This window comes from Ascaphus truei, chromosome 1, assembly GCF_040206685.1.
Source record: "Ascaphus truei isolate aAscTru1 chromosome 1, aAscTru1.hap1, whole genome shotgun sequence".
In the NCBI taxonomy this organism is placed as follows: domain Eukaryota; kingdom Metazoa; phylum Chordata; class Amphibia; order Anura; family Ascaphidae; genus Ascaphus; species Ascaphus truei.
Window position 1 is genome coordinate 447,890,727 of NC_134483.1, and position 72,089 is coordinate 447,962,815.

A 72,089-nucleotide genomic window follows, 5' to 3' on the forward strand; every position below is an offset into this window, starting at 1 on the left:
ACGGGTGCACTAGACACAGAACAACAAAGGCAACAGCAAAAAGTCACAATCGAAAAATTAGAGGAGCTGAATATTATCAACTTGTCTGATATGATCCTACTCCGGATCAGGAGTCAGTGTTAAAGTATGGTCTGTCCTTTTCACCTACATTTACAGTACAGCTGATACCTTTGATTGGGTGAAAAATTTAAACGTATTTTGTAGAAAACTTCTACCCAGAAGTTTTTTTTAAATCTAGTGATATTGAGATTGATGTGCCAGAATCTACCCAGATAAATACACCATTACTTATGTTGATTCAATGCACATTCGAATACACATCAAATACACACACATTGAATATACATTCCTCTGTGCTTGATTTATTTTCTAAAGCAGCAATGCCGAGAAAATTTGTTTCAAAGGATCTCAGCATGAGAATACAGAACATGTACAAGAAAGGACACAGGATTTTACAGATCCAACACCGGTTCGTACTTCGGGCCCCATTTTACTGTAGCAAAAAGCACCATCAGTTATCATGCCCATGGCAATGCAAAAGGTGTAAAGTGGAGTCCCACATTCACAACAGAGTAAGTATTTTTGTTTTCATTACTGTATGTAATTACTGTATTGAACCTCAACAGTAAAAGAAAAAGAAATGAGGACGCAAAAAGAAAGGAGAACACAACCTTTATAATAAAAAAAAGAATAAAAGCAACCGTAGTAACATGCACTGGGATACATAAATGTATAAAATCAGTGTGGCAGTAAAAGAATAATGAAACAGGATAATTGCCTGTATAATGAAACAGGATAATTGCCTGTGATAGCTGAGATAGCTACTGCAGGAATCACGTAAGGAAGCCTCTTCACTGTGTCCTGACCATACTTGATGTCATCTGAGACCGCTGTGGGAGGGAGAGCCGATGTTGCCACTGTGTTGAGCCCCGCGTCGGAGTGCTGGCCCTCTGGGTGGTAGCCCCAGGGGGTTCCTTCTCCTGGTAGGGCTGGTGGTGGCTGGTGTGTCCCTCTGCATCTAGCGCTCCTGTAAGCTACAAGCTGTCCTATTGGTGAAACACGTAGAGTGGACCCGCCCAGAAAGTTTGAGGATTGGTGCTGCTAGCTGTCGAACACGAGCCGCACCGGAAGTGACGCGACGGAGTTCATTGTGTACACCGGAAGTGACGTATCGCATCGGAGAGAGTGCGGGAGGTGATCCCTATACACTGCGGTGGAGAGGAGAGTACAGACAGCCCACGGCTCAGAAGTCACAGAGCGACGGCGGTGCTGTGAGCTGCGGCCTAATCCCTATCACTCCTCATTCACTTGTTAAGTGACAAATGTTGATTTTACTTTTTTATATTGTAAGTGTGCATTTTTAGCATTACCATAAAGTTATCCCTTGTACCATTGATTTGCACCATGGAGATTTCTTTTTATTCTTCCATGCCCTTATCCACCTGACTTCTGAGCGTGAGGTGTATCCTGTCTGCGTTGAGCAGACTCCACAGATTCCACATATCCTGTATTAGCCCATATCCTACTTCCATCTTGTGAGTAGGCTGCACACGAGAGCCAAGTTTATCACATGCTTCAATATTGAACCTGATTGTCTGCACTTAGTTTGTGTTTTCTCTGTTGTTTTCTCCTCCATGCTCCCCCTGGGTTGTGAGAATACATTTTCATGTCTTAGACAGGTCTGCAACCCTGTCTTTCACCATTATCACCCAGCACACAGCACTTCCACTGCAGCAAGGGATTCTGGGAAATAACATGCAAATGAACATTTTTTTAATAAGAATTTTATTCTCTGCAGCTATTCCCACGCACATGCGCATAGCGGCGGGACGGGGGTTTCTCCATTGCCGCTGCCGGGGCTGGTCTCTCGTGCTGCGGTGGGCTCCCCAGTGGGCGTGCTTTACTGTAACGATGTGATTGCTGGCATGCGGCGGGTGGTCCTTTTGGGCTCGGCCGTGGGGCGCATGCGCGAAGGATGTTATACTGATTGGCTATCAGTGATTTGTGACGTCACAGCATATCGCGAGATTTGGCAGTCAGCTGTATTTAAGTAATCTGTATACCGTGTGAAAGCACTTCTTGATAAAGTGCTAGGCACGAAACGCGTAGAAGGGTTGCGTCACTCATTTTATGACTTCACAATAAAGATAGATTTTTGCCAGACCTGCTCTTGTTTGGATCGCTGTGCACTGCACATTCTCTACTGTTGGATTCCAAACCCTATACAGCAGCACGCGTGAAGGGAGACTCTGGAGGCGGCTAATACTGTGAGTACCCAACCTAGGGCTAGCCCAATGAGGTAGGGGAGGGTGTATCTGGACAACCTACCCCAACCTTCAGGGTAACCTTAGTACCCCCCCCATATTGATGGACTGAGTACATACACAACTGAAAGCGTTAATACCCAGTGTGCTCCCTTCCTCTATAAATACACATAGCACTTTTTGAGCACCATTGCTTCACCAAAACTCTGTCTTCCACTCATCATCTTCGCTGATCCGAATTAAATTGTAAGCTCCTTGAAGATCCAGTTTGGTGAAGATCGTAGCCTTGCGTAAGCGGTCGAAAAGTTCAGGAATGAGGGGTAGAGAATACCAATTTTTTACAGTGATTTTATTTAGGCCTCTGTAATCAATACATGGCCTGAGAGAACCGTCTTTTTTGGAAACAAAGAAGAAACCCGCACCAGTTGGGAACTTCATTTGTGACTAAACCCATGCTGATGGTTCTCCGAAATGTATTCCTGCTTAGCTTTGATTTCTGGTTCCGAAAGGGGGTAAGTGTGGCCTCGAGGAGGGATGGCCCCTGGGAAGAGGTCGATTGCTCAATCATAAGGTTGATGTAGCGGTAACTCCTCTGCCTGTTTTTTGTCGAATACATCGGCAAACGCCTGTAACTGTAAGGAATGATGAGGAAGTCTTTGTAGGTAGCCAAACCTCGAAGATAGTGCGAGACACCGAAAGACAAGATCATAGCAATGTTGTCCCCAGGTTGTCACATGATAGGTTACCCAATCAATCTTAGGGTTATGGTACCGCAATCAGGGAAGTCCTAGGACCACTGGAGTCGAGGGAGAGCAAATTACATAGAATGGCAGTGTCTCTTTGTGATGTGCCCTAATCTTAACCAGCAAAGGCTTAGTCTCGAGGGTGATGGTCCCAGGTACCAGAGATCTTCCATCAATGGCCACTACTGCTAATGGAATCTGCCTGGTATGGAGAGGAAGGGAGTAGAGTTCTGCAAATGTGAGGTCAATTAGATTGACTGGGGGCAACTACCCCCTGCATCCACCGCCTCTGCCCCAAATAAATAGGGTACTCGGGTTTAACCCCTTTATTGCCATATTAACGCTGTTTTTATTTCAATTTGAATACTAATTTGCGGGAGCAGGGGGTTTCTTAAGCTAAACCACATTGATTTCAGCCTCGGGACCCCCTGCTTCCCGAGTTACAGGCACCGTTTGGGCGCTGGTATCTCCTGTGCATTTAAATCTCTTGTGTCACGTGACAGGGACATTTAAATGCATTGTAGATACTGGCATCCCATACCGGGGCCAGAAATTAATGCGGTTCAGCTCTGGAGACCCCCTGTTCCCATACACTATTATTAAAATTTAAATAGATAGAGAAAAAAGAACAAACTTCTACAGTAAATATCAGTGCTTAAGATCCATGAATTAATGATGGCAATAGGCATACTGTATAACTGCTCAGGATATTCAACTTGCTTGAAGATGGGCATAAAAGCTTCCATGAGTATCCATGATTTAGTATGTAAATAAACTCAGATAAAGGGGGTAATATGTGTACAGTATATAAAGTCCTACGGTTTATATTAGGACAAACTATATGAACAGTCTAGCCCCGTCTATCACCTTTGCAGACAACCTCCCTAGAGCAACACACACGTATACAATCTTGTCTCCGTATGTATAAAGAAAAGGAAGATGTACTCACAATCTTAGGCAGTCCAGTATTGGTGCGTGTGTCATGCTGACATCATGCTTAGAGAGATCCAAATGGGTAAAAAGTGGAGTAAAGAATTCACAAAAATATGGGGCTATAAACCAAGAGCTAAGTTAAAAACACATTTATTTACTATGGTGACAGCATGGAAAAACAGGTCAGTCACTCTAATGCATTTCACACATTTAGTGGGTTTGGCGCTTTTTCAAAGAGTGTTTTGCCACTGTAATCAGTGAATAATATAACCTAGTATCACGCATCACGTAACAGGGACATTTAAACGCATATTAGATACCGGCACCCCATACCGGGGCCTGTAACTCGGGAAGCATGGGGTCCCCTTACCTGAAATTAATGCGGTTCAGCTCCGGAGACCCCCTGTTCCATACACTAGTATTAAAATTTAAATTAAAAAATCTACAAACGCCTATGAGAGCTGTGCAGGGAGATGCGGCTCACGTTGTGCAGCTCTCTATGTTGCTTTTACAGAATGCAGCCAGATCGTACGTGGAGGACTTTGAGAGAGGCAGAGATACCATTGCTACAATGGCGAGCAGTATTGGAATTTTCCTACATCACAGTTTGAGATGGTTTCAGATTCTTTCTTAATACTTTGATAACACAAATGGCAAACCGTTTGGAGGCAACATGCCACATCGTTCTAGATGGCAAAAAAGTTATCAAACCTACTAGAATAGGCCCCTTATGCTGTATCAAATACGTTATTTTTACAAATTTAAATCACGTTCTTCTAATGTGTTTCGGAAGTCTCATTACATGGTCATCTCAAAGAAGTCTTATTGTAAGAATGTTCATATCACAAGGGGGACTTTACACTATCCCTCTTTCTCCCTTTAAAATAATTATCAAATGTAACCATATAATTTTATTTTGTTCAGTTTAATTTATGTTCTGTATTTTTTCTCTGTAGATGATTAAAAAGGACTCAGCTCAACTAACTATTCAGCAAGACAATCACATACAGTCATCTTTCCATGTGAGATTTACTAAATCACCTTTGATCATATAAATAAGCATTTATTCCTTCAGAGTTAACAATCTAGTTATTCATGAATAATGTTGGGTAAGCAATAAGAATTGAAAAAAGAAAAAAAAATGGGGGGGTGGAGGGGGGATTTGATTTTCTTTATAAATTACATCCTGCTGGTCAATAGTGAATACGAGTTTGAAAAATGGGATATTGATTAATCCTCACCGCTGAAAGGCAGTCATAATTCTCAAATGAGTCATGAAGTTTATTTTCAAGCCAAATCTACCAGGAAGAATAAATAAGAATGATATCATAACAGAAGGAATAAATTCCATTAGGTGCTAAAAATGACACTTGTTTTGTTACTTATATTTCACATAGAAAGTTTTAAACATAGCTCTACCACACAAGTTTTCTGCAAGCATGCCTAAACCGATGCACTGTTTTAAAGTGTGTGTGTATATATATAGAAAGAAGATCCAGTTCCGTACAATGAATAATATAAACTGGAATGTATTAATAACCAGAATAGTCTCAAGGACAATGCAAAAATAGTGTGTTTAAAAAGCAATATTGACAAAAAATAAAATGAAATGGTTAGCAGTAATATGCAAGTGACATATATGAGGAACTTGTGAGCGAGGAGGCAATTGATGGTAAGGAGGAGGTAACCACTGGAGCATATAAGAGTAATTGTAGTCTGTGTATTAGCTTACAGCTAGAGAACAATAGTCACCAATTAGAGAATGACCCTTCTCAGAAGTAAATAGGTGTATTGTAGACATACCAGATGGTGCACGGAGTAAATCCTCTCAACGTGCAGTCTGATTCCGCTGTAAAACAGTGCTCACTCCTAGAAGAAATCCCTCCTGTGATGTAATGAGACCCAGCTGTTTGCCAAATCTTACGGAGAGATGGTAATTTTCTCCGTGTCAGGCCTCATAGTTAAAATTCCGGTGTATGCCTCTTCCTGAGATGCAGAGTAATATCCTGTGCTCAATGCACCTCAGTGTTAAGCCTCGCTCTGTCGCAAAGTGTACAATTAAAGTGTATATCCAGATAGAGAGCTGAAATCTGTACTTCAAGTTCCTCTGAGTGTAACCGCGTCATAGTGTTCCCAGACATTTCTCTGCGATACATTCCAAGGATCCTACAAGTCTCAGAATAGCTGGTATAGTGCAGGTATCCAATTTGAAATTGGTTCCAGGAGTATCCATACATCTTGCTGAGCTACCTGTTACAGCAGAGGAAGCAACAAAGGAACGGTTGACGTGGACCCTTGCAGTCTATGGTGAATGAGTACGTCTCATATATGCTTGATTTTATGCTCTGTTTGTGAGTGCGCTTTTTATATGTTATAGTCCCATAAAACTTTTATATACTTTAATACACTAGGAGTGTGTCTGTTTTTCTTTTGTTTTTATACTGTATATATATATGTATATATCTACTATATATTTCTGAAAGCACTGTATGTCTGCATGGCCTGTGTCCCTCAGGCCAATGAGATTGCTCCCTTGGCCCGCCCGCCCCCGCACACCTCTCATTGGCCTGAGGCGGAGTGACGGGCCACGCAAACACACACACACACACACCACACCCCACCCCCCGGCGACGCTACAGTCAGCGGGGGAGCGGAGAGAGCGCCCGGGACACAGCGGGGGACTCTCACCTCACCACGGCTCTCACCACCCATAGGCCACTCCCTCACCCGGCGCTCTCCCTCACCCCCCACCAGCAACACACCCCACCGCCCCCCCCCACACAGGCCGCATGCCTCATTGGTCACACTCAGCAATGCTGCCCGCTCCTCGGTGCCGCCGCCGCCTCACCTCTCCTCACATCCCCCCACCCACAGCAAACCCCAGCCTGTGCACCGTGGGGCCAGCGGTGCACGCACCTCGGCGCCACAGCCTCACTTCAAACGCCCCCCTCCTCCACCTCACCTCTCGACACACCGAATCCCGCCGAGTAACCGACGCCGACACACTGACCGACGCCTCTCACACGTTGCCAGGTACCGCATCATCCCACCTCTCCTCCTCCACACCCCCCCCCCCCCCGCGGCCGGGCCAGGAAGACGTAACCGACGCCACCGCCTCACACAAATTGACAGGTACCTCATCAAACCCCCCCACCACCCGCGGCTGTCGGGTAGACGGGAAGCACCAGCAGCTGTCACCACAACCACCAGCCCCACCCGCGGCGGCACCAGCAGGTATCGACCCCCTCGGCCGGACCAGCGGCCAGGCCGGGAAGCCGGGAGCGCGAGCAGGTATCAACAACCACCCCCCACCCCCCTTCGCAACAGGGCAGAGGAAAAAGCAGAGGGGGGGGGAGAAGGGACACACACACACACCACAACACATAAAGCTGTAAAGGAGGGGGGAACGGAGCTGGAAAGGGGTCGGGGGACCGGACTGATAAAGGGGGGGGGAGGGACCGGATCTGTAAAGAGGGGGGGAGCTGGAATGATGGGAACGGGGAACAAACAGAGAGGGGGAGACAGGGGAAGAGTGAGGGGGTAGACAGGAGAAGAGAGAGAGAGGGGGGAAGAGAGAGAGAGGGGGGAAGAGAGAGAGAGAGAGGGGGGGAAGAGAGAGAGAGAGGGTGGAAGAGAGAGAGAGAGAGAGAGAGGGGGAGACAGGGGAAGAGAGAGGGGGGGAGACAGGGAAAGAGAGAGGGAGGAGAGCAGGAACATTACATCCCGGGCAACGCCGGGTCTCTCAGCTAATATATATATATATATACTGTATAAGGAAAAAAGGAGGAGAGAGCGCACGCCCATAGCGTAAAATTGTAAATTTAATGAGGGGAAGGGGAGGAGGGGGTAAAAAATGCACTTACAAAAGTACAATCAAATCAAGCATTGCGTGATATAATCACCACCATCCGGTTAGTATTGCAACATCTTGGGGCAATCCCAGTCTTGCAGTATAAAGGATCGACGTCCCAGCAGGTATCCAGGGCAGGTGACGCTGTACAATGCTGTGTTAGAGTCCTGGAAAGTGGCTCTGCATGATTCAAGCTTCTGCAGCACTCGCGCATGGATCAATCTGCTCCAGCGCTCGGTGATGACGTCAGTGTCAATGCGTCCGACGTGATGACGCTCCCTGACGCGTTTCGTCACTCACGGGTAACTTTTTCAAAGGGAAGTGTGGAGAAGGGGAAGGTCCGGTATTTAAATACACAACCTAATGATCTTAATTGGTTGGAACGTCCCCCCTCTCAGCTGAAAGGTGCTTTGTGCTAATAGAATATATCACCAATGCATTTAAAGTACATATTAAAACCTATAAGAATTGGAGGAGATAGAGTATAGGAGGTAAAGTAAAGCAGATAAAACCGCGGATGGTGAATCTAAGGGGAACATACATATCACATAATATCACATTAATTAAACAAATAGATATTAAACTCATCGTGAAACCATAATAAAATTCTAAAAACAAATTAAGCAACTATTTAGTTATCTAGAAATATATGGGTCAGGGAAAAAAACCCTTTGTGGCATACAATCGTGATAACACAGTTCCCAAATACATCAGAGCTATAACAATATGTGAAACATACATGTATAGCAAATAAGTATGTTTTCCATATACAATAGACTTTAAATACTCGCAAGAGCAGTCAAAACCGTAAATTACCAGATAGTTAACCCTTTATGATGGATAGTTTCCATGCTAGCCTATGTCCTGCGAATATACAGACATAATAGGATAATTAAAGAACATTAATGTTAGGAGTCTATAAGCCACGAACAAAGCAAGATATCAGGAAGGAAATTAATACTAATGTGAATAAACATAATATGTGTAATAAATGAGTGTTTATGAATCAGTGTACAGGTGCAAATAGGTGAACTCATACATATTATATTATTCTCAATTACTAGTGAAGATAATATTATTTTTATACTACCATTTATAAACATGTACATCATTGTGATGGAGCTAGCTCCAAGTGCTTGATGAGTGTCACTAAGGTGTGCTTAAATATGTGATTATTATTATATATAATATTAAATATTAAATATTCTAACCCAATAAACCCATATGAATGTCTAATACAAAATATATAAATTGAAATGTCTTTAAATTAAATATAACCCAAACTCCGGACTGGGAGGAGGGGTAGGGGGAGGGGGGGGAAAGGAGGGGGGGGGCCTACGACAAACCCCGAGGAGAGATCCAGACAAAAGATGACAGAGGGCAGAGGAAGTCTAACAGGAAGAGACGTCCAAGGAACCATTATACAAATGTACTCACATCCAGGCATTCATTAAGTCCACCCGGGCTTAAAGTGCCCAATTGGTGGATCCAGAAAGTTTCCCACCTGCACAGGGCCTTAAACCGGTCACCACCAAGAGTACATGGTGAGATGGTCTCAATTCCCATTATTTTCATGGTTTTAGGATCTTGTTGATGGAATGATTTAAAATGTCGAGATAAACTATGGTTGTTGAGACCTTTAATTGCATTTCTCCTGTGTTCCAGGAAACGCGTTCCAAGAGTCCTAGTGGTGCGTCCAACATATTTTAAACTGCACCCACACTGGATTAAGTACACAACATACGTGCTAAGACAGTTGATGGAACTATTAATGGCATGTGTAGTACCTCTAATTGAAGAACAGACATGAGTCTGATTAAGGAGATGCCTGCAAGTAATGCATCGACTACGACCACATGGGTGATTGCCCAGTGGACCCTTGTGAAGCTTGGCATTAGTAGAAGTGGAGGAGGACCTGAGTCTAGTGGGAGCTAGCATACTCTTAATACTTCTAGCCTTCCTGTATACCACAGTAGCTCTATCAGGCAAAGTGGGTCCTAGATGAGGGTCACATTTGAGGACAGACCAATGATCATTTAGAATTTTGTTTATGAATTTAAATGACTGGTTCTAGTTGGTTATAAACCTTAATGTGGATGCCTCCATCTCTGAGTGAACTGCTGGGGTATCTTAACCTAACGGATCCCCTTATTTTGTTTATTTTTAGACTTATTCAGTAAGGCTGATCTGTCAAATGAGCTCACCTTGTCGAAAGAATCGGAAATCAAAACCGGATCATATCCTTTGGAAAGAAACTTGTTTCCAAGTATTGCAGACTAGCTCTTGAAATCAACATCCCTTGTGAAGTTCCTACGTATTCTGTGGAACTGCCCCAAGGGAATATTGTTGAGCCATTGCTTTTGATGATTGCTGGATGCATGAGCATAGCTATTCACAGACACAGACTTGAAATGTGTGGTGGTGATAATGTTCAGGTCTGTCTCTGTACTGAGAGCCAGATCCAGAAAGACAGTGGACAAATTGCTAATTTCAAATGTGAATCTAAGTCCTAACAGATTGTCATTGAAGGAACTCAAAATGACAGATAACACCGACTCTTCCCCATCCCAAATCATAATGATTTCATCTATGAAGCGGCCATAGTACACGAGACCCGCCCCAAGCAAGGTGTTCTGCCACACAAAGGACTCCTTCCAGTGCCCCATAAAGAGGTTGGCATAGCTTGGAGCGAATCTCGTGCCCATGGCCATTCCACAGATTTGTAGGTGAAAATTCACTTCAAATAAAAAATAATTATGCGTGAGGATAAAGTGAATGCATTGTAAAATAAAGTGATTGTGCTTTTCCGGAAATAGTGGATCCCTGTCCAACCAATATTTAATTGCTTCTAACCCCCTGGCATGTTCAATGCAAGTATAAAGTGATGTGACATCACATGTTGCCCATAGATAGGTGGGTTTCCACCTAATGTCAGAAATGGAGTCGATGACATGGAGCGTATCCCTAACATGGGACCTGAGCGTGACTACATAGGGATGGAGAAAATAATCAACATATTGGGATAGGCTCGATGTCATCGACTCCACGCCCGATACTATGGGTCTGCCAGGGGGATTGGACAGGGATTTGTGCACTTTGGGTAAGTGATAGAAGATAGGAGTGCGGGGATGTGAGTAATACAAAAATTTGAATTCAGACTTGGAAATTATCCCATCACCCAGTGCAGTGGTAAGGAGTTCCTTCAATAACAACTGATAGGAGTCCACTGGATCGGACTCTAACAAGGTATAGGAGGCCAAGTCACCCAGGAGTCTACGTGCCTCTAAGAGATACGCTGGTAAGTCCTGGATGACTATGCCTCCCCCCTTGTCGGCCTGTCTAATGACTATATCATGGTTGGCCTTTAGCTTGTTCAATGCGTCCAGCTCACCTCTGGACAAATTATGGTTGAGTTTAGTTGGTTTCGCACACAATAGCTCAAAATCACGTAGGACCAGGTTATAAAACGTGTCCACAAATCCCCCTTTAGATTGGTAAGGGAAGAAGACTGACCTAGGTTTGAAAGGTGAATGTATAATATTACAATCCTCATCAAAGTCGACTTCCACAGACCTGGTAGGATGAATGGACCGTTCAAAATTGTCAATAAGTGCTGGTGATCCAGATAATGAGTCCGATTCTCTCAGCAACGAGGTGAGCGCATCAATACAGACTTTATCCTGTGTATCAAAAACAATTGTAGAATCATTACATTTGATATTCGTCTCCTGAATCTTAAAGTGTCTATTCAATGTCATTTTTCTAATAAAACTATTCAAATCAATGAACAGCTGAAATAAATTGAGGCCCGTGTTAGGGGCAAAAGAAAGACCCTTCTCTAATAATGACTTTTCACAATCTGTCAATACAGTGGTTGAGAGGTTAAATATATTACTACTCTGTATAGCTGTAGCTACTCTTCTTCTGTTTTCCTTCTTCCTCTGGACGACTCTGCCTGCCCTAACTCCTCTGCTCCTCTTTTTCCCTTACCTGATGGCCTGTTTGGGGCCTCTCGGTCCCAAAGGGGATAGTGTTTGTCTGGATCTCTCCCTTTTGTCCTCCCCTCCTGCCTCGGAGTCCTGTCCAAAAAATGAGCTGACCTATGAGTTCTGGTGGGTTCCTTGGACCTGGCCCCTCTACCAGTATCAGCTGACACCCCATCCGCATCCCGCACACCAGGGCCACCAGACCTCCCCCCAGCATCCCCAGGAAGAGGCTCGACCTCAAGGACCATATAACCTCCACCAGTGTGGAACTGTGGGGGGCCACTGGAGGACCCCTGGGTACCCTGCTGAGCAGCATGACTTTGTCCATTTGTCCATTTTTTGGACAGGACTCCGAGGCAGGAGGGGAGGACAAAAGGGAGAGATCCAGACAAACAATATCTCCTTTGGGACCGAGAGGCCCCAAACAGGCCATCAGGTAAGGGAAAAAGAGGAGCAGAGGAGTTAGGGCAGGCAGAGTCGTCCAGAGGAAGAAGGAAAACAGAAGAAGAGTAGCTACAGCTATAGAGAGTAGTAATATATTTAACCTCTCAACCACTGTATTGACAGATTGTGAAAAGTCATTATTAGAGAAGGGTCTTTCTTTTGCCCCTAACACGGGCCCCAATTTATTTCAGCTGTTCATTGATTTGAATAGTTTTATTAGAAAAATAACATTGAATAGACACTTTAAGATTCAGGAGACGAATATCAAATGTAATGATTCTACAATTGTTTTTGATACACAGGATAAAGTCTGTATTGATGCGCTCACCTCGTTGCTGAGAGAATCGGACTCATTATCTGGATCACCAGCACTTATTGACAATTTTGAACGGTCCATTCATCCTACCAGGTCTGTGGAATTCGACTTTGATGAGGATTGTAATATTATACATTCACCTTTCAAACCTAGGTCAGTCTTCTTCCCTTACCAATCTAAGGGGGGATTTGTGGACACGTTCTATAACCTGGTCCTACGTGATTTTGAGCTATTGTGTGCGAAACCAACTAAACTCAACCATAATTTGTCCAGAGGTGAGCTGGACGCATTGAACAAGCTAAAGGCCAACCATGATATAGTCATTAGACAGGCCGACAAGGGGGGAGGCATAGTCATCCAGGACTTACCAGCGTATCTCTTAGAGGCACGTAGACTCCTGGGTGACTTGGCCTCCTATACCTTGTTAGAGTCCGATCCAGTGGACTCCTATCAGTTGTTATTGAAGGAACTCCTTACCACTGCACTGGGTGATGGGATAATTTCCAAGTCTGAATTCAAATTTTTGTATTACTCACATCCCCGCACTCCTATCTTCTATCACTTACCCAAAGTGCACAAATCCCTGTCCAATCCCCCTGGCAGACCCATAGTATCGGGCATGGAGTCGATGACATCGAGCCTATCCCAATATGTTGATTATTTTCTCCATCCCTATGTAGTCACGCTCAGGTCCCATGTTAGGGATACGCTCCATGTCATCGACTCCATTTCTGACATTAGGTGGAAACCCACCTATCTATGGGCGACATGTGATGTCACATCACTTTATACCTGCATTGAACATGCCAGGGGGTTAGAAGCAATTAAATATGGGTTGGACAGGGATCCACTATTTCCGGAAAAGCACAAGCACTTTGTTTTACAATGCATTCACTTTATCCTCACGCATAATTATTTTTTATTTGAAGAGAATTTTCACCTACAAATCTGTGGAACGGCCATGGGCACGAGATTCGCTCCAAGCTATGCCAACCTCTTTATGGGGCACTGGGAGGAGTCCTTTGTGTGGCAGAACACCTTGCTTGGGGCGGGTCTCGTGTACTATGGCCGTTTCATAGATGATATCATTATGATTTGGGATGGGGAAGAGTCGGTGTTATCTGTCATTTTGAGTTCCTTCAATGACAATCTGTTAGTACTTAGATTCACATTTGAAATTAGCAATTTGTCCACTGTCTTTCTGGATCTGGCTCTCAGTACAAACACAGACCTGAACATTATCATCAACACACATTTCAAGTCTGTGTCTGTGAATAGCTATGTTCATGCGTCCAGCAATCATCACAAGCAATGGCTCAACAATATTCCCTTGGGGCAGTTCCACAGAATACGTAGGAACTGCACAAGGGATGTTGATTTCAAGAGCCAGTCTGCAATACTTGGAAACAAGTTTCTTTCCAAAGGATATGATCCGGTTTTGATTTCCGATTCTTTCGACAAGGTGAGCTCATTTGACAGATCAGCCTTACTGAATAAGTCTAAAAATAAACAAAATAAGGGGATAGGCTTAGGTTATGATACCCCAGCAGTTCACTCAGAGATGGAGGCATCCACATTAAGGTTTATAACCAACTATAACCAGTCATTTAAATCCATAAACAAAATTCTAAATGATCATTGGTCTGTCCTCAAATGTGACCCTCATCTTGGACCCACTTTGCCCAATAGAGCTACTGTGGTATACAGGAAGGCTAGAAGTATTAAGAGTATGCTAGCTCCCACTAGACTCAGGTCCTCCTCCACTTCTACTAATGCAATCACCCATGTGGTCGTAGTCGATGCATTACTTGCAGGCATCTCCTGAACCAGACCCATGTCTGTTCTTCAATTAGAGGTACTACACATGCCATTAATAGTTCCATCAACTGTCTTAGCACGTATGTTGTGTACTTAATCCAGTGTGGGTGCAGTTTAAAATATGTTGGACGCACCACTAGGACTCTTGGAACGCGTTTCCTGGAACACAGGAGAAATGCAATTAAAGGTCTCAACAACCATAGTTTATCTCGACATTTTAAATCATTCCATCAACAAGATCCTAAAACCATGAAAATAATGGGAATTGAGACCATCTCACCATGTACTCTTGGTGGTGACCGGTTTAAGGCCCTGTGCAGGTGGGAAACTTTCTGGATCCACCAATTGGGCACTTTAAGCCCGGGTGGACTTAATGAATGCCTGGATGTGAGTACATTTGTATAATGGTTCCTTGGACGTCTCTTCCTGTTAGACTTCCTCTGCCCTCTGCCATCTTTTGTCTGGATCTCTCCTCAGGGTTTGTCGTAGGCCCCCCCCCTCCTTTCCTCCCCCTCCCCCTACCCCTCCTCCCAGTCCGGAGTTTGGGTTATATTTAATTTAAAGACATTTCAATTTATATATTTTGTATTAGACATTCATATGGGTTTATTGGGTTAGAATATTTAATATTATATATAATAATAATCACATATTTAAGCACACCTTAGTCACACTCATCAAGCACTTGGAGCTAGCTCCATCACAATGATGTACATGTTTATAAATGGTAGTATAAAAATAATATTATCTTCACTAGTAATTGAGAATAATATAATATGTATGAGTTCACCTATTTGCACCTGTACACTGATTCATAAACACTCATTTATTACACATATTATGTTTATTCACATTAGTATTAATTTCCTTCCTGATATCTTGCTTTGTTCGTGGCTTATAGACTCCTAACATTAATGTTCTTTATTAATGTTCTATTATGTCTGTATATTCGCAGGACATAGGCTAGCATGGAAACTATCCATCATAAAGCGTTAACTATCTGGTAATTTACGGTTTTGACTGCTCTTGCGAGTATTTAAAGTCTATTGTATATGGAAAATATACTTATTTGCTATACATGTATGTTTCACATATTGTTATAGCTCTGATGTATTTGGGAACTGTGTTATCACGATTGTATACCACAAAGGGGTTTTTTCACTGACCCATATATTTCTAGATAACTAAATAGTTGCTTAATTTGTTTTTAGAATTTTATTATGGTTTCACGATGAGTTTAATATCTATTTGTTTAATTAATGTGATATTATGTGATATGTATGTTCCCCTTAGATTCACCATCTGCGGGTTTATCTGCTATACTTTACCTCCTATACTCTACCTCCTCCAATTCTTATAGGTTTTAATATGTACTTTAAATGCATTGGTGATATATTCTATTAGCACAAAGCACCTTTCAGCTGAGAGGGGGGACGTTCCAACCAATTAAGATCATTAGGTTGTGTATTTAAATACCGGACCTTCCCCTTCTCCACACTTCCCTTTGAAAAAGTTACCCGTGAGTGACGAAACGCGTCAGGGAGCGTCATCACGTCGGACGCATTGACACTGACGTCATCACCGAGCGCTGGAACAGATTGATCCATGCGCGAGTGCTGCAGAGGCTTGAATCATACGGAGCCACTTTCCAGGACTCTAACACAGCATTGTACAGCATCACCTGCCCTGGATACCTGCTGGGATGTCGATCCTTTATACTGCAAGACTGGGATTGCCCCAAGATGTTGCAATACTAACCGGATGGTGGTGATTATATCACGCAATGCTTGATTTTATTGTACTTTTGTAAGTGCATTTTTTACCCCCTCCTCCCCTTCCCCTCATTAAATTTACAATTTTACGCTATGGGCGTGCGCTCTCTCCTCCTTTTTTCCTTTTAGATTCCCTGTGGACGTGGTTTGTCCATATTGAGAGCAGCCAGAGACCCTCTACACCAGAACCCACATTATCATTGGACTTATCTTTGAGGACTGGTTATCACACTTTTTTGCTTTTCTTTATATATGTTGTCATTTATTCAATGCATTATTCCTTTATGGTTTACAGGTTTTATATAGATTTGTGCTAGATTTGATTATTTTAGTTATTCACTATTATTAGTTTATATTGTGTAGATTAATACGATTTTCAGTCAGTTCATACATACACACTGGAATAACCATAAGCAGAGGCGCTGCTTTCTTTTTCTGTTTGTCATATATATATATATATATATATATATATATACTAAGAGAGAGAGCGGACCCGCATCCACAAGACAGGAAAAATTTTCCTGACTTTTCTGGGTACACGCTTTAAATTTTCCTTTAAATCAAATACAACGAATGAAGTGTTCAAAATTAAAAATTATATTAATTGTAAATATTCACACGTGGTATACATATTGGAGTGCCTTTGTGGCCTCCAATATGTGGGGAGAACCTCAAGACCTTTGCGAGTACGCATATTAGAACACATGGGGAATATTAAAAAAAAGTTTATTAACCCATTGTGTTTCTAAACATTATAGTATCCATCATCAATCTGACCCTAAATTATTGCCATATAAGGGAATTGAACATGTGCCAATTCATTGGAGTGGAGGTGACCGATTGACCCTTCTGGCCCAGCGTGAGACCTACTGGATTCATAAACTCCAGATGCTGGTTCCAGAGGGGTTAAATGTCAACATTGATATAGCAGCATTCCTATGAGTTTCATCCCTTTTATTATAGTGTATATGTATTGTATGACCATTTTATCTTTATTTCTCTTTTTTTCTGCTGTATGATTACATTTTATATATTATATATTTTATTGATTTGTCCTTTTTCCTGTCTCCTCTTAGGATTACAAAATATGAATATTCTAGCATTGTTATTTAATCAATTTGATAGGTATTGAAGTTATTTACTTTTAATTAATGGTTAGAGATATTTTTGTATGTTTATAAAATTGGGTTTTTAGATATAATTGTTTTTTATGGTTGCGTTATTATGAATTGTTATTCGTTATGCATTTGGAGCACTACTATGGAATGAGTAGAGGCTTCAAATTATTTTTCATTATATAACATCATGTGATTGGGGTTAATCAATTAGGCTTAATTTACATTCTTGCGCCTATAAATACATTGAGGAGGGGTGGGGTGGTTAGATTCCTGAAGAAGTCGTACCGACAAAACGTGTTCAGTGTTCAATCAGTGCAAGTGTGTGACGCGAAGCCCTGGCAAACCGGAGATCCTCCAGCACAGTCCTTCCGCCCTCAAACCCTACGTAGCCGGAAGTGACGCCGTAGCAGCTGAGACGCGGAGTAGAGTGGTGTGTACCGGTGAATTGCCTTATTCTAATCGGGATTTCGTACCATGACTGCGTTTTTATATTCCATGTGAGTGCATATCCATATGCTTTATCTGTTGTAATTTTTAATACATTTTGAAACGTATTGCACAATTAGATTCTCTTGTTATTCCTTGGGTGTATCTATTACGACGGAGAGGAGGAGAGAGAGAGAGGGGTCTGCATCTGTGGATATCCTGATTTATTGCTCTGTCAGAGAGAGGAGTATCTCTGTACTGCCTTATTGATAAGGAGAAAAGTGTGAGTGGATATTTTTCACTTCTAAGATAACTACATCAGGTTGAAACTGTAGCATACCATGTTGCTTTTATTGTTCTCTTACATAATGATGACATGAACATTGGCGCTCCCCTGAATCTTTGAAGAATCTTGGAACCGAACAGACTAGAAGAACAGTCTTTAACAAGGGTTTTGAGTTGCTTTTCAATTAGCACTTTCACACTGGGTGGTGGAATTGATTATGTTATTATATTTACTAATTGATCACTGTTCACATTAATTATTTACCTAAGATATTTATTTCTTATATATATTCAAAACTATATTTCTTTATTTTCACTTTATTTATTTTTTTAGGACACTGTGCACAAGTTAGCGCCGTTACAATCTATTTCCTATAACTAGCGTTTGTGAATTCTCCGAATTTTCCTCCAACCAGAATCTTCCTCCGTGTCTGCTCCGGCGCTTCCACCTCTGGGGATTACTGGAGGGGGCTTGTTAGTATCAACTCATGAAGAGAGAGACATTCTGTATTTATTTGATTAAAATCCTAACACTATTGGGTCTGAAGGAGGAAATAGATTTGGTTCCTCTTATACGAGAATAGCTACTTTGTAGTATTTTTAATGTTGATCTGCATTGTTTAGTTAACACATTTTCAATGTTGTTACACCTGGAGTATAAATAGGAGGTGTCCAATACTGTATGTGTAGCAATATATTTCTTCTGGGTTCTTTGACAGCATGATTATAGGTCTGGAGTACTTGTGTAGAATCTCTATTTTTGGAACTTATTACTCACTAAGAACTAGTTTTGTTTATACAGTAGGATGTAATGTTTGCCCCCCCCTGCCTCCTTTCCCCCCCTATTCGCACCTCCCCCCACCTTACCGCTTGCATTTTCTGACTTCACGACTTCATGTGACCCCGCAGTATAATTTGATGCTGTGTTGCCATGGCGATGCATCACCAGAAGCCGCCGGAGACCAGGTCATGTACTTACAGAGGCCTCGCATGCGCTCCACCGGCATTTAATTTAAATGCTTTTGGGGAAGACCGCAGGGCCACTTTAAGCCCTGCGCTCCCCCTAGAAAATAGTGTGCCCCTCCTCAGGGGCACGCCCCTCAGTTTGCGCACACCTGCCATAGTGCATTCTTCAAAGAAGAGGGTCTCGCTCTTGATTAATAGGGGCCTATTCTAGTTGGTTTGATAACCTCGTTGTCATCCCGAACGATGTAGCATGTTCCCACCGAACTGTTTGTCATTTGTGTTTTCACGGTATTCAGAAAGAGTCTCAAACCGTGAGGTAGGAAATGCGAATACCACTCGAGACAGCAGCGATGAGATTTCTGCTTCTCTCAAATTTCACCCCGTGCGATCTGGTCGCAGTCTGTAAGAGTTGCATAGATATCAGCACATAAAAAATCCACCTCTGCCTGCACAGCTCTCACAGGTAATCATAGTGTTATTGAAATGTTAATACTAGTGAGCGGGAGCAGGTGTCTATGGAGCTTAACCACATTAATTCAGGTACGGGTACCCCCTGCTTCCTGGCTACGGTATGTGGTGCCAGTATCTCCTATGCATTTAAATGTCCCAGTCACGTGACACAGGAGATTTAAACACACAGGAGATACCGGCACCCCATAACGGGGCCTGAAACCCCGAAGAAGGGGATCCCTGAGGCTGAAATTCATGTGGTTTGTCAGGAGACCCCCTGCTCCCACACACAGGTATTCAAATTGAAAAAAAAAAACGCTTCAATACCTTAGCTGCTAGCCGCTAAGGCAATGAAAGGCATAAAACTGAGTACCCTTTCTTGGGGGGGCAGAGGGGGTGGATGAAGTGGGTAGTTGCCCCAGGGTGGGTGTTAGGCTTGCCGGGAAGGCTGCTGTAAGAGTTAACCCCTTGAGTACCATAGTGGGTTAACTCCTCACGCAAACCCTCCCCCAAGCAAGACCTAAAAACCCACCATGGGCCAAATACCACCTTCATCCATTTATTTTTATTGCATAGGATTGAAGACGGAGGTCTTCGGAGCTAGTATTATTGCATATCAGCTCTGGAGACTCCCGGCATCAATCCAATGCAGGAAAATACATTTTTTTCTAAGTTCCACTCTCAAATCCCGTCCCGCCACTCTTGGGGTGGCAAGATGAGATCTGTGATAAACTCGCTATTTCAGAGCCCCGATTAAATTATCGGGGCTACTAGAATAGAGCAATCTTTTTAAAATGGCACTATTTTGCTTTTTTGAGCTCCTCTTCGGTGTGTTTGGGCAGGAGCAAGACTGCTCTGAAAAATGCACTCCTTGTATGAGTTTGGCAGATAGTACGGGAGGTGCAAAAAAAGCTCAATGAGTTGGTTATCAAACCTAATAGAGTAGGCCCCATAGTCTCTTTCTCTCTTTCTGCTTGCTATATAGTGTCACGTCATGCTATCAGCATGTATAGCAAAGTTTGGCATAAGGGCCTATTTAGGTAGCTTCAATAAAATCACTGCAATATACAACAGTTTGGCATGACCTCAGGATCGGTCTGACATTTGTGTTATCACGGTATTCAAGTCAGATACCGTTTGGAAGGAAAATGCCGTAGGACTCGAGATAGTAGTGCCTTTTAGCTCTGTATTTTGCTACGTTCTGCCTGTGCGATCTGCCTGCAGTCTGTAAGGGCTGCACAGAAAGGGTTGCACAGAGAGCGTAAGTTTCAGCGCAACTCTGAAAACCGCAGGCAGATGCAGTGTTTGATGCGGCATGTTCCGGTATTTAAAGCTGCGGCCGCATGCATTGTATTAGCGCTGTCTCGGCATGAAAGCGGCATGAACGCCGTGAAGTGCGTGGCATTCGAAAAAAATACCCAAACAAATTGGAGATGTTGTAGAATAAAAGGGGCCGTGACAGTATATATATACATATATATATATACAGAAGAAAAATGTGCAACCCTACAAAGCAAACGAAAATATATAGGGGAAAAAAGCTTTGCTGCTGGACATAAACACAAAAAATACAAAGACACTAAATGTACAGATAAAAAACACAATTAGAGGGGTAATTCAAGATAAAAAAAATGGTGGGATACCAAATAAAATGTCCAAAAAGTCTGTTGTGGAGGAGTGATGTGTATTGCAGATGATATTCTTCTTGTTGGCCCCAGGAAGTCGGGGAGAGGGAGGAGGAATCTTGGTAGGAATTCCGTTGAGAATTGTCCTGAAACACCACTTTTCATTTCTCAGTATAACAAGAGAAGCAATAAGGTCAAAACAATTTTATGTAGACATTGGAATCTATTACAAATGGATCCTTCATTGAAAGATTATGTTAAATCAGGCCCAAAATGTGTCTTTAGAAGAGCTAAGATGATAGCAGGATTTGTTTCTCCCAGCGATATCTTTAAAGACAACACAAAGATGAATGATTTCGGAACTAAGGGCTCCTATTGTTGTGATACCTGCAATATCTGAAGGTATATGAAACCCTCTAAGTGTTTCTTCTCCCACAGTCCACAAAAGAAATTTCGAATAAATAGTTTTATCAATTGTAATTCTAATTTTGCTATATATTTACTCACCTATGGCTGTGGGATGAGATACGTTGGGAGGACGACGAGGAATCTTAAAACTAGGATACAGGAGCACATTAGATTAATTAAGGAGGGGGACTTGTCAAATCCTGTTGCTAAGCATTTTACCGAATGCAAGAATGGGGGAATCAATAAATTTAGCTTCGTGGGGATTGATAAAGTTATACCCAGAGAATGCAGAGGAGATTTAACTAATCTTTTGGATCGTAGAGAATTGAAATGGATATTCCTATTAAAAACCAGATCACCTGAGTGTATCAACGTAGAATGGAACCTGGGACGTTTTCTTAGAGATTAAAACATATTGTCCTTTCCACTTACCCATAGAGTTTCTATTTCGTTTAGTTTAGTTTCGTTTTGTTAAGAAATAATATTTATCCTGATATTATACATTATAGGCTTATTCATGAAAGGGACCCTTTGCATACATATACTATTGTCCTATGCTGTAACATGATATGCGTAGTATGCGAAATTGAAAATACTATATGTATATGCTTTCTCAACTCCAAAGGTTAATCAGTAACCATGGGCTCTATGCAGTAAGCGCCGAAAAAGTCCTCTCGCCAAGTGTTCCTTATCGGCATGATTCTGCAGATTTTCCCTCGCCGTATGCAATAAGTGCCGAATCCCTTCCGAATCAAGCCGAAAACATTTGGTCTCACTCTGCCGATGATTTGCCGATCACACACAGGTATATCGGCGTGCATGGCGGGGTGGTGTTAGGTTCGCCAATGAATCTGCCGAAGCAAGCATGTTTTTGATTGAGCGGCCCATTTAAAGGCAGCTTGTATTTTTATTCATTCTCTGTGTTGTTGGGAGAGAGAGAGAGAGAGAGAGAGAGAGACACAGAGCTTGCCGATTTACATATTTCATATTGACTGAGAGAGTAGTTGTGTATTGTGAGAGGTTTGTCCTGTGTTGTTTTGTTAACATCTTTGTCTTGTTTTTACTTTGTAAGTGTTCAGTGCGATTGTCTTTAAATTTATTTTCTGTTCTTTGTGAGTGCTATAGGTATGGCCGAAAGGCGTGGGAAGAGTGATGCTGGTGTGAGTGGTACTGGTAGTCATGTGAGTACGCGTCTGAGTGAACGTAGGATTCAGGGGAGTGCTGTTGCTGTGAGTGCGACTAGTGTTGCTGGGAGTGCAAGTGCTGCTGGTGGCTCTGTTGCTGGTGCTGCTGTGGTGTCTGTTGCTGGTGCTGATGGGGTGTCTGTTGCTGGTGCTGGTGGGTTGTCTGCTGCTTGTGCTGCTGGTGTGTCTAGTGGTGGGGTGGTTGGTGGTAGACTGCTTTTGGAGTCTCTTCCATTGGAAGAAGGAGAGTCCAGTCAGCAGCAGCCAAGCTCTGGGGCTGCACGTGTTCGGCGGAAATGTCTGGAGCGGCCACGTAATCCTCGTTTCAATGAATAGGAAAACCGAGTTCTTGTCACAGGGATTTTGGAGCACTATGACTCTCTGTATGGGCATTTACAAGGTAAGTCTATTTTTGCATTGATTGTTCAAAGACATGTTATCCTAGGTCATGTGAGATGTCTTAATATCAAACTATTATTCTCTAATATCTATCAATTAAAGTTAATTGTTACACACATATTCCTTCATGCTTTATAACGACCATAACAATCAGTCAAAAAAGTTTGCCAAAGTTCATACAATATTCATGCAAGCTTCCTTAGATTTGTATGTTTACACGTAAATGCTCATGTGCTACACATATTCAACCTAAACCAGCATGTTTGGTATCTCTTGGAACAGGTAGCAGTTTAGGAAACTGCTCGTTTTTCTAATAATAATTAACGTCATATATTTTGTATGCATTTCAAGGGCGGACAAGTTCAGCATCCAAAAAAGAAATGTGGGAGCAAATAACATTGGCTGTGTCTGCGTGTGGGAATCATGTCAGGGACTGGGCGAATTGTCGGAAGAGATTCGATGATACCAGGGCAAACGTAAAGTAAAAAATATAAGCACAACGGATGCATGCTTCTGCCACTGGAGGTGGGCCGCCAGCACAAGCTCTAATCTTAACTCTATTGGAGGAGCAGATGCGGGAAAAAATTCTTCCTGTCGTCGTGGAGGGTTTGGAAGGGCACAGAGATATCGGTATTTATTCAGCTCAATTTCCAGCAGGTGACAAATGTATTACGCGTGTCGTATGTTACAGTTCTTATCTATATTTCCGCAGAAACGTATAGTTTTTCACAATATAAGCATACCTACATATATGTCTATATATATGTCTCTCTCTCTCTCTCTCTCTCTCTATCTATCTATCTATCTATCTATCTATCTATCTATCTATCTATCTATCTATCTATCCATCTATCTATCTATATCTTAATATATAAAATCGAATGGTTGGTACTAGCTGCGGTGAATCTGATTGGTCCTCAGCCTCTGGCCAATCAGATTGGTGGGTGTGACGTCACCCAACTGCCACTCTCTTCCCCTAGGCTTGGCGCCACACACACACACACACACACACAGTGTAACACACACACAGTGTCACACACACACAGTGTCACACACACAGTGTCACACATACACACACACACACACAGAGTGCCACACACACACACAGTGTCACACACACGCTCCAACTCACCTCTCCCCCTCCCCAGCGGTGCTCCAACTCACCTCTCCCCCTCCCCAGCGGCGCTCCAACTCACCTCTCCCCCTCCCTGCTCCAACTCACCTCTCCCCCTCCCCAGCGGCGCTCCAACTCACCTCTCCCCCTCCCCAGCGGCGCTCCAACTCACCTCTCCCCCTCCCCAGCGGTGCTCCAACTCACCTCTCCCCCTCCCCAGCGGTGCTCCAACTCACCTCTCCCCATCCCCAGCGGCGCTCCAACTCACCTCTCCCCCTCCCCGCTCCAACTCACCTCTCCCCCTCCCCGCTCCAACTCACCTCTCCCCCTCCCCGGCGGCACTCCAACTCACCTCTCCCCCTCCCCGGCGGGGGAACAGGCAGGCTGCCACGCGGCGCCTAAGATGGCGGCGGCCGGAAGGACCCCCTTCCTCCCTCGCGGTGCCGAGTCACAAGATGGCGGTGCCCGGAAGTACAGGTAGGTGTCGCGTGTGTGTGCTCCCCCACCTCCGGCGCCAAATGGAACTGAGAAAGGGTGCATCATGGGACTGAGACACGTGTGTGTGTGTGTGTGTGAGTGTGTGTCTGAGTGTGTGCGACACTGTCCACTGCCCCCCCTCCTGTCCACTGCCCCCCCTCCTGTCCACTGCCCCCCCTGTCCACTGCCCCCCCTGTCCACTGCCCCCCCTCCTGTCCACTGCCCCCCTCCTGTCCAATTCCCCCCCCTCCTGTCCACTGCCCCCCACTCCTGTCCACTGCCCCCCCTCCTATCCACTGCCCCCCCCTCCTGTCCACTGCCCCCCTCCTGTCCACTGCCCCCCCTCCTGTCCACTGCCCCCCCTCCTGTCCACTGCTCACCCTCCTGTCCACTGCCGCCCCTCCTGTCCACTGCCCCCCCTCCTGTCCACTGCCCCCCCTCCTGTCCACTGTCCCCCCTCCTGTCCACTTCTCCCCCCTCCTGTCCACTGCCCCCCCTCCTGTCCACTGCCCCCTCCTCTTGTCCACTGCCCCCCCCTCCTGTCCACTGCCCCCCCTCCTGTCCACTGCCCCCCACTCCTGTCCTCTGCCCCCCCACTCCTGTCCACTGCCCCCCTCCTGTCCACTGCCCCCCCCACTCCTGTCCACTGCCCCCCCACTCCTGTCCACTGCCTCCCCCCACTCCTGTCCACTGCCCCCCACTCCTGTCCACTGCCCCCCCTCCTGTCCACTGCCCCCCCTTATGTCCACTGCCCCCCCTCCTGTCCACTGCCGCCCCTCCTGTCCACTGCCCCCCCTCCTGTCCACTGCCCCCTCCTCTTGTCCACTGCCCCCCCCTCCTGTCCACTGCCCCTCCCTCCTGTCCACTGCCCCCCCACTCCTGTCCTCTGCCCCCCACTCCTGTCCACTGCCCCCCCTCCTGTCCACTGCCCCCCCACTCCTGTCCACTGCCCCCCCACTCCTGTCCACTGCCCCCCTCCTGTCCACTGCCCCCCCTTATGTCCACTGCCCCCCCTCTTGTCCACTGCCCACCCTCCTGTCCACTGCTGCCCCTCCTGTCCACTGCCCCCCCTTATGTCCACTGCCCCCCCTCTTGTCCACTGCCCACCCTCCTGTCCACTGCCGCCCCTCCTGTCCACTGCCCCCCCTCCTGTCCACTGCCCCCCCTCCTGTCCACTGCCCCCCCCCTCCTGTCCACTGCCCCCCCTCCTGTCCATTGCCCCCTCCTCTTGTCCACTGCCCCCCCTCCTGTCCACTGCCCCCCCTCCTGTCCACTGCCCCCCACTCCTGTCCTCTGCCCCCCCACTCCTGTCCACTGCCCCCCCTCCTGTCCACTGCCCCCCCCCACTCCTGTCCACTGCCCCCCCACTCCTGTCCACTGCCACCCCCCCACTCCTGTCCACTGCCCCCCCACTCCAGTCCACTGCCCCCCCACTCCTGTCCACTGCCCCCCCCACTCCTGTCCACTGCCCCCCACTCCTGTCCACTGCCCCCCCTCCTGTCCACTGCCCCCCTTATGTCCACTGTCCCCATCCCCCCTTCTGTCCACTGTCCCCGTCCCCCCTCCTGTCCACTGTCCCCGTCCCCCCTCCTGTCCACTGTCCCCGTCCCCCCTCCTGTCCACTGTCCGTCCCTGTCCCCCCTCCTGTCCACTGTCCCCCCCCCCTCCTGTCCACTGTCCGTCCGTCCCCTCCTGTCCACTGTCCGTCCCCCCCCTCCTGTCCACTGTTCGTCCCTCCCCTCTGGGGAGAACCGAGAAAGAGGGAGAGAGAAGGGAGCGGGAAATTTAACTCACGGGCAACGCCGGGTCTCTCTCCAACTCACCACTCCCCCTCGGCGCTCCAACTCACCTCTCTCCCTCCCCGCCGCCGCTCCAACTGGAACAGGCAGGCTGCCTCGCGGTGCCTAAGATGGCAGCGCCCGGAAGGACCCCCTTCCTCCCTCGCGGCGCCGAGTGAGAAGATGGCGGCGCCCGGAAGTACAGGTAGGTGTCACGTGTGTTTCGCTCCCCCACTTCCCCACCCCCCCACTTCTCCCCCCCCACCTACCCACTCCCCATTTCTCCACCCCCCACCTACCCCCTCCCCATTTCTCCCCCCCCACCTACCGCTCCCCCCACTTCCCCACCACCTCCCAGAGCACGCTCTCTACGGCTCAACATCCCCAAGGAGCAGGAGGAGGGCGGCAGGGAGTTAATACCTCCCTTGTGCCACCGGGAGTCGGCGGAGGCCACAAGGGGGGAGAGAACCAGTGGCAGCCCGAGGAGCGCGGCATTCTGCCAGGTGAGGAAATGCAGGGGGAGGAATCCATGCCTTTGACCCCCCCCGCCTTTGACGCCCCCCCCCCTGCCTTTGACGCCCCCCTTCCTTTGACGCCCCCCCTGCCTTTGACACCCCCCCCTGCCTTTGACACCCCCCCCCCTGCCTTTGACGCCCCCCCTGCCTTTGACGCCCCCCCCTGCCTTTTACGCCCCCCACCCCTGCCTTTTCCGCCCCCCACTCTGCCTCTGGCCAACGCCAGGTATACACACACACACACCTCTCCTCCCCCCCATCACACTCACCTCCCTCCCCGGCGCTGACTCAACTCCCCTCCCCGGCACTCACTCCCCCTGCCATTGACGCCCCCCCTGCCTTTTACGCCCCCCACCCTGCCTCCGGGCAACACCGGGTATACACACACACACCTCTCCTCCCCCCATCACACTCACCTCCCTCCCCGGCGCTGACTCACCTCCCCTCCCCGGCGCTCACTCCCCCTGCCTTTCACGCCCCCCCTCCCTGCCTCTGGCCAACGCCGGGTATACACACACACACCTCCTACCCCCCCATCACACTCACCTCCCTCCCCGCCGCTCATTCACCTCCACGGTGCTGACTCACCTCCCCTCCCCGCCGCTGACTCACCTCCCCTCCCCTCCCCTGGCTCCCCTTCCCGGTGCTCCCCTCCCTGGTGCTCCACTCACATCACCTCCCCGGCGCTCCTCTCACCTCCCTCCCCGGCGCTGACTCACCTCCCGGTGCTCACTCACCTCCCAGGCACTCACTCACCTCCCCGGCGCTCACTCACCTACCCTCCCCGGTGCTGACTCCACTCCCCTCCCCGGTGATCCCCTCCCTGGTGCTCCACTCACATCACCTCCCCAGCGTTCCACTCACCTCCCTCCCTGGCGCTGACACACACACACCGACTGACACACACACACCGACTGACACACACACACCGACTGACACACACACACCGACTGACACACACACACCGACTGACACACACACACAGACTGACACACACACACACAGACTGACACAGACAGACTGATGCGCGCACACACATCACACACACACACACACACACAGTGACTGACGCGCACTCAAACACTGACTGCCGCACACACGCACGCACACACTAACTGAGGCACACACACATGCACACACTGACTGTGTGTGCGTCAGTCAGTCTGTGTGTGTTTTTCTTTCTGTGTCAGACTCACTGACGAGCGCGCGCACACACACTGACTGACGCGCACACACTGCATGAAGCTGTAAAGGAGGGAGGGGGGGGACTGCATTGATGTGAATGGGGGACAAACACAGAGAGGGGGGAGGAGAGAGGAGAGAGAGGGGAGCGGGAACATTACATCCCGGGCAACGCCGGGTCTCTCAACTAGTATATATATATATATATTTATATATAGTTGTCCTACAATAACCAAAAATAATTTTATATATATATATAATATATATATAAAATTATTTTTGGTTATTGTAGGACAACTATATATAAATAAACATATATATATATATATATATATTTATATATATATATATATATATATATATATATATATATATATATATATATATATATATATATATATAAATATATATGTGTTTGGAAACATGTATTGGCTCAGCTATCGTGGATGACATCATTATGAGTAAACATACAAACCTTGTCCTGCATGAAGGGATTATGTGTAATGATCTTCCAAATAACACACACTGCAACCTTCTACCTTACAAAGCATTCAACATCTTTGCCCTATAGTTCAAAGCTGAATGTATGTGTGAATCTTTGTACAAACAATGGGTTAACGTGCATAACCACAAAGCACACCCGCACTTATTCTTTGTCACAGTAATGTATAACTTCGTTATACTGTGTCTGTGCACACAAATGCATACAGTAATTCACTTTTTTATGTATGTGTCGATACATATATACATATATACATATAATATATATATATTAGTGATAACCTATGCTACACCTATAAACAGGCTATTACTGCCTAATCAAGTCTTGTATGGAATATTGTGCATTCAAAGGTGAACATAAATATTTTGCACAAACACATTTCGTTATGTTTGATTAAAGCTCTATTTTCGCTTCATGTAGTATAATGTGAGCATAAATAGGAACATGTACCATATGGTATTTAATTGTGTTCATATGTAGCTCACTTCATATTTTTATTTCGCTCATGTACCGTGTGTGAAACCAGCTGCAATTCATAAGTAATCACAGCATAGAGGTGAACAGAGGGGGTGGGGTCGGGCACAGAGCCAGATCACAGGGTCATGGTAGGGTCAGGTCTTGTGGGACGGCTTCCAGGTGGTCGAACCAAATAAAAGGTCAGGGTGGTGTCACATCTTGGGGGAGGGACTACAGTTGTTACAAGCTGACAAGGTGAACAGAAGTTCATCACATTCATTTGAAATGGTAATTATCTGAATAATTTCACCCACCAGGCCACTATATATGAAAACGTACGTTAGTCATTCGTTCAGTCATATCTTATTTTAACCTTATAGATACGCCAACTTATCACACCAGTACCATCTGTGAGTGACACACTGCATGTGTTGATGAGTGTCAGCCACATTGAGCGCTACACCTGCTTCTCTTAAATGTTCAGACAGATCACTAAAAACATTCATTCACATTTCCACAATTAGGTACTGAATTATAAGCAGAGTCAACTTTGCTGTCATGGTAGTGATGTACATTATTATTGTTCGATTACATTGTATGTTGTATGGTGTTTAAAATAAATGTGCCGATTAGGTTCACACGAACATTTGTTAAGATGGATATTATTCAGATTGGCCGAACCATATCATTGTCATTTCGTTATGTGATGCTGATATTTAGCCATAACTACTCCCACTACAGATACTTCATGTTAATTATGTAAACATGACAATTAAATTCTGATGTTATTCTTCTATATAGTTGCTCCTGAAGCTCATGTGTCACCTGACACTGAACATGTCTCATCACCTGGCTCATCAAGGTCATCATCAAGAATGGAAGGAGAGTGTATGAGGTGCAGCACATATAATGTGTACATTTGAAGAATTTCATTTGCCATGAAAAAAAATCCCTTTCACATGTAATGAACTTCACATCAGTTATAGTCACAGAAGATATAGTGTTTCCTGACAACATGTATTGTGTGTGTTTTAAACTATCAGCTATGAGTTGTTAGGTTACAAAAACCTTTAATTCATTCTTCTTTCACACTGAGTCAAAACATCATTGTTACTTCAAACATCATCTTTTAATTGAACACAAATTATAAATTATGGAAACATGTTATGTGTTACACTGAGAACAACTATCATTATAGTGAAAACAAAGTGAAAGTTCCATGGCAGTTCATAATGTCTTTCTTTATTTGTAGAACCAGATGTTGCCGCTCAAGGACAAATTCACTCAAGTGACCATGAAGATGTTGACACTCCTGGCTTAACCCAACATTCAAGTCCTCCTGCTCATGACACCTACTCAGCTATTGCATCTTCTGAAGAACGAATCTTGGGTGAAGAAAATAATCGCCATTCAGAAATGATGTCAGTGCTTGAAAGGATGCTATCACTACATGAAAGGATGCATGAAAGGTCAATATCAGAACTTTCACAAATTCAAAAAGTCATCATCTAAGTTCCTAATGAAATCCAAAATGTAAACAGGACATTACAAGCACTAGTTCTCAATGTAAGCCAATCAAATCAGTTGCGGAGTGCAGCAAGAGAACAACAATTCCACTTTACCCCATCAGAGGATGGATCTTTACATGCTGCTACTTTTTCTCCTGAGTCATCAGTTCTTCATTCCCCAGTTCTGGATGAGACCGGTACAGTAGGTGCAAGTTCTGTGCAGGTCACTGTCAACATCCAACCGCTTACATCTGTTCAAAATATGGAACCGACACCTACAAATGAGACACGCAAAAGAAAGATAGGGCAACAATTACTAATAACCAGCTTTTGGAAAAAGATTAAAACACCAAAAAAAGAAACTGCTCCACCATCAGTTTTGCAATGTTTATCAACTGTTTCACAACTGCCACAGCCCACACCCAGTGCCCCTGAAGTGCCACAGCCCACACTTAGTGCCCCTGAAGTGCCACAGCCCACACTTAGTGCCACTGAAGTGCAACAGCCCACACCCAGTGCCCCTGAAGTGCAACAGCCCACACCCAGTGCCCCTGAAGTGCCACAGCCCACACTTAGTGCCCCTGAAGTGCCACAGCCCACACTTAGTGCCACTGAAGTGCAACAGCCCACACCCGGTGCCCCTGAAGTGCAACAGCCCACACCCAGTGCCCCTGAAGTGCCACAGCCCACACTTAGTGCCACTGAAGTGCCACAGCCCACACCCAGTGACCCTGAAGTGCAACAGCCCACACCCAGTGCCACAGAACTGCCACAGGTCAGTACAAGTCGTACAGTTAAGGCCAGAGTACTTGGCAGAGGGAAAAGGCAAACACAACAGCCAACAAGCAGGCCTGTGACTCGCTCTCAAAAAGATAAACAAAAATAAATAATCACATTCACTAAATTTGTTGGTGTCCTGGTGTTGTTTAATGCAGACTATTTCATGCATAGTGTGTGTATGATCATGTACAGATGCTTGATAACATTCAAGTATGTCCTTGTACACATGAATGTTTAGAAATGCTCACTGACTGAATGAAGGCATATTTGATAACATATGACTATGTATTAATCATCAGTTGATTAATGGTACAACATTATTACACACTTGCCATGTTAATGGAAGATGACATTCACTTAGCTCTTGTTCAAGATGAGATGTATGTGGGTTATTTTGGTAATGTAGATAGTCATTTCATGCTAATATTAGTGTCATACAACTTTAAGTAAGTACCCATAGAACAGCATACATTTCTATGTTATGTTTTCTGGTGTCTTAACTCTGTAAGACATTACTTACCTTAATCTTCTTTCATAGTTCATAATGTTGGCATGTGATCAAATATGATTTTTGGTTATAATAACAGATCTGTCAGTGTGTATGAATATATCTGTAGTCTCTCTGTATCTCTATCTATATATAGAGAAAAGAAAGAATTGCCGGCACCAAATCAGTCCTTTAAATAATAATAAATCCGAATAAAGACCAAACCGTCTCTTGCAAAGTCCCAAAAGTGTCCTTGAGCAAACAGGCAGTGAATGGGTCAACGAACGGCTCACACCAAATAATAGTGCAATATGTAAAAAAGAGAAGAAAACAAACAGATAATGGTGCAGTACGCCAAAAAAGTTGACATTAAAATATTAAAAACTCACACATGACAAACATAACACACAATGACAGACAGACACTAGCAAGATTATAATCCTAACAAAAAGCTATTTATTAACATTGAAATACTGGGTTCAGGAGGATACAGCACTTAAGTCCAGAGGGGTAAAATTGAAACCCTACTTACAGGACAGTAGATGGTAAAAGCAGTAAAGCTGAAGATCGCTCAGGTGCTCTTCTCTGATGATAAATGGAGCACCTTTAGGGATTTCCTCGTGTGGGGGGTGGATGTTGAGTCACACGAAAACCGGAACTTCCTGGTGGATGTGACATCACACGCTGCGGTGTTAATGAAATCGCTGCTCCTCTTCCTCTCCTTTCCCCCCACAACCTGCACAACTGCTGCCAATATCCTCCACAACCAGACAGACAGCTCTAAAAAAAGAATAATCTCCCGATATCTATATATCATATCTATATATGTATAAACACACACACACACACACTGTGTGTGTGTGTGTGTCTGTGTCTGTGTATATTTATATATTAATATATTAACTGATAAATATATATATCCATCCCTATACACCAATAGGGACCACATAGTATCCACACAAACTTTTAGTTATGCTACTAACTCTCACATTTCCACACCCACCCACACCATTTATATCTGCTCCCACTCCACACACACCTTTTGTAAAGCACTGTATATACTGCGGGCTCTCCATTCATGTTAATTCACACTGATACACATACACACTCTTTCATCACTTGCTTTCAGGAACCTTTTGACACCTCCAGCCATAAAACACATCCACACCGGGGGAAGGACCAGCACAGATAACATTCCAATAGACACTGTTTATAGTATAGCTTTTGCTTGCTTCATTCATTGTAACATCGCCGGAAGAAGAGATCAGTGTATCTCGAAAGCTCGCACAAATAAAAGCATTTCGTTAGCCACAGAACGGTATCATCTATTTATTTTTTGATTATATATATATATATATATATATATATATATATATATATATATATATATATGTATATGTATATATATATATATATATATATATATATATATATATATATATATATATATATATATATCTGCCACTGTTGTCAGCAAACAGGCCTTGTGTTAATGAGATATAAATGTTAGGATACTTGCTAAAATTATGGTATCAGTGTGATTGAGCCCCTAATTCACTCAGCTGTATTTAATGTTGAATATGATTACAACAAGGCCTACTTACACACATCAATGCCTTTAGTTTAGCACTCTATATATAATATATATATATATATATATATATATATATATATATATATATATATATATATATATATATATATAATCTGAATGAACTGTACAGGCCTTCATGGCTGCAAAGAGGCCTTGTTTGCTGTTAAATACAACTTCTACACAGCTGACTCAATTAGGCCCTCAAACATACTCACCCAGTAATGTTATAAACTGTAATGAAGTGTTAAGACAATTAAAACAAGGCCTGTTTGCACACAAGGCCTTCAATCTAGCAATATATATATATATATATATATATATTTTTTTTTTTTTTAAATATGTGTGTGTGTGTGTGTGTGTGTGTATGTGTGTGTGTGTGTGTGTGTGTGTGTGTGTGTGTGTGTGTGTGTGTGTGTGTGTGTGTGTGTGTGTGTGTGTGTGTGTGTGTGTGTATATATATATATAGAGAGAGAGAGAGAGAAACAGTAAATATTACCGTATGTTCATTTGCATGTCTTATATATACACACACACACACACACACACACACACACACACACACAGACATATATATATATATATATATATATATACACATACTATATATATATATACACACACACACAATATATAGTTAATTATATAGAGATATATATAAATATATATCAACATATATATTTATCTGATTATATATATATTTATATAGATATCTATATTTATGTATATATCAAGAGAGACAAACAGAGACAGTCAAAGAGAGAGAGAAACAGAGAAAGAAAGAGAGAGAGAGACAGAGAGAGAAAAAGAGAAAAAGAGACAAAGAGAGAGATGTGTGTGTATTGTTCAATCTAGCTAAGTGTAAGCAGAAATCTGTTCATCATAGCACTGTAGATGATTTCACACACATTGTTATTCTAGTTAAAAGAGTCAAGTTGTTTTGCACATGTTGATTGCCTAAGCCGAAAGTAAAGTTTCGATTCCTCTGAAAAGAGTATCTTACCGAAAGAATTTCAGCCAATTATTGTAACAAATTTCTTGTGGGAGAAAACCTAGGCATACACTGGCGACACACTTTATTCGAGCTCGGCTAGTCCCACGAATTCGGGTATACCCGGGTGTATTGAGGTTTGTGACTGTTTTCTGCCCGAGTGCATTGAGGTATTTTCCAGGCAGAGATTGAAGCATTTTATTCCCGCTGGCTGCAATACTGCACAGTATATATATATATATATACTGCATTACAATTCATGAATTTATGCCATCTGGTAGACACGCGAAGCATTGCAGCCTATTAAATCCTAATCATTATCATTTAACAGATCAGCCGCCCGTCAGCCAGGCATGAACCCAGGCTGGGAAGGCAAATGCAACGGGGCTTGTCAGAGGTGAGGAGCGGCGCATTCCAGGTATCTGCCAGGTACATACTGGGTATTTGCTCGAATAAAGTGTGTCGGTGCAGTATAACTGCTAGGTTGTATTATAACCTTGGAACAAACCGCGAAGATAACATGTAACTAGTCACACATTCAGCAGACATCCGTATGCGTTCAACTTAGACACTGTACACTTGAAGAGAGAAGAAATGGCAGAAGCTTCCACATTGCACAGCCATCCACGTAAATCATACAAATTTAAGATTTATGAAGCAATCAAAGCAACGCCAGAGAAAAGGGCAACCGTGGGCAAAATCTATGACTTGATCAAAAAGAAATATCCATACTACCAAGAACCTGACAAACAACGAAATTTTAAAACTTCTGTACGATTCACTTTATCCGCAAATGAATGTTTTGAGCGTGTCCATGATCGGGTAGATCAACGATATGGATGCTGGCATGTTGCGCCATCATTTAAACTTACCATGGAACATGGAACATATCTTCTGTTAAATAGCATATTTTTGCCTAATACCAGTTACACTGAAGCCGCACCGACTGCTGCGTCTGCTGATATACCTGCACCCTCCATTCATCAAGACCAGATGCAAGATGGACATAACTACTATGATATGTATCCAAACTTATATGGGCAATACCAATGTGGATGTGAAAACAACCAACAACTGTACGTACCTCCGGACGTCTTGTTTGAAGAAGCCACTGCAGATCCATATGACGCCCTCATGGAGATGTGTGTGATTCAGGATTCAACGGTTGCCTCAACCATGGATGATACTGTTGTGCCGTCCTGGAGCGAGCAGTTGCAGCCAAATCAGTTTTGACTTCTACAAGAATGGTAAATACAAATTTCGTTATGCCTTTACTCAAATTATATATGTGTACATTAATAATATACACCATTTGTTAGTCAAATGAGTGTATACAGCTTAACATTATAGACAGCCTTACATGTAGCGTGCACAAAGACATTATTTCCTACAACAATATACTACATGACGAACCATTAGTACACCTTAGTGACGGAGTCCTAAATCAGAGATGATTATCGCTTTTAAAGTATCATTTCAACATGTTACACTAACTGTAACACACACACCTCATTGTTTAGCATTCAACATATAAAAACAAAGTGTCGCCCACATATGACGTGGGAACCTGGTCATGTCCCAAGGCGTCCTTAAAAAGGTTACCGATGCAAGCCCCACCCCCAACCGACGTGCGCGCGTGAAACAGTATTGGCTGTGCCCGTAACTTATTGTTACGGTCAGTGCAGTGTGTCATGCTCACGTGTCGGTGGGCGGTGCGTGCACAGCGCTGGAGGCCAATGTTTATTCAGTGGGAGGGGTGTTTGCGTGCATTTCACGGTGCCTTAACATGACGTCACACATATTTTGTTCGCTCATTGGCTGATCATCCTTTTTTTCCGTGGGCACACATCCGTTTACAAAGTTTAGATATGTACGTGTGTTGAAGTGAATTTGTTTCGCTTCCATATCATAACTTTCAGCCATGATATGCGTAATGCTAGCAGCACTATGACGGGACATGTATTGAATGCACAGCATACACATCGTGTTGCGCATGCACTAAGACTTAGTCCACACATTCGTGACGTGCACACGCAACAGACGTTGTGCGCGCACATTATTATGTATACAGGCACCGGAACAAACATATCAGTAGTAATGCCAGCAACGCCATTTGAAAAATGAGACAGTTCTGTATCTGTAGTTTTATCCTTGAAGTTTAAACATATACGTAACTTATGCGTGAATATCCACAATCATATAGAGATGTGTTAAGCGTTGTCATGCTGAGGCATAGATAAATGTGCCATCTTTGAACATCATGTGTTTGCTGTATTTCACAGATGTCGAGGATGAATACATGGGACCAATGTATGATTTCAGATGATCCAATCGTTATATTAGATGATTGTGACGACTAGCGAACAACTATTATAATAAATATGTAATAATGCTTTCAATGATTGGTGCGCAGATTAACAATCACTACATAATGTTATCCTATTGTGCAAATATTTACTATGCACTTAATTATCATAATGATGTTGCTAAGCACTGAAGTTAGAACTTATATTGATATTTTTTTCTTTTCTACTAACATTATATGTATTGCCATGTGATATATGCAACCAACATTATCACTCAGCAAACACATTAATCTACTATATATTATAATCTCACGTGTGACTTGTCAAAGAATGTAAATGCTACATAACAACTCGTAGACATTGTATCTGAACATACACAATAACAATAGGGAGGTGATAGAAACTGTTCAGTCATGTGAATGTTATATTATCACCTAAATTGTAGTGGTAACCTAACATGCATGAGCTAATGAATGTTAGGTACAGATCATTAAACCATGAACATTTGTGTGTACATTTAATTCAAACGAGTAACTATAGTTTAGTGTTATTAGTAAATGTTCAACACATATATAGCTAAGAGAGGCCGATGATAAAAGCAACATTATTATGTTGTTTTATATTATTTCTGTTAGAAATACATGCATCACACAAAAAATACAACACACACACACTATTTTGCTGAAATGTGTGCGTATGCAAATGTCCACTTCATTTATGTTCATATGTTGAAAGTAGTTATAAAGGATCATGATCATTATGAATCACTAATGTGAATGAAATAAAACTTGGATTAACTACATTGTCATTGTGTTGAATGATTTAGGAAAAGTAGAGAGTACAAAGAACTATACTTTGGAATGGTGTTAACATTTTGACAAATGTTAGATGAACGTCAAATCAACACACATTTTTGACTTATTCATATACATGTGACAATGACAATGTAGTAATCCAGACAATATAAGAGAAATGCTGCACATCTCAAAAAGAAAATTAATGATACAGTTACCGGTGCTCCAGTGTTTGCACGAAAGCCTGCAATCAGTCCTGAACAGATAAACAAAGGAACATAGGGCACAACGGGTTTAGCAAATCAAACTCATTTATTGAGCCACCACGACGTTTCGACCATAATGGTCTTTATCAAGTGACAATGGCATAAATACATTCCCTTGTAACAACATATAAATAGTGCCCCAAACCCCCACAATGCAATCTATTCAATTAGTGCTGATGGAATTCATGTGCTGATTCAGTCCTTCTAGCCAATGTCCAGTCTGTATCTCTTGTTAGATAACCCCAACAGCTGTTAGCAATCCTCGTGGAGTTTACATTCTCCTCATTTCTGTGTATCCTGGCATCCATCTTGCTGACGTCATCAATCCGGGTCCTTAGCAGTTGGAACGCTTGCGTTTCAGGTTCGCGCATGTGCGGTAGTTATTCGCTCGATCCTCTTCACCCTTCTATAATTTTGGAACGCAAAAAGTGCAGACTACTTGTGAGTCATTGTGCACACATGAGCCAGTCTCCCTGCGGTCCTGCAGGCATAAGGGGGGTTAGTTGATGTTCCGTTTTCATCCTGCTGACATCATCAGTCCGGGTCCTTAACAGTTGGAACGCATCCGGATGTCTCATCTGGTGCGTTGCAAGTTCGCGCATGTGCAGTAGTTGTCCGATCGATCCTCTTCCCCTTCTGTGATTTTGGGACGCAAAAAGCGCAGACCAGTTGTAAGTCATTGCGCACGCGTAAGCCAGTCTCCCTGCGGTCCTGCAGGCATAAGGGGGTGAGTTGATCTTTCGTTTTCATCCATTCACATCCATCTTTATCTGTCATGCAGTGGGGGAGGATATATTCGTCATCAGAAGTCCACGATGTGAAAAGAAGGAAAAAAAGGGGGGGAGGGTTCTGAATCAGCATAACACTTTTTGAACAAGATTTATGATATACAATCTTACTGTGAAAAGTGATTAACAATAAATAAGCTAAAAAAGGTTGGTCTTTGTCAAGTCTTTTCAAAAACATAACCCACAAGGTGTATTCACATGACCATTTATTAATGTAACTACAGCAGGCAATGGCAGCAACCTATGGAGAAAAAAGGGTTTTATCTCTCCTCAATGAAACAGCGCAATGACAAAAAATCATTCAGTCCATTGGGAAATACAGTGTTTAATGTGTGGATCCAGAAGGATTCCCAATGTAATAGTAAAACATCCTTGTCCTGACCTGCCCTAGCTTTTTTAATATGTTCAATACCCATTAGTTTCAATGACGATATTGGGTGACTAAATTCGGAGCAATGTTTGATGAGAGCAGTATCCTCTGCACGACTACTGATTTTACTCTTATGTTCTATAAATCTGGTTTTGAGCATACGATTGCTCTTCCCAATATACACTGGCGACACACTTTATTCGAGCTCGGCTAGTCCCACGAATTCGGGTATACCCGGGTGTATTGAGGTTTGTGACTGTTTTCTGCCCGAGTGCATTGAGGTATTTTCCAGGCAGGGATTGAAGCATTTTATTCCCGCTGGCTGCAATACTGCACAGTATATATATATATATACTGCATTACAATTCATGAATTTATGCCATCTGGTAGACATGCGAAGCATTGCAGCCTATTAAATCCTAATCATTATCATTTAACAGATCAGCCGCCCGTCAGCCAGGCATGAACCCAGGCTGGGAAGGCAAACGCAACGGGGCTTGTCAGAGGTGAGGAGCGGCGCATTCCAGGTATCTGCCAGGTACATACTGGGTATTTGCTCGAATAAAGTGTGTCGGTGCAGTAACATAGTCCACAAGGACATTTAATCATGTAGATTATGTTTGTAGTTGTGCAGGTGATCCGCTCTTTAATACTGAACAATCTGCCACTCCTTGAGTGGTCAAACTTATCCACCGTGTTCAGACTGTTGCAAATACTACAACCAAAATACTTAAAACAACCCACTTTGGGTGAGCTCAAAAAATGTGGTGCCATATAATGTTTCTCATTATCAGCCTTAATCAGGATGTCCTTAAGATTTTCTCCACGTTTATAAGCAAAACGTGGGAAATCCTTACAGACCTCCTTTAGTATATCGTCTGTCTGTAGTACTTTCCAGTGATTTTTGAGTGTTTTTTTAATTAAACCACTAGCAGTTGTGAATTTACTTACCGTATATTCCGGCGTATAAGACGACTGGGCGTATAAGACGACCCCCCAACTTTTCCAGTTAAAATATAGTGTTTGGGATATACTCGCCGTATAAGACTACCCCTCTTCCAACGCACACACCAACCAAACAAAAATTAAAAAAACATCAGATTTGATTTCAATATACTGTGCCGGCACATCCTAATCTAACTTTTGCCCGTCTTACTCCGCGCATTATTATGGGCTGGCGCCGAACGTGGCCGTGCGCCAGCCCATCCTAGCCGCATCTTCCCCTCCCCCTTCCTTTCCCCTCGCGACCCCCACACACACAATCACACCACACATTCAATCACAAAACATACACATATCACATACATATATATACACATATACATATACATATACACACACACACACACACACACACACACACACACACACACACACACACACACACACACACACACACACACACACACACACACACACACACACACACACACACACACACACACACACACACACACACACACACACAAATCTATCCTCAATCTCCTTTAGAGTTTCCTCCAATTTAATAGGCCTATCCACTATGCGTGTAGCCCTGATCTTTTGAGAAAATGGTAGCATTTGCTTCAATCGTTCAGGGTTAGCTAGGCCTATTAAATTGGAGGAAACTCTAAAGGAGATTGAGGATAGATTTGTTGAGAGGGGACACAACAGATCTGAAATTATCACGGCTTTAAACACAACACCGCAATCAAATTCTAAAAGTGATCATCTGACATTTGTAAGTAAATTCACAACTGCCAGAGGTTTTATTAAAAAAACACTCAAAAATCACTGGAAAGTACTACAGACAGACGATATACTAAAGGAGGTCTGTAAGGATTTCCCACGTTTTGCTTATAAACGTGGAGAAAATCTTAAGGACATCCTGATTAAGGCTGATAATGAGAAACATTATATGGCACCACATTTTTTGAGCTCACCCAAAGTGGGTTGTTTTAAGTGTTATGGTTGTAGCATTTGCAACAGTCTGAACACAGGGGATAAGTTTTACCACCCAAGGAGTGGCAGATTGTTCAGTATTAAAGAGCGGATCACCTGCACAACTACAAACATAATCCAGATGATTAAATGTCCTTGTGGACTATGTTATATTGGGAAGAGCAATCGTATGCTCAAAACCAGATTTATAGAACATAAGAGTAAAATCAGTATTCGTGCAGAGGATACCGCTCTCATCAAACATTGCTCCGATTTTAGTCACCCAATATCGTCATTGAAACTAATGGGTATTGAACATATTAAAAAAGCTAGGGCAGGTCAGGACAAGGATGTTTTACTATTACAGCGGGAATCTTTCTGGATCCACACATTAGACACTGTATTTCCCAATGGACTGAATGATTTTTTGTCATTGAGCTGTTTCACTGAGGAGAGATAAAACCCTTTTTTCTCCATATGTTGCTGCCATTGCCTGCTGTAGTTACATTAATAAATGGTCATGTGAATACACCTTGAGGGTTATGTTTTTGAAAAGACTTGACAAAGACCAACCTTTTTTAGCTTATTTATTGTTAATCACTTTCACAGTAAGATTGTATATCTTGTTCAAAAAGTGTTATGCTGATTCAGAACCCCCCCCCCCCCCCTTTTTTCCTTCTTTTCACATCGTGGACTTCTGATGACGAATATATCCTCCCCCACTGCATGACAGATAAAGATGGATGTGAATGGATGAAAACGAAAGATCAACTCACCCCCTTATGCCTGCAGGACCGCAGGGAGACTGGCTTACGCGTGCGCAATGACTTACAACTGGTCTGCACTTTTTGCGTCCCAAAATCACAGAAGGGAATAGAATCGATCGGACAACTACTGCACATGCGTGAACTTGCAACGCACCAGATGAGACATCCGGATGCGTTCCAACTGTTAAGGACGAGGACTCATGATGACAGCAGGATGAAAACGGAAGATCAACTAACCCCCCTTATGCCTGCAGGAGCACAGGGAGACTGGCCCACGCGTGCGCAATGACTCACAAGTAGTCTGCGCTTTTTGCGTTCCAAAATTATAGAAGGGTGAAGAGGATCGAGCGGATAACTACCGCACATGCGCGAACCTGAAAAGCAAGCGTTCCAACTGCTAAGGACCCGGATTGATGACGTCAGCAAGATGGATGCCAGGATACACAGAAATGATGAGAATGTAAACTGCACGAAGATTGCTAACAGCTGTTGGGGTTATCTAACAAGAGATACAGACTGGACATTGGCTAGAAGGACTGAATCAGCACATGAATTCCATCAGCACTAATTGAATAGATTGCATTGTGGGGTTTTGGGGCACTAATTATATGTTGTTACAAGGGAATGTACTTATGCCATTGTCACTTGATAAAGACCATTATGGTCGAAACGTCGTGGTGGCTCAATAAATGAGTTTGATTTGCTAAACCCGTTGTGCCCTATGTTCCTTTGTTCACAATGTAGTAATCAACATGAAGATGAAGTGAGAGAAGAACTAATCACATACATTGCAATGTTAATGATGTTTAACACATTTGGGTCTTTTCATACAAACATGCATTGAGTGTTAACAGCGCTCATGTGCATGAATGTATGTTGTTAGGTTGCCAAAATTACATGTTATGTAATTACATTACATAATGTTATGTAATGTACGTAATGATTTGAAAACACAATGCACAATAACCACCAAGTGTAGATAAATGCACGGACACAATACAGAAACGACATGTTTCAATTGTTACATCTTTTTCATTACGTTATGTTTATACATCCTGTAACTATATCGAGGTTAGCACATCTTATGACAGATGTGAATTCAAATACATACCATGAGCAGTCCTTGGAGTCATATACCTTGAAAAAGAAAACATGAATGAATATAAATCATTGTCGTGACATGTTCATTAAGGTAAGCAACACACAGAAGTGACAATTTTGTTTGTGATATGAAACATTATCTAGAAGACGTCAAATATGATCTTAAATACACAATAGTCTACACATCATTGTGACACACATGTCACACTCCAAAAGAAAAATTGTATGTAACCATACTGCACTAGCTATTGGCTATCGACATAGTAGGTTTATTGTGTATGCATAACCAAAAATAGCATGTACAGAAAATATAGATTTAGTACACATTATTTCCTCACGTACACACAACACCTTTTAGTGGTAAGAAGTATAATACAACCTATTGATGAATGACATACTGGTGCCACATGCAATTGTCCACACAGCAGAGAAGAGAAAGGTGTGAGAACCATATTCATCTGTTTCTAAGTGAATGGTATTTTGAAACATGTATTTATCATTACAATGAATTCATACATCTATGTAGTACTATGAACATATATGTATTTGCTTACATGAAAAATAGGTGTTTATGACATTCCGACGTGTCTCCACACCACTGGCTGTTTGCTCAGTGTCAGCTGGTAAATGTACGGGATGCTCCTCCTCCAAGGCCTGACGTATGTCGGTTTCTAAATTATTGCGGAGTGCCAGATTGTGCAAAATGCAACATGCAATTATAATATCTGACACATTAGCAGGCTTATATTGAAGTGCCCCACCAGTTCTATCTAAACACCTAAATTGTGTCTTGAGAAGCCCAAATGTTCTCTCTATGATGGATCGTGTAGATATATGTGCCACGTTATACCTCTCCTCTGCTTCGTATTGAGGGTTTGCCACCGGGGTCAACAGCCACGCCTAATTCCGTATCCTGAGTCACCTATAATCCATCGTGTACAAATATGATACAATTTGTGTTAACATTATTACATTCAACAGTTCATAGAAAAACTAGAGTTGTTTGTTAACACATCATAATATGTACTCACCCACCAGCCAACCAGGTCCAAAATAGCCTTCTTCGAAAGCATGGAAGACTGATGAGTTTCTCAGGATAGAGGAATCGTGACTGGAACCAGGGAATTTGGCTACTACATGCATAATCTTCATCGTGGCATCACATACCACCTGTACATTCAGGGAATGGTAGTGCTTACGGTTGCGGTAAGCATGCTCACTCTGACTAGGCGGGATCAAAGCAACATGGGTGCAATCTATTGCACCCATCACACATGGTATCCCGGCTATGGTATAAAAACCATTCCTCACTTCCAGCCACTCTGTGTGCTCTGTAGGAAAATTAATATAATTCCTAGCGCGTCTATTCAGTGCACATAGAAACTGGGTAAAGGCCCGCCAGAATGTAGATTGCGAGACCCCGCCCACTATGCCCACAGTTGTCTGGAATGACGCGGAAGCAAGATAATGTAATGAGCACAGCATTTTAACAAGCCCAGGGTCTGCACGACCTCTGGCTGTCACAAAATCTAAATCTCCCCGTATCTCTTCATAAAGAGCTAAGATTGCTGCAGAACTCAAATGGTAGCAACTTATAATCTCCTCCTCACTCATCCCATCTAACATGGTTCTGTCCCTGTACAAACGAGGACGAGGCACAACTTCTCTCCTCTCTCTTCTCCTCTCATCTCCTTGCCCTCTCCCTCTCCCTCTCCCTCTCCTCTCTGCGTCCTTGTCACTGTCACTGTCACTGTCCCTGTCTCTGTCCCAGTCTCTGTCCCTTCCTTGGCCTGTGACATCCTCTCCATCAGCAAGCCTCTCCTCCAATATAATCTTCCTCCGTCTCAAAAACATTTGCATCATTTTCAGGTCTGTAGCTGTCAATGCGCAGGTAATTGGCCTCCTTTAAATACCTATGTGATGATGTCAGGTGACTTGATGAAGTCCAAGGTGTTACATTAACATATCCAAGTAGTTAACTCCAAACGGGTATCCAGAACGAACTAAACTGATTATTTATGTGTGTTCACCAGGCAATCAAGATATTTGACAATGATGTAACTTTAAGCTTTGTACAAGAATTTATTCGCAAGTATTTATGGAATGTGTAATGCAGGTACCACTTCTGAACGCAACACTCAGTCATCTCATTAGGATACAACCATGACATTGACGTTGAAAAAGTACGTTGCAACATGTCTAATTTGGCATGTTATTGTCACAAGTTCACATGAACTAATTGTAAAGTGCATATGCATAATTTAGTCATCAGGATACTTGCTATTGATTATGTTTCAATCGTGTAAAAACGAGTAACTATTATATATGTGTGTATAACTTAGCATGAAGTGATTCTAATGCATCATGTACAATGTATACATGCAATGTTATTGAGTGTCCAATTGCGGACGTCATCAAAAGAGGGAGGTCACAAAGTACATGTAAACATGAAAACAAACAGCTACATTTACATTTGATCATGCGTTACACATTCAAAGCATTCTCTAATGTATAACAGCATTAGAATACGCTGGATCTGTTAGATGTGTGAAATGTGTTACATCATATAATAAATTGAAGCACACTTAAGTAACATGTTTCATATTACGTGACCTGTTCCTTTAAGAGTTTACTATAGGAGTTTCCCTTGACACATCATAACATTAAGACTAATGTGACACGCAAATCATCATAACATTGAAAAGTACATTCTTGTGGCAATAATAAACGTAAGCGTTGACACGACTAAGTGATTGACATCGACACTGTAATGCCAAGCACATTTTTATTATGAGCAATAGAACGTAAACACTCCTATACTGTTATAAGTCCCCGCTCCATTGACTCCATTGATGTAGACATGAGCTATTTTTTCTAAGTGCCGTCCCGGCAACCTTGCCGATCCTTCTCCCCTCCAACTTGCCAACTTTAGTTGGCGGGACCAATTGCCGATGAAATCTGCATTTTTGAGTGCCGATCAGCACCGATAAGATGATCGGGGCTACTAGAATACAGCCGATTTCAAAAAGTATCGATAAGTGCCAATAAGTGGGTTATCGGCAGCCGCATGCCTATAAATTTTTATCGGGAATAAAAAATGCCGATTTTGAGCACTTATCGGCGCTTACTGAATCTCAACTCCAATTTTGGCGGGAAAATGCCGATAAAAGCCTTATCGGCGCTTACTGCATGAGGCCCCATATTATAATCTTTATGGATTTTGGAAAGATCTATTTAATTCTTATTCCTGCTTAGGAATTTTTATTAATTAATTCATATTTTTTATGTTTATATTGAGAGTGGGGAACTGATTTGTGTGTTTTTTTAATTCTTCTTTAATCCATGGGGTTATATTACATTCGAGTCCACATTAGCTATGTATATTTCCTTAAAGTGGACTATGTTAGACTTGCCTATATTTCAAAAATTCTTAAAATGCAATTGTTTCAAACATGGCTTTCTTTGCTAAGGATTATCAATTTAGATTAATTATTAACTGCATAGTTAGTTAGGAGGTATAGTATGTTTTGCATGTATGTTTTTCATGTATGTTTTTATGTATGTTTTTCATGTATGTTTTTCATGTATGTTTTCATAAATCATTAGAATTTGTGTAAAGAGATTTATGATATAGAAGATTCCAATTTAATAAAGTTTTAAGTTTATCTTGTACAATATTTGGGTCTCCCTAGCAACAGAATGTGTGGGTAGGTTCCCTCCAAGGTTTGCTCCCATTGGCCCATGAGCTTCTGGGGGAGAGGACCTCCTTCCTGACTCGCCCATGGCCCGTCATTGGATACGGGCGGAGTCGGAGTTCGGTACGGACTGAATGGGTCCGCCCCTGGGTTATGGGGGGCGTTTTTTCCTTTGTGATACCGCTCCTTGTAGCCAGGTAAGCGGTCACCATCGGGAGAGGGCCATGCGCGCCTCCGCTTCCCGTGATCGGGTGAGATAGTGGACGTGTTTTGGAGTTGATGCCCCTCCCCTGTGTCACTTGGGGGGCTGGTAGGGGTGGACTAGGACATGCTAGACATCATCACGCAGCCTGGAACATGCCCACATCATTAATTTTGGTGAGAAACGGGAGATCCAAATGCTGTATATAAGGAAGCTGTCATACAATTGCATACTCCTTGATAAAGTGTATTTTGTACACGAAACACGTAGGAGGGTGTCTACCTCCTCCTTTTTTACTATTGATCAATAAAGCAATATTTTTACATACCACTTTGGGACCCACTCCATTGAACATGTGCAGGTTCTCCTTTTTTCTCCATAGGAGAAAAATAATGCATAAGATGAATTCTGGTCGAAGAAAACCAGAAAAAAAGGCCTCCAAAAATTGCACTCAACTAGTAAAGTAGTTTAAATATTAGTCAACAAACTGACAATTGATATTTGATAAATAAACTGAATCATTGGGGCTATATAATACATTGTTGTGCTTAGAGACTGATCAAAAAAATCCTAATTTTAATAACGAAAATAATAAAGTTTTTTTAAAGTTAACAACATATAAGTACTCAATATATACACAGTGAAGTTAAAATAGTGTCTGCTGAGATCAAGAGCTATGAATATGGGCTATATTGTTGTCAAAATAGTGTTAGAAATAATAGCTAATAAACTGGGTAACAAATCTGCCAAAAAATTAACTTTTAAATTAGTATTTTATGCTTTTGATTCAAATTTGTAAACTATACTACTGTATGTGGTTTAAATCCATATTAGGGCATATTGAAAAAATGAATGCAGTTACACTACCGACACGCTTTATCACTCTGCGGCCAGATCCGCAAGCCGGGAGATTTCCCGGCTTGCTAGTGGCCGCCCCTCGGCGTGCCGCGCGTCATAGATGCGCGGTCACGCGTCTTCGGGAGCGTGCGCCCCCTGCACGCGCGTCCAGGGGCTCCCCGATGGACAGCGGCAGGGGGTTCCGGGGGACCCGGCGGACCCGGCAGCGGTAGGGAGAGCGCCCCGATCGGAGGGCGCTCTTCCGCTGCTTCGGCACGCGCCCGTCACTCTCGGGCGCGCGCCAGGCTACTGCTGCGGCCAAGAACGGGCAAATGCTCGAATAAACTTGGCCGCAGCAGTACGCTATCTAGCCAGCAAATTCTGAGTATTTTAAACACCTCTGTATTGTACAGTATGTCTTATAAAAATAGCTTCACTGCACCATCTGCTGTCAAAAATGTTTGTTTAAAGCTTGCAATGATTGATGATTTCATGACAGGTAATTGCAATTCACATCAGATACAAAGATTTAGTGTAGACAAGTTTTGGATTATTAAAACTACCACTGATATAAGCAAACAGTAATATTTTCCACACAATCTTGCATTAAATAGAAATGAAACATACACAAGATCTAGATTCAGTCAATTCATTTAATAATTAATGTTTTTAAGGTACTGGTATTAAGACTATGAAACAATAGTAAAATAAAAACAAGCGTTTCATTGTTTATGCTTTCACACTGCATATCAATAGAAATAAACATGGAAGTAATAAAGAGACTTTTTATGTACTCAAAAATAAATAGGTAAAAAGGAAGAAGGTGCAAAACCCAAATGACGGAGACTTGCTGAAACTCCAAACACCAGGGCACTCAAATAGGTATGTCAGGTACAAATAAATGATCATTTATTGTTCAAAAACAGATCAAAAAAATGGACTAACAAAGTAAAACCAATTAAAAAACAATACACAACTACTCGAGATCACAAAAAATATACAGGCCAATTGACTTTCGCAAGCAGCATAAAGATAAAGTAAAGGAAGCAGCACATCTCAATAGGTCAAAATAATAACAAAAATGTGTCACAGAGATCCCAAATAAAAAGAAGGGGTTAAAATAAACTTACTACTCTAGTTGAAAATTTTGATAAATGTAAAGTTTTGATGTATAAGCAAAGCAAAACATAGTGGAACATCTGCACCTTGAACACTATGCTAAGTGTAAGGAATCAGGGAACGCGTCCCCTGCGGCGCGCTTCCTCCTTACCTGTATCTTCAAGAACCTCCACGGACATCTCTACACGCACACGCATGGTGAGGCACTAGTGACATCACAGGGACTTGCCCCGCCTCCCAATCACGTCACGTGATAGCGCTGCACGGCACGCACACTAGACACGTGTGCACCGCTCCTTAGCTACGTGTCAACATCCACCAACCTCCTAATCACTCCCACTTGTCTCTTGCACCGCACCACCTATCCCTGCCTCCGCTGTAGCCGCACCTCCGACCCGCCCCTCTGCCCGATTGGATCCTCTCCCATATATATGCTCAGCTCTGCCAGTGGCACATTGGCTGAGCATAGTTCTTTATAGCCTTGTCCTCCCACGTTCCTGACCCTTGATTTCAGATTGGCCTCTAATGCACTGACCCGGCTTGGATTTTGGACTCCACTTCTCTGGACTACTGACCCCGGCTTAACTCTGACCTCCCGCACCTCTCCAACCTGACCTCGTCATCCGGACACAAACTATCCTACGTCTCCTATCTTCGACCTCAGAAAGAACCCAGACTATTCTCCTATTTCCAAACCTTGACCCGGCTACCTTAACCATGCACCTACCAGGTGTGCCCTCGCTTGCTGTGGCTGGTGTTTATCTCTTCCCACCTAAGTACCAGGTGGTACAGTATGCTCAGCCCACGAACATGGTCCCCCCTGAGGTGGCCCAGGCCTTGTCTGACATTGATGGCAAATGTAATCGGTTAGAGGCTCAAGTCACATCCCTAGCTTTGCCAATTTTCCATACAACAAGCACAGCCCAGTATTCTGAGACCGGCCACTCTATTTGCACCCTCACCGGAACTCTCACTCACTAGTGAGCTGCGCCTTCCCACTCCCAACCGCTATGCGGGCGACCCACACGGATGCAGAGGGTTCCTTAATCAATGTGCTATCCATTTCAAACTCACTCCTTCCCATTTTCCTCTGCAAGGTCTAAAGTGGCGTACGGTACGTCATTGCACTGCTTACCAGCGACATCCTAGCATGGGCTTCCCCCATCTGGGAACAGAGATGGAGCTGACCCAGGATTTTGCATGTTTCTCCAAAGAATTCAGGATAACCCCAGGCCGTAAGGTGACCGCAGCCTCTTCCTTATTTCACCTGTCTCAGGGTCACGAGTCCGTAGCCAGGTACGCGGCAGAAATCTGGACTATCTCCACAGAGACGGCTTGGAAAACGAGGCTTTGTCCGCAGCTTTCTGGCAGGGCCTATCCGAGCCCCTCAAGGATGAACTAGCCGCTCTGGAATGACCGAGCGATCTGGAAGATCTCATCGCAAGATGCATTCGAGTCGACCAGAGCCTCCAGCAAAGGAGGGCAGAACTCTCTCGCTCGCGGCTGCTCCTGGCTAGATCTTCCACTTTCCTTTCTATTTCCAAGATCCACCGCTACAGATGAACCGGAAACAATGCAGCTGGGGAGCCACCGATTGTCCTCTTCTGAGAGGCAACGTCGACGAGATGGCGGGCTCTCCACATTTTGAGTTTCTACTTCTGCATTCATCGACTCAGTGTCTGGAGGTAATTTTATTGACCACCACTTAGCTGTAAAGAATGCTATCCAACTGTTCTGCAAATCTGTGTCTGCCGGGTCTATCTTACCCAGAACTAGATCGTATCCCCATTCTATTCCAGAAACCGAAGCAATGTCTGCGTATATCCAGGAAAACCTGAAGAAAGGATTCATCCGAAACTCCTTTTCCCCAGCTGGGGCAGGTTTCTTCTTTGTCAAAAAGAAAGACAGTTCCCTCCGCCCTTGTATAGACTACAGAGGTCTTAATAAAATCACTCTAAAAAACAGATACCTTTTACTTCCCATTTCTGAATTTTTTGACCGTCTTCAGTGGGCCACAATGTTCTCTAAACTAGATCTTCGGGGGGCTTATACTCTAGAACGTATACGGGATGGCGGCGAGTGGAAAACGGCCTTTAACACACGCGACGGCAACTATGAATATTTAGTCAGGCCTTACGGGCTGTGTAATGCCTCAGCCGTATTTCAAGATTTTGTTATTTAAATATTTCGGGACCTCCTTAATCTCTTTGTCTACCTAGATGACATTCTTATCTTTTAAAAGGATATTTCGGAACACATCTAACACACCAAGCTGGTTCTCTCACGTCTTCGGGAGAACCATTTATATGCCAAACTAGAGAAATGCCAGTTCCACCAAAAATCTACTGCATTCCTGAGTTACATCATTTCAGATTCCGGATTTTCAATGGACCCTGCTAAACTTAAGGCAGTCTTGGAATGGCCACAACCCACTTCGCTCAAAGCTATTAAGCGTTTTTTAGGGTTTGCGAATTATTGTAGATTCATTTTTCTTCTGCAGTGGCTCCCATCACAGCCCTAACCAAGAAAGGAACGGACACTACGATCTGGCCACCAGCACTTCAGGGCTTCACCTTACTCAAAAGAGCCTTTGTATCCGCCCCATCTTGTGTCACCCAGACCCCAAACTACCCTATACTCTGGAAGTGGATGCTTCCGATGTCGGGGCTGGGGCTATTCTTTCCCAAAGACAATCACCTCAAGCCAAGTTACACCCTTGTGGTTTTTGTTCTAAGAAATTTTCCTCAGCAGAGAGAAACTATGACGTCGGAACCGGGAACTTCTAGCGATCAAAATCGCCTTACAAGAGTGGAGACATCTCCTGGAAAGTACCGTGAACACTATCACAATACTCACGGATCATAAGAATTTACTTTATATAGAAAGCGCCAAATGCCTGGGAGCTCGACAGGCACGTTGGTCACTTTTTTTTCAAGGTTCAATTATACAATTTCCTTTATTCCCGATTACAAAAATGTCAAAGCCATCGCACTATCTCATCAGTTCTTAGCAGAATATAAATCTAAAGACATATCTGAAACCATCCTCCCTTTCAAACATATTGAAAGGAATCCGCTCCTGGGATTGGCTGCAACTCATCCTTACAGAGCTAGTGAGTCTCCAGACAAACCCTCCCTGAACCTGCAATCAAGAATCACCTGCTCCTTTCTGCCTCCTGTGCCGCTCTGGCCTATTGGCTTCCTGTGCTGCTTAGCTGCTGCCCTTCCCCCAGGAAGTTGCTGACCATAGACTTTACAATTCTTCTGCAAGTAACTGTGTTTGCCACAGACTTCTCTGTTTGACCTGCTATTCCTCCTTGTGCCTTTGCCCTGTTCTACCTCAGCCTTTACCTGTCTTCTCGTGCTGAAGCGCTGGATCAGCCGCGCTGTGGCTTCTGGTTTTTCGCCTCCCCCAAGCGGAGATTGTTCCTTTGCTGAAGCCCGTGCTGAAGCTTTGTGTTCCTGTGTCTCCCATCGTTCCCATCGCGCTGCAGCACCTATGGAATTCTGGAATTTCCACTCCTCAGACAATACTGTCTCTCACTGACTCTTCCACAGTATCCCTCATGGAACTTTCTGTAGTACCTGATGTTTCTACAGATTCAAAGGACCATTGTTCAAAACAGAGTTATACTTCTCTGATTCTTACACAATATTTCGGGTACCCACTAATGACTGCTCAACTTCTGCTACAAACTCAGGGTTACCTCCCAGGGAGGTTTCTGTAGTACCTTATGTATATACTGATTTAAAGGACCCGGTGTTCAAAACAGATATATTCTGCACTGACTTCTCTACAGTATCGCGGGAAGTCTTTGAGCCTGGGACTTCCACTCCTAAGTCAAGTTCGTGTTTTCCTGATTCTTCTTCAGTGCTTGAAGTACCCCGTTCTAACTCCAAGACTTCTATTTCTAACTCGGGTTTACCGCTCACCCAGCTTCCTGCTGTACCAGATAAAATCTGTATTGATCCAAGCTTTCTCATTTTACAAGCAGATTCTATACCCACGGGTTCCTGTGTGGTGCTTGAAGTTTCCTCTCTGGATTCCATGTTGCCATTGTCAAAGACTGAAACACCCCTATAGGAATTTCTTGCCTTGTCTGAGGTGTCCGTCCCTGTTTCTTGTGTTCCCACTATGGGCACCGGCATGTGGGTTTATATTTACAATGGCTACTGGATTTATTTTAACATGCAATGTGGTGATTTTAAGATTACAAATTCATGTTTTGATTTATGCATGTTTTATGTGTTTAATAATGGGCAAATAATCTATTATCCATATCTGGATAATAGTTATTTGGCACATTATTGTACTGTATGTGTTTGGGGGGGGGGGGGAATGTATGTATTGAATGTATAGGTCAGGTTTATTTATTTTACATTCAGGGTTGGTTCCTTGGTTCTGCGTGAGACCTCTGGAGACTACCTGAGGTATCCTCGGGTATCTCACGGGTATCAGGCTGCGTAGGTCCACGTGTGACACCTGCGGGGAAGAACCGGTGGCCCCACATCTGTGGGGGCACCGTGGACCCGTAGTCTGTGGGGAAGAACCGGTGGCCTCACATCCATGGGGGCACCGTGGACCCATAATGTGCGGGGAAGAACCGATGGTCCCACATCTGTGGGGGAACCGCGGACCCGTAGTGAGCACCCGTGGGTCCCCAGACCCCCGTGAGAAACACCCGAGGCCCCGCAGACACCTGTGGGTCTGACCCGGGACTCCAAGACATCCGCAGGCCTACCGTGGGGACCCAATTGTGGCCCACGGTGACCCGCGGAGACCACCTGGGGGACCATGGCGCTTGACGGGACCCACCAACAGGCCTCCAGAACCTTTATGAAACAAGTTGCTGGTACCCTGTAGGTCTGTCAGGTGACCCTCCGGGCCTGCCGGGGACTCGCGTGGGGCTGGAGTATGAACCCTGTATGTAAAAGAATATATCATGTATTTATGGGGGGGCACAGGGGGTGGGTAATGTATTTAATAAATACAGCTTAACCCCATTATAGCACGGTTCTTGGGGGCCACCCGCAACCACTGCGTTATAAACGGAGTCGCGGAAAAAAAATGGCCGCCGTGGTGGTACCGGAGGGGGAAAGCTGAGAACTCTCCCAGCGTTCCCAGACCCGGTGAGGCAGCGGCAACAGAACACAGCACTTACCCTCCATCTGGCAGCTCTTCTCCCTGTCTCTGCTTCCTGCTTCTGCTTCCGTCTTTCGAGAGCAAGCTCCCTTAAAGAGACAGCGTGTCTGTGTGTGTGTGTATGTGTGTATTTGACTGTGTGAGACTTTGTGTGTGTGCAGTGTGCTGTGTGTGTGCTGTGTGCTGTGAGTGTGTAGTGTGCTGTGAGTATGTGCAGTGTACTATGAGTGTGTGCAGTGTGCTGTGAGTGTGTGCAGTGTGCTGTGAGTGTGTGCAGTGTGCTGTGAGTGTGTGCAGTGTGCTGTGAGTGTATGCAGTGTGCTGTTAATGTATGCAGTGTGCAGTGAGTGTGTGCAATGTGTGTGCAAAAAAAAAACTGTAAAAAAAAAAAACTTTAAAATAAAAACTGTTTTTTTTTAAATTCTGGGTCCACGCTCAAACCGCGTTATAAGCGAATCCGCGTTATAGCGGATTGCGCTATTATGGGGTTGAGCTGTAAAATTATGTTTATTGTGGGGCTGTGTATTGTTTTAATTGTTGGTATTGGGGGTGTGGGGAGGGGGTATTGGCCCCAAGGGTATGTGGGTAGGCCTCCCTTGTGGGTAGTGGGTGAGGGTGGTTAGGCCTCATGGGGTGGGGGGTTAGTGGGGGAGGGTATGTAGGCCTCCCGAGTGGTGGGTGAGGGTGGGTTAACCCCTTAATGACTGTAGAGGTTAATAACCGCTATTGTGATTAAGGGGTTAGGGGACATTACATTGGATGTTTTTATTCTTGTTTCTGTTTTGCAGCAGCAGAGGGGGCATGGATGGTGATGAAGATGAGGATGGCCTTCATCGTGGTAGCCGGACAAGGGTGAGTGCAATATGTATTTATTGTATTGATTGGTGTTTATGTATTTTAAATACACAGGGGGTGTATGTTGTTTATTGCAATGTTTATTGGGGGCAAATGTCCCCAATAAACATGCTATTCTGCCTTAACCCCTTCATTGCCCTAGCGGCTATCCGCTATGGTAATGAAGCAGCATTTATGTATTTTAATAATATTTTGCGGAAGCAGGGGGTCTCCTGAGCAGAACCACATTGATTTGTGGCTCAGTGACCCCCTGCTTCCCAAGTTACAGGCCCCGGTTTGGGGCATCGGTTACAGTGTCGCCGCCATCTTTATAGCGGGCACGTCGTGTATGGGAAGCTATAAAGATGGCGGCGACACTGCCACCCGATGACACATACCGGGGCCTGTAACTCGGGAAGCAGGGGGTCCCTGGTCCACAAAGCAATGCGGTTCAGCTCAGGGGACCCCCTGCTCACTGTACAATATTATTGAAAATACATTCATGCTTCTTCGTTACCATAGCACATAGCCGCAAAGATAAGGAATGAGTGTTGATTGATATGTGTGTTTTATTCATACTGTAGATGTGCAGAGGGTCTCCGGAGCTGTACTGCTTTGGTTTTAGGTCCGGGGACCCCCTGCTTCCCGAGATACAGGCCCCTGATCGGGACATTTACATGCAGAGGGATACCGGCTCCTCATAAAGGGGCCTGTATCTCGGGAAGCAGGGGGTACCCGGACCTGAAACCAATGCAGTTCAGCTCCGGAGACCCCCTGCACATGTACACTATGAATAAAATTGTATTTAAAATCATTTTTAATGTGCCGATGTTTGCACCGAGAGAGCAACGGATCTCTCTCTGCTGCAAACACATCTCGGCAGGGGACGGCTTCTCGGCAGCTTCTCGCCAGGCAGCTGTCTTGCCACAGGTTACTCGCTATTATTTTAAGTGGTGGTGGCGCATTCATTTGCCAGGGATTTGGCCCTTCCTGCATACAGCGAGTTTAACACACCATAAACATGGCTAGTTCAAACCCTGGCGAATGCAATTTTCCGCTGCTTAGTGCATAGACCCCTTAAAGTCTTATAGTACAAATGTATTGAAGCCATTGCGTGTGCTTATAGCAGGAGTAATGCAACGGTGCGACGGCATGATGGTTTGGTTGCGATCGCTGGAAGTCACTTCAATTTGATTTTTTCAGCCACTGCAGCATGACGTCAGTGTCATAGTCGCGTCATCAGGACTATAAGCGCAGCCATAAAAAAAAGGCATTTTTCCTGCATCGGAATGATGCCGGGGGTCTCAGGACCTGATACACATTAAGGAGAGATACACAACTGGGAGAAATCCCGACAGAGCGGGAGGAACCCCTCACAGGACACAACCCAATAATACACTTGGGGGGCTATGCACTAAGCAGTGAGCTTTTGCACCAGGCTGAAAAAAAATTGCACGTCCGTTAAAAAGTGAAGCCGGAGGCGCGATTCACTAAGGCCTTGAGCCCATTTTCTATCGGACGTGCCAAAATCTGGCCTATCGGGCGTGAAATGTTTTTTTCCTCTGCTAGCGCACTGAAATGTCACGTACGATAGCTGATAGAAAAAAAAAGCTGCATGTAACATTTGCATGGAGATTCTGCATCTACATGCCAGGCTGTTACAGGCGATTGTACACAAAATAAATACATTTTAATGATAGTGTACGTGAGCAGGGGATCTCTGGAGCTGAACCGCATTGGTTTCAGGTCCGGGGACCCCCTACTTCAGGAGATACAGGCCCCGTTATCGGGTGCCGGTATCCCCTGCACTTTTAAAGCTTCCGCGTCACGTGACAGGCACATTTAAATTCTGCAGGGGATACCGTCACCACATAACGGGGCCTGTATCTTCTGAAGTAGGGGGTCCCTGAGGCTGAAACCAATGCGGTTCAGCTCTGGAGACCCCCTACACATCTACACTACTGTCAAAACAACAACAATAACCAATAATTCATTACCGTATCGGCTATACGCAATGGTAATGAAGCTGCATTAATGTAAATTTTAATAATAGTGTGCGGGAGCTGGGGGTCTCCTGAGCGGAACCGCATTGATTTCTGTCTCAGGGACCCCCTGCTTTCCAAGTTACAGGCCCCGGCATGGGGCATCGGATGCCAGTGTCGCCGCCATCTTTATAGCGTCCAAGACGCAACGTGGACGCTATAAAGATGGCGGCGACAATGGCACTGATGCCCCAAACTGGGTCCTGTAACTCAGGAAGCAGGGGTCAGAGCCAGAAATCAATGCGGTTCAGCTCAGGGGACCCCCTGTTCCCGCACACTATTAATAAAAATACATTAAAGCAGCTTCATTACCTTAGCGGCTATCAGCTAAGGCAATGAAGGGGTTAAGGCACAATAGCATGTTTATTGGGGACAATTGCCCCAATAAACATTGCAACATACAACACACATCCACCCCCCCACTTCCCCCCCGCCCCTAACACATACAATACAGTTTATTAATAGTATTACTATTATCCACATATGGATAATAATGCATTTGCCCATTTAATATACATGAATCACAATAAATACAGTAAATACATATTACACTTACCTTTTCCAGGCACCCACGATGAAGGCCATCTTCATCCTCATCCTGCCCATGTCCCCCTCCGGTGCTGTAAACCATACACAAGAATACAGATAGCCAATGTAATGTCACCTAACCTCTTAATTACCTTAGTGGTTAATAACCGCTATAGTAATTAAGGGGTTAACCCACCATGCACTGATATCAACCCTTCACCCATTAATTTGTACAGTGGGTATTATGTATACAGGCGGTCCTCGGTTATCCGACGCAATGCGTTACTCAAAATGGCGTCGGATAGCGAAGCGTCGTAAAGCGAAACCCGTTTTCCCATAGGAACACAGTTTAAATTAAACGTTCCGTTCCTGAAGGCATTTTTAATGCTAAAATACACAGAAAATGTTACTCAAGCAATAAGATATGCAGCACACACATAGATTATGATGTAAACATTATATTTATTGATTACAGAACTGTAAAATAAAACTATAAAAATAATACTATGCTGTATTTTGTACAGAAATGTACACGAGCAAAAAAAAAACACATCAATTATTGGAGGAAGATGATGGGGGGGGGGAATCTTCAATAGACAACGGACTTTTTGGAGGTGATGTAGGTGCGGTTGAAGGTTTCGGCCTCTTGAAGAACCTCTTCATTGAAGTCTGGACAGATCCTTTCCTTTTCTGCGTGTAGATCTCTCTATAGCAGCTGATTTGGTTAGACACCCCACGACTGACTGTTGAACTCCGTTCAATGTTAGGGTCATTGTCCTCAAATATGGCCAGTGCGCTATCAATGTGCTTGAATGCCGCAGCCAACATTTTGCTAGACAAAGATTTACGTGGCTGTGGCTGTGCCACATCAGCAGATTGGTGGGCCTCCTCTTCAGCAATTTTTTGCTCCTCTAATTGCATGAGGTCTTCATTGCTCAACTCGTTAGAATGTGAGGCGAGCAACTCCTCAATATCCTCGGTTTCCACCTCCAAGTTGAGATCTCTGGCCATTTGCACAACAGTTTCTGTAACTTCTGCAACAGTCTCTGTAAGGCCTTGGACATCAGACACAAAATCCGGGCACAAATTACGCCAAACTCCGTTTAGATTGGATTGTTTCACCTCATTCCATGCCTCTCCGATGTTTCTCACTGCATGAAGAATGTTGTAACCCTTCCAAAATTCTTTTAGGGTTGGACCACCTTCCACATCGGTTGCTCTGATGGCCTGGGCAAATGTTCGCCTAAGATAGTAGGCCTTGAAGGAAGCGATAACACCCTGGTCCATCGGCTGTATCAGTGAGGTGGTGTTGGGGGGCATGAACACCACCATGATGTTTGGATGATGGTCATCCAGGTACACGGGATGGCCAGGAGCATTGTCCAGGAGCAGCAACGCTTTGAAATCGAGGTTCTGGTTCATGCAATATAATTGCACAGTCGGAACAAATTGATGCTGGAACCAGTCCTCAAAAAGGCTCCCTGTTACCCATGCTTTACGGTTGGACTTCCAAATCACTGGAAGTGTGTGCTTTGCATAACCCTTGAATGCCCTAGGGTTTTCTGCATGATAAACAAGCAAAGGTTTTAGCTTGAAATCACCTGCAGCATTTGAACCAAGCAGAAGAGTCAGCCTGTCCTTTGCAACTTTAAACCCGGGCATAGATTTTTCCTCTCTTGCAATGTAGCTTCTACTGGGCATTTTCTTCCAGTAGAGCCCAGTCTCATCAACATTGAACACTTGACGTGCGCAATAGCCACCGTCCTCTATAATTTTGGCCAATGTAACAGGGAAGGTTTTAGCTGCCTCCTCATCAGCACTAGCAGCTTCACCGGTCACTTTAATGTTATGCAAGTTTGCCCTCTCTTTAAACCGCATAAACCAGCCCTTACTTGCAGTGAACGTTTCCTCAGTGGCCCCTTCTCCATGCTGTTGCTTAATGTCCTCATACAGACTCAAAGCCTTGGCCTGAATTAAGGCTAAACTAATGGGCACATGACGCTGGGATTGATCTTCCAGCCATATGATGAGGAGTTTTTCTACCTCAGCAATATGCCCAGCACGTTGCCTTATTGTCGTACCTTGCATAGGTGCTGAGCCCTTGATCTGTTCCAGGATTCTTGCCTTGTCTTTTATTATAGTCACAATAGTTGTGCGAGGTATATCCAAGGAACGTCCAATTTCTGTGTTCGTCTCTCCTTTCTCAGAGCGCTTTATGATGTTGTGCTTGGTCTCCAAAGTTATAGATTTTCTATTCCTTTTTGGAGTAACAGCACTTTGCTTTTTGCTTTGATCAGCCATGGTTTAGGGCCTAAAATACACCACCAAACCTTCACACAGACTGTTCAGAATGATCTCCCTAGCTTGCAGCCGTCTGGTTGTTCATTTGTAGCAATTTTTTAAAGCGTCGTAAGAGCGTCGGATAAGCCGTTCGGGCGTCGTAAAACGGGCCATAGGGATGCATTGACAAGCGTCGGATAAGCCGTTCGTCGTAAAACGAAGCGTCGTAAAACGAGGACCGCCTGTATATATATATATATGAATAGCACTGTGGATATTCTGAACACATGATACATAAAGCTTGGCCCCCTGCAGACGCACTTACCATAACTCCCTCCTACATTCTCTGTACGTTCTCCCTACCTACCAATTAGACTGTAAGCTCCTCGGGGCAAGGATTCCTCTTCCTTAATGTTACTTTTATGTCTAAAGTGCTTATTCCCATGATCTGTTATTTATATTATCTGTTATTTATTTGATTACCACGTGTATTACTGCTGTGAAGCGCTATGTACATTAATGACGCTATATAAATAAAGACATACAATACAATACAATTCAATATATACTGTACAGTGGTCGACAAATCACCAAAAAATCTAATCTCCGAACAAAAAAATCTACTCGCCACTTAGTACCACACGTGTGCTGCTTGGGCCAATAGGAGCTCGCCACGATGTTAAATCCACTCGCCCGGGGCGTACAAATGTATAGGTTTGTCGAACACTATATATATATATATATATATTATATATATATATATATATATATATATATATATATATATATATAATATATATATATATATATATATGTATGTATGTATGTATGTATATATATATATATATATATATATATATATATATATATATATATATATATATATATATATACAAATAAATGTTAAAGGATTACATAAACATGCATAAATAAAAACATGACATCTTAATCTCATAATCAGCACATTGCATAATAAAATTAAACCAGCAGCAAATTGCATCTTAAAATTAAACCAGCAGCACTTTAAATAAATAAATTATATCTCCTCTCCCAACACACCAGCACCTAGACAAATATATATCAAATGTCAAACAAATGCATTTTAGTGTGTACATGATGCAATTAATCTGTGCATCATGTAACACTATGCAAAATCAATGTTCAAAATAAAATAAACTATGAACAACAACATACAATGCCATCCACAAAATCAAATACAAACTAAGCAAGTAAACATAAATAAATTTACCATCAATCAATTAATCAATTTCCAAAATCAATTACAATACAATACAAATCAATTATACAATTCACTATTCAATTCCTAAATCCAAACCATTGAGAAAAATATTCCGCTTCAAAGTAACCACCATCATAAAAATATAACTACCTAAAATAAGCCAATATTAAAAAGCTAGCCCCTGAAATAAACTATTGCAAAATCATGATAAACTACATGTAAATAAATATCAATTACATTACACACAACAATTCCTAAACAAAGCTTCAAAATACATGTTAAAAACACAAATAAACATTTGCAATACAATCATTTATTTTCCCTGTATGGTTACCAAATATAGCTAAACATTACATACAGGGGCAATAAATGAGCATAAAAAACAATGACATTACATCAAAAAATGCAATACCATACAGCCATTCAGTGTCCCTGTATGTATGTATTTATGTATATCCATAGGGACATACATAAATTCAGGGGCATTAAATGGACATTAAAAAAAACTTATGAATAAAAAAATCAAAAAAACCTGTAAAAGTAAAATAATATAAACGTTTCTATTGTTTACTTACCATTAGATGGCCGACACAGCGAAATCCAGGGGAACCAGAAGCACTCGAACCAATCCACAGGTAACCATAAAATAATAAACCCATACAATCCAACTGTGTCTTCTTTCTTCTATTTGTAATCCATTTCATCAAAGGGAGTCTTCATCTGTTTTCTGTATTCTTCTGTCTTATTTATAATATACACTGTACAAATGAATGTGTGAAGGGTTGGTATTGGTACAGGGTGGGTTAACCAATTAATTACTTTGGCGGTTATTAACCGCTAAGGTGATTAAGGTGTTAACTGGCACCTCAAAGTATTTTCAATGTATTTTTTTACCAACGGAGCCCGTTTGATGACCGGACTGTATCTCATTGCCAAGGTGAAGGTGGTGAAGAGGTGGTCACGGCAAAAAGTCAGGTTCAGGTATCTCATTGCCAGGGGGTAAATAGAACTCTATTTATTTACTTGATTGATGCTGCTTTATGTTTTTATTAATGGGCAAATAATCTATTATCCATATCTGGATAATAGTTTTTTTGCACATTACTGTACTGTATGTGTGTGGGGGGTGGGGGAGGTGGGGGGTATTTATGTATTTAAATGTATAGGACGAGGTTTATTTATTTTAAATACAGGGTTGGTTCCTTAGGTCTACGGGGACCTCTGGAGACCACCTGAGGTCTCCTCGGACGCTCACGGGTACAAGGCTGCCGGGTCCACGGGGGAAACCTGCGGGAATGAACCGGGGGCCTCACATCTGTGGGGGCCCCGCGGACCCATAGGGACCACCCGAGGGCCCCCAGACCCCTGGGGGAACAACCCGAGGACCCTCAGACACCTGTGTGGCTGACCTGGGGCCCCCCAGACACCCACAGGCCTATCCGTGGAGACCCTATTTGGGGCCCACGGTGACCCACGGAGACCACCTGGTGGACCACGGCGCCTGGTGGGGACCATTCGTAGGCCTCCAGACCCTGTGTGAAACCCTTTGCTGGGCCACTGTGGGGCCTGCGGACACCCGTCAGGACCACCAGAGTATTAACCCTGTATGTAAAAGAATAAACAGGTATTTATGGGGGGGCACAGGGGTGGGTTATGTATTGTTTATTACATATAGTGATGTTTATTGTGGTTAACGGGGGGGGGAAGTGGGTATTGTCCCTAAGCCAGGGTGGTTAGGCCTCATGGGGTGGATAGTGGGGGAGGATGTATAGGCCTCCCGAGTGGTGGGTGAGGGTAGGTTAACCCCTAATGACTATAGCGGTTAATGACCGCTAAGGTGATTAAGGGGTTAGGGGACATTACATTGGCTATTTTGATTCTTGTGTATGTTTTGCAGCTTAGGAGGGGACATGGGCAGGATGAAGATGAGGATGAAGATGGCCTTCATTGTGGGTGCCTGGAAAAGGTAAGTGTAATATGTATATACTGTATTTATTGTGATTAATGTATTTAAAATGGGCAAATGCATTATTATCGGTATGTGAGGCATACTGTTAGCAGCGGATTCTCCACGTTGGGAGTAATCCTAGTTTCTTTTGTGTCACCATCTAAGGAGGGTGTATAACCTGCAAATGTAATAACACTGTATTATGGTGAATAATATTGTTGTGTTTTGTATTTTTGAATAGGTTACTCTCCTGCAGGATGGCCCAGCAAATTAGGTCCATGTGGGGACCATTGGATTCCACCAGAGGGAGAGTGTTGCCCTGAGTAGTTTTGGCGCTATAGTTCTGTCCTCCTCTTGGCAGTAATACCCAGTAATGGCAGGTTTGCCAGGAGCAATCATGGGTTTTCCCCACACATGCAGTGCGTGAGTCAGTGAAGGTATTATCATTAGGCCTTGTGTCCAATTAGAGACACAGGGGTGGTGCTTACTGGAGCTACTTACTGCTTAGCACTTCCTGATTTCACCAGTCTGTCCCTACCGTGAGAGGGGCAAGGTTACCCGTACCCAGCTGTCAGGGACCTGGCTGGCCTGAGGCCCTCCCTCCAGGGAGCGTGGGATAAACCAATACCTCCTATCCAACCCGGGGATAGGGGAAGAGCTAGAACCACTCTTGGTGCCCTTGGCTGGGAGTGAGTTCAGGGACATCCTATGGATGGGCCCCCTAAGAAGAACTGCTGTGATTGTGGCTGCTAAAGAAGGAAAGCAAATAAAGCATCCTGACCTTTTATAAAATACCTCCTGCCTGAGACTGAAGTATATTGGGAGGAGGGGGACGTGTTATTTTGCAGAGACTTCACCCCATACAGCTGGGGGCTGCACAAGATGGAGGCGCTGCATCTGTGAGTAGAATTTGGGCAAGACCCCAGAAGCCTGTCATTTTATTCCCCTTTACCACCATGCGGGAGACCCTGGGCCCCCTGTTACCAGCAGGAATGCACCACACTGACAGATGTAACCATATTAGTATTTCCCCTAGGAGACTGTGACAGGGTAAATAAAAGCCACCAGCTATATGCCTGACAGACATATGTTTAGTCTGCAGTGCAGCAGTGACGAGGTTAACTTCAGCTGGGAAGCTCATGACAATTAGTTGGATCCCAGTTGCCTAATCAAGGTGTGTTAAAAACCCCAGGCTGTAGACACATGCAGCCTAGCTGGTGAGGGGACAGGACTGAAAGTGCTGAAGAGATTTCTGCTGTAAGGTCTGTGTTACAAAGTACATCTCCTGCATACAAAAGAGTAGCTGCTTTATTTTTGCTCTGTCTGCTAAAGAGAACCTTATTTTTGCTCTGTCTGCTAAAGAGAAACTATTTTGCTCTGTCTGCTAAAAATAAGCTATTTTTTTTTGTCTGCTGAAGAAAAAGCTATTTTTCTTTTGTTTGCTGATGAGAAGCTATTTGGTTTTGGTGTGCTGTATGTTTTAAGGCTAAAATAAATAAGCCTTATCCAAAGAACTCGCGTGTGTAGTTGCATGTAACCTGCAACAGAGACCCTATGTGAGATTGGGTGGGGGACACAGGGTTACACCAGCAACGGAGGCCGCCGGCATCAATAAGATGCAATAAAAATGCATTTGCAGGCAACTTCATTACCTTAGCGGCTAACCGCTAAGGCAATGAAGGGGTTAACTTCCACTAGCATGTTGTGGGGTGTTGTGGGGTGGGGGGAGGTCGTATTTGGTCCTTGGTGGGTGTTTAGCCTTACGGGGTGGTTGTGGGGTGGTTGCGGGTAGGGTTAACCCCTTCATTACCTTAGCAGTTAATATTGCTACGGTAATGAAGGAGTTAACCCCACCTGCTACCCACCCGGTAGGTATAAACACCTACCAGGTATAAACACCCACCAAGGGCCACATGCCAACTTCACCCATCCTCGCTATCCACCTTAAACATTCAAAAACAAAACAACCCTACTACCAGGATTGCCTCCTGGGTGGGTAGCGGGGAGGGTGTGATAACCCCTTAATTACTGTAACAGTTATTAAGCAAAAGTGATTAAGGGTTTAGGGGCCATTACAGTAGATCGTATTTTTTCTTGTACTCTTGCTGCCAACGGAGGACATGGACTATGGTGATGAGGACACCCTTCATGATGGCAGGGGTAATTAGAAGTTATTGTTACTTTATTTATGCTGGCCGGCTAATGTTTGATTTTAGAATGGGCAAATGAGCTATTGTCCATATCTTGATAATAGTAATTTTGACCATTACTGTAATGTATGTGTTGTGGGGGGAAAGGAGGATGTTGGGTGTAGAGGAGGTAGGTAGTAGGGTTGTTGTGTTTATTTTTCTTTATTGGGGTAGAGGTATTGGGTGAAGGGGGTCGTAGCCCCAATGATGGATGTTTAGGCCTACCGGGTGGGTAGCGGGACTGGTAAACACCTTCATTACCATAGCGGTTCTGACCGCTATGACAGTGAAGAGGTTAACCACTAATGCAACCTTCCCAATAGGCCTATTCACCCACCCTGGGGAAACAACCGCCTTCATCCACCCCCTCTGCCCCCAATAAAAAAGGCTATTGAATTTGAACCCCTTCATAACTTTAGCGGCTAGCCGCTAAGCTAAGGAAGATTTTTTAATAAAAATGTTAATACTAGTGTACGTGAGCAGGGGGTCTCCGGAGCAGAACCATGTTATTTCAGGTCTGGGCCCCCCCTGCTTCCTGAGATACAAAATGTGGGTAACCAACAACAACTTAGTTGACATTTGGCGTGCGCAGCACCAAGGAGAAAAGGGTTTCACCTTTTACTCCCACCCCTACGATAGATACAGCAGGATAGATTACCTCTTTGTGTCTAGCTGAATGGTTTCTAAGATCACCCACACGGGCATCCATGATATTTCATGGTCAGATCACGCACCGGTTGAGCTGCAGTGCACCAATCTTTCCCTAGACATACCAGGAGCGAACTGGAAACTCAATGAGTTATTGATAAAAATCCCTGAATTTGAACAACAAGTGGGATTCAAAATCAGGGAATATTTTCAGGAGAACATTGGCAGTGTAAATTCACAATCCACCCCTTTGGAAGCCCATAAGGCCACGCTGAGAGGCGTGCTCATAGGGTTGGTAAGCAGACGTAAGAGGGAGAAAGACCAAAAGATCAAGCAAACGCAATCAGAATTGGCTACTCTTTCTTCCTTACACAAGGAAAATGAGCAGGCGGCCACACTAAAGAGGCTGCTAGATACCAAAACTTAACTAAATTTACTGCTGGCCTCCCGAGCCAAGAAGGAGATGTCGTGGTCTAAATGGAATTTTTTTGAAAAAGCAAACAAGCCGGACACCCTTCTTGCCAAAAAACTTAGAGATAGAGATCAAACCTTCCAAATACAAAACATTCGGACTAGAAAAGGAGATTGCACTTCTGACCCAAAATTAATAGTAGCGGAATTTAAAGCTTATTATGAGTTCCTCTACGATGGAGCGAAAGTCTCTTGGACGGGCGACACTAGTTTACATCTGAAGAAATTTCTAGAGGGGCGAGATTACCTAGATTGTGCAGAGAGGAAAGGAACGCCCTACAGGAGGACTTCTCACTAAAGGAGCTCTTAGAGGTAATGAAGTCACTCAAGGCATCTAAAGCCCCTGGCCCGGATGGCTTTTCCAACCTTTCTATTCAATTTCTTTCTGGAGGGTGCCCCTATTCCGGGCTTGATGCTGCAAGCGTCAATCTCATTGATCCACAAACAGGGGAAGGACCCAGCAGACTGCAAAAGCTATAGACCCATCTCGCTGATCAATTCGGATACCAATTTTTTTTCCATATTAATGGCTAACCGCCTCAACAGGGTTATGCCAAAGCTGGTCCACCCGGATCAAGTAGGGTTCATATGCGGCAGACAGGCGGCAGACAACACCAGGCGTATAGTAGATTTAATTGATTTGGCACAGAGAAAAAAGATCCCATCCTTGGTAGTCAGCCTGGATGCCGAGAAAGCGTTTGATAGAATAGATTGGCCCTACTTGAGAGAGACGCTTGCAGAGTTTGGCTTCGGTGGGAGAATGATAATTGCAATTCTAGCTCTTTATAGGGGACCGACAGCAAAAGTCAGGCACCAGGGTTTCCTGTCGGAGGAATTCCCTATAAAGAGTGGCACCAGACAGGGTTGCTCCCTGTCCCCGCTCCTTTTCGCACTATGCATTGAGCCCCAAGCAGCGCATATCCGCCTCAGCCCAGATATTTCCAGAATTCAAATTGGGGAGCAGTCACATAAAGTGGCCCTGTACGCTGATGATGTTATACTAACATTATCTCAGCCCCTTACCTCTCTGCTGAATGTCTTTAATTTGTTGAGGGAATTTAACAAGTTATCTGGTTTCAAAATCAATCAATCAAAGTCAGAAGCCCTAAATATAAACCACCCGAAGATCACCGAAAAATTAATAGCGATCAACTTTAACTTCAAATGGCAAGCTCCCACATTAAATACCTAGGGGTTAATATAACAAAAGAATATTGTGCCCTATACAAACCGAATTACCCCAGACTAATAAGGACCCTGAAAGAGGATCTCAGGCGTTGGTCAGGTTACGGAATATCCTGGATCGGTAGAATCCAGTGTTTAAAAATGAATCTCCTCCCCAGGATACTATATCTGTTCCACACTCTCCCAGTACAATTGGCTCGTGATGATATCCTCCGTCTGCAGTCCTCTATGGTGAAATTCGTCTGGGGTAATAAAACCCCACGCATAAAGTCAAGTACATTAATTAGGCCCACGACGAGAGGGGGGCTGGGGATGCCTTGCTTGTTTGCATACTTCAGAGCGGCCTAATTATCTCAAATTACCCAATGGCATTCACACCCTAGCCTTAGGCATTTGGTGGAACTGGAATGCTGCGCTCCAGTGGAGTTACGAGACCTAATCTGGCTACCAAAACAGGTGTTTAGAACCATCAGTGAACCGCTTTCCCCTCTCGGCAGCTCGTTGGTGGTCTGGGAGGGTAGCAGATACAAATATGCCCTTACAAGGCAAAACTCCTTAATGACTCCGTTTGTGGGCAACCCTGATTTCGCTCCCGGCCTGCAGAGTAAGGACCTAACAATCTGGAAACAAAGGGGCCTCACGAGGCTCCTGCATCTGGAGGGCAGAATCTCAATAAAATCCTTTGAGCAAATTCAATCTGACAAAAAAATTCCAACCTCGGAATTCTTTAGGTACCTCCAGATTTGAGCATTCTACACTAAAATCCCAAAACGCCCCCGGCGCACGAAATTTGAGCAGCTCTGTTCAAGAGGGACAGATAACAGGGGACTTATCTGTGGTATATATCGAGAGGTGATCTGTCCTGCAAAAGACGACGACAATAAGTTGAGTTACAGGGTAAGATGGGAGGAGGACTTAGGGGAGACTCTAGAAGACGAGGACTGGGATACTATAGTACTAGCAGCAGCTAAGAGCTCAATATGCACCACATTAAAGGATAATGCATATAAGGTCCTGATGAGACGGTATCTTACCCCGAAAAGATTGGCTAAGTTTGTCAAAGGTTACCCTCCCTTGTGCCCGAAACAATGCGGGGAGCAGGCAGACTTGCTCCACATGCTGTGGAATTGCGCCAAGGTGGCCCCGATCTGGGAAGAAATTAGAATCTGGCTGCAGAATGTTCTCGGTCACGAGGTCCCTTTGGACCCTTGGTTGTTTCTGTTGGGGAGGCGTACCAAGGGCCTAAACAGATCAGAGCATAAATTAATAGCACACTTTGCCACAACCCTACGGTGCAAAATCGCAGCTTTGTGGAAGCTACCAGAGGTACCCAATATACCAAAAATTCAGAATAGAATTTGGTATGTTTGCCGGATGGAACAGCTGACGAGTCTGGTCAACGACACTGGCACAAATTTCCTAAAAACATTGGCGCCATGGCTGGCCCAATCTGATATCCATGGGGTGGATGCCTCCAATATATTGCTCTGATAGCTCAAAATGCATTCTCCTTGGATGAGCTAGTTCTGACGGTAGATAGACCTCTGACAGGTAGGGTGGACAGGGATTACATTTGACCTTGGTGATGATCTGAGGGCTCAAGCCGAAGCTGATCCAAAATCCTGAGGGTCACACAGAGGACAGCCGTCTCGAAGACTGCTCCCCCTCCCCACCCCCCTCCCCTTCATATTTGTTGTGCGGTTTTGTAATACGGTGAGTCAGTATGTCTCCCCTGTCAGTCTAGTTGTTTCATGTAATCATATAATGTAGTGCGATGGATGCTTATTTACATGACAATGTGTTGTTAGATTACATGATGCCTGTACCATGCACTCAATAAATAAAGGGAGAGAGCAGTGAAACCAGCGCTAATGCAATATAATAAAACTGTGACAATATAAATGACAGAAGTGAATACATTAAACTTTAAACTCAAAGTTGGGGCTGCCTAGGGAAAATAGGGTTAACACAGACCAATACAGACAAAGAATATAAAAACCGGCCCCTCCAAAAAAAAATATATATAAGTCCAACCAATTGTATAGTCCAATACGAGTGGCAGGCAATGAGAGAGAGCTCAGGAGAGCTGAGAGGCAGGTCTGATAGGGACAGCGTGCAACTGGGGGTAGATGATTAATTTCAGGAGCCAAAGAAAAAACCACCACCTTTAATCATCTACCCCCAGTTGCACGCTATCCCTATCAGACCTGCCTCTCAGCTCTCCGAACTCCACTGCCTGTCTAGGCGCTCCCCCTGCCCTCGCGCTATACTGTGATGTCACCGGCACATCACGCAACCCGCGGGTCTGTGTGTACGGCGTCGGCGACTCTCCCATTGGTGTGGAGACCTGGTTCCTTCCTGCGGCACCTTTCACCTACCTTGAAGGTTTGCGTGTATGGCAGCAGTGATCGTCCTGGCAGTGTGGATCCTCAGAGTTCATGTGGTTCCATCTCCTTGCAGAGGCTCCAGTCTAACTTCCAGGACAGTTGTTCTAAGAGTCTTTTTTTATTCAGCTTTGCTGTAAGTAGGATTTTAATTTTACCCCTACCGGATGATTTAACTTTATTAGCGTCTGTAGCCCAATGGACATGTGTTTATTGTTTTATTTATATTTTATATAATTGCATTACATTTGTAATTTATCTTTTTGCCAATCTTTTCAGTGGTTTTTTTTAGATTTTTATTTTGTTATTTGAGTTGCACTATGATCTTTTTCTTTTGTCTTTTTTTGTTTTTGTCTTACATGTTTGTGTGTCTTTCTATGAGGCTTCATTGAAGATTCTACTCAGGATTGCCTGCCACTCGTATTGGACTATACAATTGGTTGGACTTATATATTTTTTTTTTGTAGGCGCCGGTTATTTATATTCTATGCACTCAATAAAAAAACTTTTGGTTGAAAAAAAAAATGTGGGTAACCGGTACATCAGAATATATGAGTCCCAATACTGAATAATAATTCTTCCGTTGGGAACACTCCAATATGATGTGAGCAATAATAATATACCCTAATAGGGCAAGGGACTAGTACCTAGTGATAGCCAGCACAATGAACAGTACAGAAATTGTCCCAGCCATAAAAACATAGTTATAGTATGTATGAGAAAACTCACTTTTGGTTCCAATTCAGTCAGAGGAGAAGTCCCATCAGGTATCCTGAGCAGCGTGCAATCCACCAAGCAGGACGAGTAGAAAATGGGTGAACAAAGGCAGTGCACTTCCTTTGTTCACCCATTTCCTGAGATACAAGCCCTGTTATGGGATGCCAATATCTCCTATGCATTTAAATGTCTAGCGTTACGTGACCATGACATTTAAATGCATAGGAGATACCGGCACCCCATACCGGGGCCTGTATCTCACGAAGCAGGGGGTCACTGGATCTGAAATCAATGCGGTTCTGCTCCGGAGACCCCCTGCTCACGTACACTAGTATTAACATATTTATTAAAGCCCAGCAAACACTGGCGAGATTTGTGCTGGGAAAGGAAGCTCTCTCTCTGCATCTGCCCCCCCCCCCCCATATCGCTGCAGATCCACGGGTGAGTACTTTTGAGAGGGGCGAATATCACATCGCTGCTGCTCTTCGCCAGTTTTGGTCACTTAGCTATCGCCGGTCTTCAGAGTCTTTCTGAATACCTGACAAAACTGGTCGGTGTAACAGGCCCAGTTAAATGTTTTATGAAGGCTACTAGAATAGGCTCCTTTGGGACTCATCAGTGTGAAGATGATTTACTGACTATACAATGTGTTCTCATAATTAGTATAATTAGTATTTTAATTTGCTATACACTGTACAGTGTAGGGTTTTTGTCACTTTTTTACTTACCATAACTTTTGTTTTGTCTGGTTAATTCCATAGAGACATCCCAAAATACTGTAAGGCATTTATTCCTACTGATATCATTATTATTACAGAACCTCAATATACAGTTAGGTCCGGAAATAATTGGACACTGACACAATTTTCATAATTTTGGCTCTGTACGCCACCACAATGGATTTGAAATGAAACAACCGAGATGCAACAGAAGTGCAGACTTTCAGCTTTAATTCAAGGGGTTGAACAAAAATATCGTATAAAACGTTTAGGAATTGCAACCATTTTCATACACAGTCCCCTTATTTCAGGGGTTCAAATGTAATTGGACAAATTAACACAATCATAAATAAAATGTTAATTTTTAATACTTTGTCGAGAATCCTTTGCAGGCAATGACTGCTTGACGGAAAATCAGGAGAGCGTCAATACCTGAAAGAAAATAAATAAACTACCATAGTGCATACTGTATAAATAAACACATAAATGGCAGAGCCCTTAAAGGAGCATAGATGCTATATGATAGATAAAAAGTCCATCCATAGACAGCAATCGGGAGCAAAAATAGGAGTTAAGTAAACCCAGAAGAGAGACACAGAGCCAAAAATGTAAAAATTCCAAAACATTTATCCGACAATGATAAAATTGGAGGCTTACAAGATACCAGATGGTTTAAAGCATTGGTGTAGGGTAACGATGTTGAACCGAGTCGTGTTCTCGGGAACTCTGCACACCGCCGCTTCTTCCACCGGTCTCCGTCCTGTACTGCTGTTTGGAGCCGACACGTCACTTCCGGTTTGTCACTCGTGTAGTAGACGCCACCGGAACTCCAGCCGCAGACTCTCTCCCTCTGGATCTCACACTGAGGGTTACGCTCTATGCGTTTCGCCGTGCAGGATGACGGCTTCGTCAGGAGTAACGTTAACCCATAAAAGGATACCTTATATACCTTCTACATTTACAATTACCTTTCCTCCTATAGGTCAATGTGCACTTGGATTTAAATAATTGGATAATTGGTTCTATTAGGCCTCTCTCACATTACAAATATCACAAAAATGTTATACAATTTGTTTAAAATACAACTTTTATACTTTAATGTAACTATTGTACGTAGTTTTCAATAACAAAATTAAAATGTCTACTAAGTACTGATTCATCACATACAATACATGTTATAAAATTCAACATATATGACTACTAAAATATCCCCATAATCTCATAAAATA